Genomic DNA, 71,767 nt, shown 5'->3' on the forward strand with positions numbered 1-71,767 from the left:
AAAAAATTGGCCTGGTTAATTACTTGCAAGGGCTTGGCAAAGGAAGTGAGTTTGGCTCCATCTTCATATTCCCAACCAAATAAATATGTCTGTCAGAATCCCCTCAGCTGGAGGAGAAATGCCAAGAGTGATCCTGGGGGTGGTTTTTAGCACTTGGACACAGACTGAGAACCACACTACATGTCTTCCTTAGGGTTGGGTCCCCAGCAGGATTTATTTCTGCGTCAAGGAAGATTACAGCTAATAGGATTTGCTTCTTGGAGGCTGTTGGCGTGTTTGGTGCAAACCCCTGCACAGTGCTTTCTTAAAGGAGAATATGGACCCTGTCTGTCACATTTTTCTTCTTCTTCTTCTGGCCTTCCACAAGATAAACCCATCTGTTTCATCTTGCATCACAGGATGCTCTTGTTCCCAGGACAGCTTTGGAAGGTAAGAGCACTGTTACCCCTGCTGTAGCACCAGTGAAGTGGCTCAGAGAGCCCCAGTAGGGACTTGCTGATGATGTGAGCACCAAAACCAAGCAGACTGATGCACGGAGTGCCACCTCTAATACTTGAGTTGTGCTGTCTTGAGCATAGAATGAGATTTCCCTTATTTCCCTGAGATATGTAGTCACATATATAGCCATTTTTATGACTTAATTGCATTCTTTATGGCAAAATTGGTGTAAACCCCAGGGATGGATGGATGGACGGCTTATGTATGCCCTATATACAATACCTTACAATTATTCAAGTGCTTGTAGACCTGCATAGGGAACTGGTTACTGGCCTCAAACATGGTCTGTGACCTGAAAAATTTTCTGGTTTCCTCCCTAGGAGTTTGCTCTGCATGTCAGCACTGCTGAGGCAGATCCCTGCAGATATCCCTCAGGACATGCGGAAAATTAGAATAGAAAATTCTCACCTAACAGAATTGCCTCGTGGGTCTTTTGAGAACGTTAGTGCCTTGGAGTATCTGTGGCTCAATTTTAACAACATCACAGTGATGCACATCAAGAGCCTGGAATATCTGCCAGCTCTGAAGGAGCTGCGCTTGCAAGGGAACAAATTAAGTTCGGTGCCATGGACAGCATTTCAAGACACCCCGAGTCTGAAAATCCTGGATCTGAAGCACAACCGGCTGGATGTCCTTCCAGAACATGCACTCCGCTACCTGCCCAACCTGACCTACTTAGATCTATCCTCAAATCAGCTTACCATCATATCCAGGGATGTCTTCTACAACTGGCCCGTGTACCAGAGAAGCCAGAGGATGGAGGGGTCGCTAGAAGATATTTCCAATGCCGTGCTGGCCCTCCATGACAACCCCTGGATCTGCGACTGTCGCCTGCGGGGATTTGTCCAGTTTATCAAGTCTGTGGGCCCACCTATTATTCTGATGAATTCCTATTTAACTTGCTCAGGCCCAAAATTCAGGACAGGGAAGTTTTTTCACGAAGTGGAGCTTAACAGCTGCACGAAGCCCCTGACCTCAGCCCTTGACACCAACCTGACAGTCCCAGCAGGGTTAAACATCACCCTGACCTGCTTTGTGCAAGCCAGCCCTTCCCCGGCCGTCTGGTGGACCTATGCACTCAAACTTTTAAGGGCATTTAATGGTAAGCAAAGCTTTTTCTTCTTCTTCCTTTTTTTTTTTTAATTAAAAATTTATGCTCTACTATTCTACTTACATAGGTCTGCAGGCCATCACAGTCACCACAGCAACCCAGCCCCTTTAGAGCACCACAGTTATTGTGGTGGCTGTAATCCAAATGATCTCAATCATCCTGTGCATCTAAGCACATCTGACCAGCATAAGAAGAGCTGCTTCATGCAGGATATCAGCCAAAGATAAAAGGAGCATGGCCTCATTTTTATACAATTATTGTACTTGTGGATTTTAAGAAGCAGCTCTTTCCTCATGATACATGATTGTAGGAGCTACTAATCTTATATTAGTTGTATATATTTAATAAAAATGTAGTTATCTAAATATGCATGTATATTTACTATGTATTATATACTACATAATTTACTATGTCATACACTATATATATATATATGCACACACTGTATAATTATATGTGCACATAGATGTGTTTGTATGAGCCCACACCCATATACACAGACTTGTATGTTCCTACATTATTCCCATGTATTCCCTCAAGAAACAGAACACAAACCACTAAACTGTGCAGCCCTGTTTCCTGTCTGTGTCCATTCATGTTCTGAATGAACTGAGAGGTTGCTGTTTACCTGAAGTATTGCTTATTTATATTCTTTAGGAAAGGTGTTGTAAAATGAGACCTTTTCCTCTTCCTTCCAATCCATCCTCCCTCATGTTTATTTTTACTAAGAGCCTTCAATAGGACAAGCTGCTATTTTCATCAGGTAAAGTAAGATATACAGGCAGCCAGCACACAGGTTCTGTGTCCCTAATAAGCCAGCTAACTAAAGAGGATAGCATTAGCCCTTAATCCTGGGCTGGTATTTGCTTAAATTGCAGCACTTGTGTTTCTTTCCACAAGCACATGCTGATTAATTACACACAGTTTCTTCTCAACCACAAACCTCTGTCTGCGTAGATGACAGGGTTTCACACTGTTCTTAAAACTGCATTTTACTTCCAGCCCAACACTTTCTAGCTTCATACACCTATTTTGGTCTGAGCCTTTTGAGACTGACAATTTAATCCTAGCAGAGGATGGAGCATGTGCCCAGAATGTAGGTGTGCCCCCTCAGTGCCTCTCCCGGTTTGTCCCGACCAAGAGCGCTGATGGCAGATGGGCAGCTCGGCCTCTCCCACAGCAGCAGCTGCTCCTACCGGGTCAGGGCTCGGACACACCCCGTGTCTCCCAATGCTTTTATTGCCTTTCAGCCAGACAACGCTTTGCTGTTAGCTCTGTAGGGTTTGGCACATCCCTGTGCCCCTCTTCCTCTGTCCCTGGGCAGGGCGGGTCCCGTCCCACACCGGCCTTGGGGCCCAAGGGCTCGCTGCTGACCCGCTCACCTCTGCCCGCAGTGTCCACGGAGCCCGTCAGCGAGGACACCGTCCGCTCGGAGCTGCTGATCCCGGCGGCACGGCCTGCAGACGCCGGCAACTACACCTGCACGGCCGCCAACTTCCTGGGCAACACCTCGGTGGCCATCAGCCTCCGCGTGGCGGCCCCGTGGGCCTCCACCACGCCCCGCGGCTGGGCGCCCATGGCCCCCGCGGAGCCGGGCGCGCACGTGGAGGTGCGCATCGCCAAGCAGACGGTCTACGGCATCACCCTCGAGTGGTTCGCGGCGGCGGCGGCGGCGGCGGAGCCGGGCGAGACCTGGTACACCCTCCTTGTGGGCCGCTACGACGCCGCCCATAAGGACACCATCTACATCGGGCCCGGGGTCAACACGTACTCGGTGACCGACCTGCTGCCCGCCACCAAGTACGAGGTGTGCGTGGCCGTGCGCAACCAGGCTCCCCGCAAGGGCCAGTGCGTCGTCTTCGTCACGGGCAGCGACGTCAGCCAGATGGAGCAGCGCGAGAAGCTCATCCACATCGTGGTCATCGTGTGCGCCATGGTGCTGGCCGTGCCGGCCGGCATGTACGCCTGCACGGCCGAGGCGCTGCCCGGCTGCCTGGCCCGCTGCCCCAGCGCCTGCCCGCGCCGCCGCCGCGGGGGCCCGGCGCAGGCCGCGGGCAGCAAGGAGAGCACGCTGGACAGCCTGCCCGCCGGCAGCGAGGACGGGCTCTGCCGCCCCGACGGCGGTGCACGGAGGCCTGCGGACCGCCCGGAGCCCGGCAAGGCCCGGCCGCCCCACAGGAACAGCGCCGACCTCTACTAGGCCGGCCTGCCGCGCTGCGGCCCCTTCCGCACGCCTCGGGCCGCGGCCGGCGCTGGCTTTCTCGAGAGACAGCGCCGGGCTCCGTGCTGCGAGGCTCGGGGCACGGCGGGAGCACCGCCGCTGCTTGCGGCAGGCTTGGGGAGCCCCGGGAATGGAGGTGCCCGGGCTGCCCGGCCACGGGTGTGGGTGGAGCTGCGCCTCAGGAGCCCCGGGCAGTCCCTGCAGCACTGTCAGGGAGCAACGCACATTGACACATCAAGAAAACCAACACTGACAAAAAATAATCCCCGAACAAATAGTAATGCTTGTGGCCAAAGGCCAGAGGTGTCCCCTCACTCACCCACACAGGTGTGTCTTTGTTTATGTGTGTCCGCAGCTCTGTCCAGTGCCAGGCGCCAGCTTCTCCTGTGTGCCAGCTCCTGGGAACGGACAGGGGAGCTGGGCACGCCTGCCGCCACAGCCCGGCAACAGCGGATGGTGGGGAGGACTGGGCCAACATGATGAAGAGATTTGATTGTAATTGGAGAAAAAATTATTTTGACCAGAGGTGTTGGTTTTGAGGGTGGGTTTTTTGTTTTTCTTTTTTTTTTTTTTTTTTTTTTTTTGCTTTTTTTTTTTTTTTTCCTTGTTTTCACTTCCTCTTTAAGGTTTACGCAGCCCTAAGAGGTTCACAGCTTTGGTTGTACCACAAACAGGAAAAGTGCAAGTGCTTGAACCAGGCTAGTGGGACAAGTGGACAGGGGCAGAGAACATTAGTGGAGGATGGGGTTGGGAGCTGAAGGTGCAAGCCAGGCACATTCTCTAAATGCAGACAGGTGCCTGCCTATCCTGCTGCTTTGAAACCAAAGCTCTCCTCTTTGCTAGAGGCAAAAAAAGCCCAAAGATGCATGTAAAAGGACTTCCTCCCGCTTGTGAAGCAGCTCAGTGCTGTGATTCTCGGAGCTCTGAGGACATGTGACTTACTATTTTTCTTTTTTTGACCTCTTGCTTTCCAGCAAAACGAAAGCATGTGGCCCATAGACCCACAGCACTTGTTATATGTGTTATAGATCATCTCAAAAAGAAAAATCTAGAGTAGACACCCCAGCTGTTGTGAGCTTCATGCTGTGGTAGCTTGGCTTTCTAATTGTATTTTGGTTTTTGGTGTGTGTTTTCCATGCTGTCTCTCCTCAGGCCTATGATTACTCCCCCAGCACCTCCTTCTGCTGTACCGTACTGCACAGCTTTTGAACAGAGCTCTGTTTTGTCATTGCTGACTCTCCCTGTTAATACTTCACAGGACTTCCTAGTCTTGTCAGTCTTTTAGTGTCAAAGCAATAAACACGACCGGTTTTCAGAATGCACAGAGGTCCTCTGCTTCATCTCTGGCCTTTTACAGTTACAAATCGCAAAGAACCCTGGATTCCACGGAGCTCTGGGGTTTGGCTGCAGGGATGGAGGAGGCCAGGCAGCTTCAGTACAAGTCACAGGGGTCTGGAGTGGTGAGGAAGGGGCAGCAGCTGCTGGCCAAGCAGGAAAACCTTGTCCTGGAAAGCCACCCACAGACACAGCTAGTACAGAGTGAGCCATGAGCTGATGCTGGTTGAAGACCAGAGTGGGGCCGTGGGTGAGGGGGAATAAATAACAAAGCACCCTCAGTAATGACCGGCCTTCTTCAGCAGGGAGGGACAACAGCACACTGCAGAGACTGGAGAGAGCTGCTGAGTCAGTGAGGAAAGAGCCAAGGAAAGACAAAACATCCCCTGACCATGTGAATTTGTTCATAACAAATTGCAGACACTGGACACTGGCATCAGAGTGAACCTGCTGCCTCTCTGCCCTGGGACCATGCTGCAGAGCGCTGTACCACGGGAGCTCGGCCAGGGGCTCTCTGTGACCCTGCCCATGGCCTGTGCCAATGGCATCCTGCTTCCCACCGCCCCTCCTTCCAGCCTGGTGTGGTCCAAAAGCCACACAGCCCCTCTCCTGACTCAGCCCACAGAAGTGTCCATTTGGTTATCCTAAAAAGGGGCCTGGATACCTGTGGCTGTCTGGTAATGTAACAGGTGAGCACGTGGCATCGTTGCCAGCAGAAGCACACCAAGCACAGAAGCACCTTTTGCAGATTTTTAAAAAATTTATTTATTAAAAAAAACCTTTGAAATTGAAATACAGAGTAACTGGGAAAGAGTCTCACAACATAGTAATAAAACATCTTTATTGCCTCTTAAATATAATCTCTAAGACTATAAGCCTGTAATTCCTGCTAAATCTGACTTAATTGAATGGTCTTTATAGGCTTTCCTCATTAGAGAATGAGCACTGAATACTGGCAATAACACAACACTGGGAAGACAGTGGAATGGGGAATAAACCAGGAACTTGGGGGAACATAGTAGAACCTGCAGACACTCAGCCAGCGGGAGGCAGGTGCTTGCACAGGGCAGCAGGAGTGGGGTCAGGGCCTGCATGTCCCCTCCCTTCGGCCAGCTTATGGCCAGGGGACAAGGACGAGGTGATTGGACAGGTGAGAACTTGGCCTCACATCACAGTGCCCCAGGAGGAAGGGTAAGCAAGAAAACAGTAGAGAAAAGGAGAGATGTGACAGGAGAGGCTCTGGGAGCAGCCATCCTGCCATGGCCCCCAGCTGGGACGCTCCTGGATCTCTTGGCTACAGCTGCTGGCTTAGCTCATGGGTGACATGAGCCACGAGCACTATGGCTTCTAGGCAGATTGAATTGAAGTTAAAAAATACAAGGTGATCCTTGTAAGTGCATAATTTCATATTCAACCAGCTATCTCCTAAACTGATGAAGTCCTGGTGCAAAAAGGGGAATTATTTCAGCTGCTGGAGTGAGAGGAGATCCTGAGGGCCAGGTTTGCTGGTTCAACTGAAATGACAGCTGGAGAACTCTCATGAACCTCCTGAATTAACACAGTGTGCTCCCCACCTTGATGTTCCTGGTATCACAACAGCACAGCTTCTCTGCAGGGCTGGCTCTCAGAGACAGGGTGCAGGGTGCTGCTCCCCAGCCAGCTCGGTTGGTGCTGCCTGCTCCCCAGGGGATGGGAAACAGCCAGGCCCAGCTGAAAAACATCTCCTCAGAAACAAACCTGAGGAGGAGTATATGGGGTAGATCCAGTGAAAAAAGTGCTCTGCTCTTGGTGCCTTTCTACTGTCACATAACAGGAAAAAAACCAAAAACCTGTCAGCTGCCCTGCCAATCCCCTCCTATTAAATGTTGTTTAATTCACTCAAAAATACTGATAAGAAAAACCTGAATATTTTATGGAAACCTCCCTTTTCAACAAGCCAGGAGAGGTGATGAAATATATTCCTTGACACCTTCTGCTAGCAGTGTACAACACCATATGATCTTTCCAGACACTTCCCTGACCAACATATGCAACTTTCCAGCACTTGTCTCTGTCTTCCGCTTATCATTTGCCTCTCAGTTTTACCTCGTCTTCCCAGTGTTTTTATTCATGTCCTTCTCCTGCTGGGCTCCTGCTCTTTTGGGGCACAGTGTCAGAAGGAGGCAGTGCTGAGTGCTGCTATTGAACTTCCATGTTTAAATCTTGCCCCTTCTGGTCCAGGGAAGGCTGAGGTGCCCCTCCCATCCCTCCCCAGCAGGCAAGTCCAGGGCAGAAGCAAAGCACAGCATCATGTCAATGTGCTCTGGCAAAACCCAGCGTAAGCTGCAGGAAAAGGAAGAACTTCTCCAAGCCTGCCCGCTTACCTTCTGGGGATGAAGGGACTCAGGCCACGAGCACATCGCTCCGCCAGCTGTTGCAAAGCACATTGTGCACAGGACAGAGCAGTGCCACTGCTGTAGGAGACCTGCACCTGGACTCAGTGCTGCTGCCGCAGCCAGGCCAACACCTTCAAAAGTGGGTCTGGGATTTGAAGTGATGGCTTTTCAGACACCTCAAACCCACCTGCCAGACCAGGTTAGAAGAAGCATCCACCAGGGCCTTGGCTACAGAGCATCTTGTTTGAAAACGCAAGCTCTGGGCAGAGACCTCCAAACCAGGGGCAACCTGAGTCCCTGTTCACCTGGGGAGACCGTGGCCGGCGCACTCAGCACCGTGGTCAGACAGCTGCAGGGCGGGCCCACGGGACACGGCCGAGGGAACAGCAGTCACTTGGTACTTGCAGAAGGTGAGGGGTGGCTATCACTGCGAGAAGCTGCTCTGGTTCACAGGGTGCTGACAGACACAGGGAAGAGACAGCAAATAAAAACATCCATGCCCAGCCACAGTCTGCAGTCTCTGGGGGCGGCTGAGAGCATCTAGATGTGGGGCTCCCCGAATGCTGCGTTCCTCTTCTCAAACCTCATTTTGAGCTCTGACACGAGGGCGTTGTGGGTGCTGCTGTGACCTTTCTTCTTCGGTGGCTTGATTACATGCTTGGGAGTGAGGGAGCCGGACACGGTTGGCACCCGCCACGCCGGTTCATCGCCTCGGGCAGCCAGGGCGGGGGGTGGCGGGGGCAGGGGGGCTGCCGGCAGCACGGGGACAACCTGGACGTTGTTGTTGCTGTTCTCATTGTGCAGGCTCTTCACGTCCTCCTCAACGACAAACTTCTCTGCAGCGTTGCTGGGCCTCTTGAACTTCAGCCACTCCATCCTGACTGTCCGGGATGGCGGCACCTGTCTCTTTTTTATGATCCTTCTCACCGGCATGACTTTGTTGGACCGCTTGTTGCGCCAGAACATGGCAGTAGAGATCATGATAGTTATCAGCACCATTATGCCCATGACACCAGCTAGCACTCCTAAGGCTTTCATGGGGTTATCTTTAGTTTGCATCAAAAAGGCGGCCATAGGCCCTTTGTGAAGAGTCTGTAAAGGAGTACAAAGAAAACACATGACTTACTCCAGGGGACAGACAGTGACCCAGAAATTTCATTTGTCCAAAATATGTTACAAGTAGAGCTGATTGTCTCTAAAAAAAAAATAAATATGAGAGTCACACAGCCAGTCCAGTCCAGAGGGGGAGAATTTAGATGGGGCTGGAGACTGGGTAAACATTGTAGTACTGCGAGGTAGATGACTTGAACACAAAAGCTTACAGAAGTACTGCCACCAAATTAGGGCAGATTCCTGCATGTCACCATAGTGTTTAACTTGCAAGACTAGAGCAAGAAAATAATTGGCTCAATTACTGAGCATGGCATTGAAAAGGATTAGGAGAAAGCTTCTGCTTATAAAATGTCAGCGTACAAATGAGTAGTTAGCAGGTATGTGCTGCATTCTGTTTTCAAGTACTCTTTTACAGACATAACAAAACTCTTTGAGGTAGGGGAGATAAGTGGAGCTAAAGAGCTTTGTTTATAGAAAGAAAAGAAGTCAGCAATGACATAAGCTACATATGGCATATTAAGGACAAATGAATGGCCAGTTCGCTTTCCAGCTCAGCACACTGTGCGTCTCGGAGGTCCCCGTATAATTTTGCGGATTTTGCCCTGCGGGTGGAGCTTGGATCTTTTCACACTTTTCCAGTACATGATGGTGGAGATCACCATTGTAACAGAAATGGTGGAAAGGACGCCACTCATGCATATTCCATATATTGTCCATGGACGCTTCTTGAGGCCTAAAATATAGGATTTTACCCTGGACTTGATCTGGAAATATCAAAAATAAGAGACATGGTCAACCCTCACATGGTTATATTGGAAAGAGGCCAGTATCTATTAAAAATACAGCTGGGGAACTAGGCTGAAATGTGCACAGGATAGAGAGCCTATAAAATAAAGGGAGCTAAATGTTGAACAAGGCACAGGAGAGCAGGCAGTTGCAATGATGTCGAACTGAATCCAGAAACAGTAAAAGAAGTTAGGAAGCACATAGAAACACCTGGCTGATTGGGAATAAAGGCTAGAGGCATGGCACACAGATCACCCTTATTCAGGGTGTGGTAGCCGATCCTTGGACTGCATTTCCAAGAGAAGTTTATTGTGAATACAGGCGGTGTCTGAACAGACAGTAGTGCTATGTAAGGCCAGGATAGCCTGCAGAAATGGCACATTCACAGGCAGGTTTGGTTACTGAGAGTTGGTCATAAAGTGATGTGTGGCTGCAGAAAGACAGGGCTGCCCACTGTGCCCTAGTCCCCTGTCTTTGACTACATGAGGGACTCCTCACCCAAACTTTGCATGTCTAGTGAGCTGTGTTTTAGAGGTCGAAGCTCCCAACTTTTGGCCAATGGGGAGAAAAGGACTCCTCTGGAGCAGCAGTCACCATATGCCAAAATAGGTATCAAAGACAGTGTGTATAAGGAGAACCTTGTCAGTAGCTTGGACTTGAACCTCTGACTTGCAGATCAGATGGATTTCCCTGTGTGATTCTAATCTAGGATGCCCATCTCTTTGCCCTCCTCAGTCTGTGGGGGAGGATGACTAAGAGTATCCCAGAGTGTGCTTCAGAGTACCTCTCGTCATTAATGTCATATCCATAAACTTGGGGCATGTAAATTAGCTAATGAACACCTCCTTGTCTTAATTTCTGTTTTTTCACAAGCTATCTCAAACACATTATCAAGCCCCCTCTTCTCCTATCCTGAATGTGTCCCATTACTAACAAGAAAGGGGCAAAGAAATGCTAATGAAACTCACAGACCATGTCACTAGGCAGGTAGGCACAAATTTTCATCATTTTGCTGTACAGAGAGTTCTTCCAGTACTTAATTAGGAGTGGACCTGAACTAGAAACCAAAAGCAAAGGAGCCCATGGCTTTGGTGGAGCTTAGACATCAGCTTTGCTGTTGTGCATTACATGGATTTTTTTTTGTACTTAAATGCCATCAGATGATAGAAATTCTACCCTGGCTTACTTAACTTCATGTGAAAGTCAGATGAATTAAGTGTCAGATAAACCCTGCTAAGTAGTACATGACCTGAGTCCACCTGTTACGAGTTTTGTCAAGATCTATTTTATAGGAAGTCACTGATGGCTGAAGAGTATTTGACTAGCTATTTGAAAACCTTGAATAAATGAGATTAGACAGAAGTACATGTTGCCTGTGTACTACAGTTGCAGAGGTAAGAACAGATAAAAATTTATGGAGATGTGACATTTGGCTTCATTCAGTTGCCTGGTCTCAGAAAGTCTGGCATCTTTTCAGAGCTTCCAGTGATGAAGAAGTGATTAATACCAAAACTAAACCCATTAACAGCTATCTGGTTCAGCCTTTATTTTAGTTACTTGACCTCTACTATACAAAGCTTTGCCTGGAATTAGCCTTGGACAACAACTGTTCTGCATAAAAACATCAGACATTTTGTAAGCACACAGTGGGAGAGTTTCTGTTTGTCATGGCCATGACACTGGCAGGATAAACAGAAGGAATAAATCACAATACAGGCCAGGAATGTCATAATCTTAGCCAGGCTGCAGAGAGACTCATGGGAAGTGCACATTTAAAACATCAAGTCCTTGTGTTGATTACCAGCAGTGCCATGTAGCCAGCTCAACAAATAGTTTGCAATTGCTGAAGCTGTTGTTTTTTCCTAAAAGGCATGCTGCATTTTGAAGGGTACTGGTTTTTCTAGTGCACATAAAATAAAAGCAGATACACGATTAAATGAAAGCTGTTGTATCTCTGTGGGCCAGGACATGGAAGAAAGACTCCAGTCATCAAGGGAATTAAAATACCAAAATACCATTGCTCACAGAAGATAATGCCCTGCTGTTTTTTGGGGGATTTTTTTGGCTGTGGCAGCTTCTCAAGAGCCTTTCCTAATGCATGGGTTGCAGTGAGCAGAGCACATGGGCCAAGTATCCAGAAGCTGGACCCAAAAGGATGTGGCTGAGCTCTTCAATCACAAGAGCAGCTAAGGCTCACCAGCTATATTTAGGAGTCTAAGTAAGTAGGCAAACCTGTTAAGAGCCCAAGCTATTGCAGATTATTTGTAGATGTGGCACTTAAGGGACATGGTTTTGTGATGGACTTGGCAGTGCTGGAGTTGGACTCGATCGTAAATGTTTGGCTCAATGATTGTGTTACAGACAACTCAGGCTGTGTTGACTTGAGCAAGTGGATCTGTACAATCTGTGCAATGAACCAGCTGGTTCTGAGGAGCCCACTTCCACACATTCAGTGTTTCTGGCTTTGTTCTAGCCTGGTTGCAGGGAGGGACTGACTGTTGGTGCCCAGGCACACCAGCTGTGCTCCCAAAACACATTTTCCTCTGAAAGAAGTTCACTTTGTGTGCTTGGAGCTAGGTGAGGCACAGGCCATCCCACAGCATGTGGGAATGATCAGGAGATTTGCTTCAGAAGTGACTCCTGATCCAAGGTAGAACACCAGCTGCCCTGCAGTGCTTATCCCAAAGCTCAGTTCTGTCACTGTATATGAAGGCTGTGTTTGCATCACTTTGCAATACAAACACGAGCATGCAGCAAGACTTCTCAAATCAAACCAATATTTTTTTCAAGTCCACGAAACTGTGGAAAGAAGAGGCTAACTGCTCTGTAAATGTGGCAAGGGCTGTTCAGTGCCAGCAACCACAGCTCCCATGGTTGCCATTAGTATGAGAGGAGAAGATCTCCATGTTACCTCAAAGATTTTGGTAGAATCTTTCAGTTAAGAGAATCTAAAACTGAGACTCACCAGCTACATTTAGAAGTCTAAATGAGTGGTCAGAGCTATTAAGAACTACAGATTATGCTGTCTAAATATGGAGTTAAGCCTCAGTCTGTGAGGAGGTGTAAATAAACGCACCCTCTACATTTGCAGAACCTCAGTGGAGTCATCAAGAGGCCGAGGGATGCCCCCATCAGGCCAACTTTCAGGAACAAGAGTAGGAATCAGCCTTCTCTGAAAATATCAGGCAGGAATAGATTTCTGAGTGAGACATATGGATGGAAAAAGACTGGCTTTTCCAGCATATGTTTTTTATTCTGTGAAAGGGTATTTTTCATTTATTGTGAAAGGATAGGATATTAACAGATGCCCCTCAATACTAATTTCCATAAAATCAGACTCAGTTAAATTAAAAGGCCTTTAGATTCTTTTAGCACTGTTTTATTCCAAGAGAAGGTCCTTTTGATGTGCAATACTGCTGAACTTAGCCACAAGGCATCCATCTCGAAGGGCACAGACTTGTGCTAATTGCAATGGTAAACGTTAATCAGAAAATATGCCTGTTTAATTACTTACTGTGATTAACACTGCAGGAAACCTCTAGAGGATGCATTCAAAAATATCCTCCTTATCCAAAATCAGTAATACATAAATGCCCACCAAACAGTGAAATAAGAGCCTTTGTACAGCTGGAGCACAGAGGGATGAAATGCACATTTGTTACAGCCTCAGAGAAAGAGAGAGAGAGTGTGTATGCAATATGCCTACACCAAGAGATTGTTTTCTTCACAAAGCATTAGCAGTGACTGTGCTGTCCCTGGGACACAGGCAGTGACCAAGGGTTTTGGACACTGGCACTGCCTCTCACATACCTGCAAACTGAAATCTGTTTCTGCAAAAAAGATGGGATGCTATGGTATAAAAAAATCCCCCGACCCAACCAACCCAAATCATTACAAGCCATGGAAGAAGTAATAGAGACAGTACAAAAGGTTATGGAGGATGTGACACTAGATTGGTAGCCCGGATGCTGCTGAAGAAACCTACTCAAAGAAAGAAGATTCTGTTGCTATCTCAGACTCTCTGTTGGGACTTGGCATCAAGAAGAGCATTGGAAGAAGGAAAAAAAACTGTGTGTGAGGAAATCCATGTCATCACATGCTCTCTGCTTCCCCTTCAGAGTTTATGAGGAGGGCTCTCCCTCATATATATACCCCTGGATGGGGAGAAAAGGGAGCAGACAGGGAACTTCATACAAGACACCATCTTTCATCAGGTACTGCTATTGCTTCAAGCACTAGAAGGAAATTCAGGAAACTCCTTATCCCAAAGTATCAGCTATTTTTGTTTTGCTTCTAGTTGTCCTTCTTCTGCTGGTTCAGGGACATGCTGTCCCCCAGCAGGGAGATGTGGGACACCCTCCCACTCACACCCATCAGCCCCACTGCTGACAGAGAGGTTTCCAGCTCACCCAGGAGGGAAGGGGAGGCTGTGGCCACCAGCAGGGACATGCCTGAGGACTGGGCCTGGGTCCACCTGCTGCCACACACTCCTGAAATGTGCAGCCTGGGAGAAGCCTGGAAGCAAGGCAGGGAGGGCAAGTACTCCCACTCTTGGCTGTGGGCAGCAATTCTGGTTTGTTGTATAAAACCCACCAAAACTTCATTTCCATGAGAAATCCAAGTGCTAAGCAGTGCATTTCCTTTGTACCTGTAAGAACAGCTAAATCTCTAGACTTACCACAGACACCCTGCATGCAGAGTCCCCCAGCTCCACGTGGCAGAGCCTTGCTGCAGCGAGCCCAGCCCACACCCACAGGGCTGGCCAGCCCCAAAAGGCAGCCCCATGCCAGCCACTGCCCTGCTAGGGCAGACCCCAGTCCCCTGGCAGTCCAGCAGGTTCTGAACTGTGTACACAAACTACCATGTGAATGTGCCTCATATGGAGTATCAGTGGAATAAGAGGAGATGGAGAAAACAGAGAAAGACTGTAACAGACCTAAGAGCAGTGGGAGCATTGTGACCAAACAAAGAGAAGGCCAGCTGCTGTCTGTAGGAAGAGAGTTGCATCTTTGCCCAGTTTATGTGTGTGGTCCAGAGACTATCAGGCTAATGGTGTGTTTCTCATCTGCTTTAAAGCCCATTTCCTCCCTGCTGGTACCTAGTTAAAGGCATGGCAAGGCACTTACAATAAATAAGAACCATGCAAGCGCGTGCTGCACACCATAAATCGCTGCTTGTTCTCCAGCTGACTTAAAAGCTGGACTAAGGAAAATCTCAACCTAAATGTGCAAGACTCTTTTAGTCTTCTTGTTTTATCTGCTAATAATACTGCAATTATTAAACTCCCATCTAAAGTTCTAAATACTTTAAAGCATTTCTGTAAAGTTTTTCTCACTTTTCCTATGTCACTTTAGTTGATTTCTCTGACTTATTTCACTCAGACCCCAGCTGTTTTCCATTCACTTTTTGTAAGAGAAAAAAAAAATTTTTTTCCTCTGGATGAAAATAAAAAAGCAGAAATTTAGCAGTCGGAATTTACCTTTACTCTCAGAAGTCTATAGACCTTAATACATATCTAACAATCTCTAACAAAAAACTCATCTCCCAGTTATATTATGCTCCTACCTTTGTACCTTTGCAATATTTCTGATCAAAATATCTTTCACATTTGTGGCTTCAGAATCCAACTTCACCACAAGGCTATAGAAATGCTCTGCAAAACAGAGCTGGCAAGAAAGTCTCAGGAATGGAGCAAGCAATGTCTACCCATTGGTGCCTTTCAGGGATTGTTCACCTAAGGATTTTTCTAAAACATTTGCTTACCTCTTCTGTGATATCAATCTTCAGAACTGCTGTGGTACTGAAGGATGGGGAGCCTCGGTCTTTGGCCTGGACCACCAATGACCATATGCAGTCTTTATTGTTTGTGATGTTGTGGATGATGTCCAGAGATCGGATATAGGATTTCAGCTTGATCTCCCCAGTGCTTTGGTCTATGTCAAACACATTGGCTGGATCTGCTTGCATGATGGAATAATCCACAATGTTGTTGGGTTCTTCTGCATCTTGGTCTATAGCCTGGTAGGGGAAGTGTGAAAAACAAAGGTGTTATTGTTTTTATCTTTGCCTGAGGACAAACACCTTCTGAGCATTCACTTCTGACAGTATCTGTGCCATGACTGGGCTGCTTTCATTTCATCTTGGAAGCTAGGCTACATTTTCTAGTGAAAAACAGCAGGCTCCTTTCTTTACAAATTACTTCTATTTGAGATGAAATAAAATCAGAGGTAAAACTGAACTGTAACCTCTCTGTAGAATGCAAATGGTCCTCAGCTGGAAGCTTCTCACACAGTGTGGGGAACAAATATGAAGTGATAAAGAACAATGGGATTAGCTCCATGCCATAAATTATAGCTGCCTTAATTTTTGTGCTGTGGTATTTATTCTACTAACATTGGGTGTTGTGTGATCAGGCTTCATGATATGCATTTAAATATGTGGAACATAGGATGTTCTGCCTGGGAATTATTATTGCATTTTTTGACCTTCTGTTCTGCACTGGATTATTGGATACGGTTCTTCAAAACGAAAGGAACTATGTTGTGTGGTTGAAGGGGAATGGGATGTCAGGAAGGTGACAAAGGGATGTCAGGAAGGTTATGTGTTCAAAACCCTGTACTTTCATTCACTTATCTTATTTGGGCTTCTTGTGGTCACTGTATAATTCAGGACCGTCCCCCAGCTGATTGTTCAAATACTGTAATAGGACTTTATATTCTGCCTATAGAATTTATTTCTCCTTCTCAGCAGTCAGTAAATACTATAATTCTACACTTTAATCCATTTGTTACATCCAAATGGATGTGCAAAATAAAGCTGCAAGAAAAGGCAACTTTCAAACATTCATCATGACCCCTGAGAGTAAACAGCAGAGCCAGGGCTTTTCCACAGCACTCTGCTTTGTGACACACGGTGCCATCTCTCACCTCTATCTTCACCGGTGACCCAATGATCATCGTCTTTTCCTGGATGTTTTCATTGAACTCTGGAGAGTGGTCATTGACATCTAGCACGGTGATAAACACTTCAGCCAAGCTGTATTTCCCATCTGTGTCCTCTGCTTTCACATAGAAATTATACTTGGAGTTCACTTCAGCATCTAGCACAGCCCAGGGCTGGGTGTAAATGATACCTGTTGATGGGTGGATTAGGAACCTGGAAAAGAAGCAAGAGAAGACTTTTGGTCACTTAATGTGTGTTTACATCCCAGCTTTGCTCCAGGCTGTAAAGACTGAAATGCTGTGCCCAGACACTGGTGCTCTTCACCTAATTCCTCTCCGGGTGATGTTTCCAAATCTTTCACTCTACCTATTTTTTGTCTAGTTCCTTTAGGCTTGAAAACCAGAGAACTATCAGTGTCTCATAGTTTTCTCTCTCTTGTGCCATTTTAGCTGCATTTTCCATTAAAAGTCTTTGTCCTCAGTAAATGCTCAGTGTGATGGCCTTCTCCCAGAGTGATTTTCTTGCATTAAAAGGAAAAACATTAAAGCTATTTTTACTTTTTTTTTTCCCAGTTTAAAAGTACAATGTAATAGATTATGTCCTGCATAAATTAAGATTGATTTATGTCACCTAAATATCTAAAAGAAGTGTGATGTATATCATATTTAAGCTCTTCACTTCTCAGAATGGGTAGGAAAAAAAAATCTGCTCTTAAATCTCCCAAAATACAGGGCAAATGATCTTCTCCAAAAATAATCATTTTTTCATAGACTGACACTGGAATGGAGTGGGTGTTCAGATTTATCTGTTGCAAGTTCAGTTTTACACATTTGCAATTACAGAGACACTGTCAAAAGTGTCAGTCCAAAGTCTGGATTTATAGAGAAGCTACCAACACAGTGTCTTTTTAAAATGGACTGCTACTGTAGGCTCCAAGCAGTAGTGCTTTTAACAGATGAAAGTTTTTATATTTCCTTTGATCAGTGTACAGGGTAGCAAAATATTTTCTGTATTCCAACTGCGAATACAATTGAGAGTGATTACAAAAGGGGCATTTAGCAATGCAGAATCTTCAACTATTCTTATAACCGTGTTAGATATAAGTTTTGATGAAATCCAAGATCTGGAGGTGGGAATAGCTGTGTAGGAGACAGTGCCTGTGCTGCCTCCTCATCTCCCAGCCCAGCCTTACCACACAGACAGCACTCTCATCATTCCCATTTTAGTGGAAGAATAGAAGTGCACCTACTGGCAGCTTAGATTACCAAAGTAGGATTACCATCAGATTGGTTTAATCTTCAACAGTTAACACTACTTCTCCTACTCCAGTACAACTCATCTTTCTGCCCACACAACTGCACACCCACTGATGTAATATCCAAGACAGAAACATCGTGCCTCTAGTTGAAATTCTCCTATCTGCATCAAACTGTGTGTTCAGCACATCTAGAGGTGCCAGGGCTAGAAAATCAATCCAGCCTTGCAGGGTAGTGCCATTCTGGCAGGAGGAAAACAAACAAAAATACTTAAGAAGGAAAAGAAAAGCTCATATCATAATTTCTTCATTCAACAGCATAAGAACAGTGAATCTGAGCAGCCCCATAATGCCAATCAGAATAAAGTTGTGCTTACATTTTTTCCCCCCTAAATCCTTTGTCAACAACCTTCTCAAGCTTCTTTCCACCAGCTGCTATATTCTAAACCTAGGAGGTCTGCCTGCATGACATGACCTTTTCTTGCTTCTCTCTGTGCAGTTAGCAGCTAGCTTAAAGACTTAGTGAAGAGCTCAAAATAATCCATCGTGGAAATACTCCCAAATGTGTATCCTTCTGGCTACAGAAGAGGTTCACCCTTAACATCTTGGATTTTGGACTTTGATTTCACCTCCTAAACTCTCCTTAACAAGAAGAGTTCACCTTTAGCTCCAGGTGGATAATGTACAGAGGAAAAAAGATTCTTGAGATGAGTGCCTGAAAATCTCATTCATTTCCAGCATTCTGCCCTGCAGAATGCAGGCTCCAACAGGAATATCTGTGACAGCCGTGTCACTGATCCCAGCCATGTCTGGGAGCTGGGATGGACATGGTGAGAAGGAGCCAGTGTTTCAAGATGTTCTACCCCCAGCACTGTCCCCAAAGCCAGGGAGAGGGAGGGAGGCATTATTACCAAATCAAGTAAGCATCAGGTTCCCTTTTTCCTGATGCAGGACTATTATGTTTAAATATATGAAAGGCTTTTAACACCCAATGCAGCTGACCTCCAAAGCTGAAGTGTATATCCTTGTATATCTTGTCTTCCCTTATTTATCTTGACAAGAGCTATTTGTAAAGCAATATGGAAAGGGAAGGGGAAAAACTCTTCTAGAGATTAATTTTCTGCACAACTGGCTCTTCACAACTAGACCAAAACCTCTCTTTTTCTTACAAGTGTTTTTCAAATGGTGATTGAACAAATCCTGTGTATTGATACTTTAGCTGCTTTGTATCTCTTTGGGAGTTTGTGGGTAGAATGCCTTGGGTTCATGAAGTCGATGTTTAATGATCACAGTAGCTTCACAGCAGTAGTTCACAGAACTCACAAAGAACATGGCATAAATGTCCTTGAAAATGACATGGCATAAATGTCCTTGAAAATGAGCAGACCAAGAATGAGTCTGCTAGCTTTCTTTTAAAATTATTTCAGAACTCTGCTTAGAGGTTATGTAGTTTTATTTATTTACTTGTTACTTACAGATCTGCTCCCGTTCCATAGATAGAGTACTTGATTTCTCCCCAAAGCCCTGAATCTGGATCTGCAGCCTTACGAAAAAAAAAAAAAAAAAAAAAAAGAGAGCTTTGCTTTACTAAAATGGAAAAAGAACTGTTTCCTTTTTCTTTTAACAACAGGCACAAATACTTTTCACTCTCTTTGCCATCACATTTTTAGTGGGAAACAGCATGAGCAAATATGCACCTAGGAAGTGCACAACAGAAAACATCCCTGCCAGTCCCGGGAACTGTCCCTGGTGCCCGGGGGCTCTGGCACAGAGTGACGCTAGATGGCCCCATGCATCCACAGTTACCTCATCCTCCTCTGATAGAGACGGAGATAATCTCAATGACATGAACACACTGCCAGCTCTCAGACCTTCCTAATTATCAGTTAAACATTAATGAATATTCCCTAGACAAAATTATTTACTTTATATATTGTATTTTGAAGCTTCTGCTTGTTTAATTGAGTCAATTTATAGTAATGAATAACAAATGATTCAATCTATACATTGTATTTCAGCTTTCTTTATTTTTTAATCACTCTTGTGCCTGTGTGACTTTTAATGATGCAAATACTGTTACCAGATGATATCTTAGTTTCATACTCTTGTTGGCTTCCTTTCTTAGCTCAGGCTTAGGAAAGCTATTGATTTGGTAGCAGCTATTTCCATAAGCTCCTGCTTCTCTGATAGCTCTGAGGAGGTGTTATACCATTGTATCTGGCCATCAAAAATCATGGTGGTTCTGGTTCATTCATTCATCTTCCTGTTTAAATATTTGAAAACTGGAACAATGTCTTTGATTCCTGCATGACTAACATAACACACCTGCAGCCCTACTGGTAGCTGTAGTTTTGTTCTTTGGATGAGCTTGTCAGATTCTCTCACCCCATTATTTTGACCACAGTCTAGTTTAATACTGTCTAAGTTCATTTAAAACATCTGCATACCTGGGACTTCTTCCAGAATTACCATTCTGAGTACTTGAAACATCTTAGTTTTTCACATATAGTTGTAAACCTGGGTCAAGTACTGAGTTGACAGCACATGACTAAATTTTACATGGGCTCCTTCAGCTACACTTTCCTGTGCACTTTAGCTCAGAAGTTTTATTGCTTCTGCAAACATTTTTAAATCTCTTCTTTTTTTGCTGTCCACATCCTAGAGTGTTTTTATTTCTCTTACCTCAAAGACAGTTATGTTTAAGTCTCTAATATATTTCCTTAGTTTCATGCAATAACCTTTTCTCAGTTGTTTATGTTTCAGTTCTTTGATTCTTCCATTGCTAAAATTTGCCTTCAGCACTTTATTATTCTGATTATTTGTCTTTCTTGCTTGTTGCCAGCTTGTACGGGAGACCTCTGGCAACCTGCCTCCACTATCCTTACCTGTGTGGCCACTGCAAGGTGACTTGCATCCCCCACCAAGGCCCAGGTGGCCAGAAGCTTTCTTGGCTTTGTGACATGAGGGCTGTTTCCAGTCTCAGTAGTTTCATTAGAGAGAGGCAGCTGGAAATGCTCCTCCAGCACTCAGGGCCCATGTAATACCCTGACTTTCTTTGTATGAAAATGCAAGATATTGGAAAATCTATAAGCATATTTTTCCCACCATGAGAAGATACATACACAGGGATCTTTTTTCCCCAGTCCTAAGCACTTTAATTTTATATTCTTGCCCTCATTAACTGTTTATTTATTCCTTTAGCAGCCAGGTTCCTTCCAAGAGGAGGAGACTAATACCTACTAAGCAGCCATCATGTTTTCTTTTTACTCATACTTAAGCAAGCAAATCCAGTAAATCCAATTCCACTTAGCCATAACTGAATCTTCCCACTGGACACTGATTTGGCTGAGGCTTTCTTAATACTCAGAGGCCATGTGATTTTTCTTACAAGCAGATGGCCCTTGTTGTTCTAAATAATATTTGTCAAAACTTTATATTTTCCCAAAGTGGCTTTTTTGGGTTGATTCTGGAAAGGAATTGGAGTTTGGCCCAGAAGTCAAACGTTGAGTAAGATTTGCTATTTGCCCTGTCCACTATTTTTAAGGTACTTGAACTGTTTCCACAGACACCCAGAAAAGAGAACATTTCTTAAGAGGTGAATGAAACTTACTGTAACAGCAACTACATTGGAGCCCCCTGGGGAGTTCTCAGGGATCCTGGCAATGTAGTAGTCAGAGGAGAACTTGGGGACATTGTCGTTGGTGTCCAGCAAGCGAATCACCACATCAGCCGTCGAGCTGAATTTCTCTGGTGTGTTCACCTCTATTGCAAGAAGCTAAGAAGAGAAAAAACAGACATCACTACAAAGCAGCCATTAGTTCTGTTAAAAAAGCGCACAATGGTGCATTTTAGCTTGGCTGGACCAGACAGCTCAGAACCAGGGAGATGATGAGCCAGGTCAGCATGCGGCCTCGGCTTGTTTGTGTGCTTGCTTGAGATGGGCAGTCAAGCTGTGGGGAGAGGCCTTCACACCTGTGTATTCATACTAGACTTCATGTGACAGATGTGACTAGTCATAACTAACCAACACACATCCAAAAACCATAACAGAAGCCGACAAACAATCATCCCATGCAGCTCCTAGAACTTGGGGAAACATAAGCACTGAGTTATTTTGAAAAACCACATCAACTTAATTGTGATCTTTTGTAGAGGAAGTTCTTCATCAGGAAAGAAGTCAGGAACAATAAACTGCACCAAACAGGATAAAAAGATGAGGGAATCAGTTGTTTTGAAGCAGCATTACTCCCACCCCAAATGCTGGATTGTCAGGCATGTATAGCAGAATCCCATTTCCCAAAGATTCTGAGGACTTCTACTACTGACTTCATGGCACTTCTGCCCTCATTGCCTCATGCTGATTAGGACTTTATCAGATAAAATGAGGGCTTTTGAATTGCCTCACTGTTGCTGAGAACAGAGCTCTCTGACATCACACATTTTTATAACTGCTCATCGGAAAGGACAGGCAATCACATAGAGTAAACTGAGTATTTACTGTATCTATCTGCTCCTTACTGAGCAAAATCTACTGGATTTGGGGAGCATCAGTAGGATGCCTCAGCTGGTAGAGCAGCAAGCTCAGGTGGTCAGTGGCTGAGCAAGAAAGAGCAGTTTCAACAATGGGTACTGAGAGACACAGGGACCTTCACAGTGTCAGTCTCAGACAGAATCAGCACTAAGCCATCAGTCTTGGGCTCTGTGGGGGCTGAGCCCAAATGGCTAACACCAAAAACAATGGTCTAATGTGTGATTTTCATGCTTGGGCAGAGACATAGTTTACACAAGGCAGGAGGGCTCTAAGAAGACAGCACACCACTAATAGACTACTGAGCAGGACGTGAATTGAGATCTAAGAGGCTCAGCTGAGAAATCTGGCTGCAGGGGTTTTAATTGCTAGGAGACATGTCCCAGGAGCTCCCACAAAGAGGGAGTGCCTAGGTGAGCTTTGGCAGGAGCAGCAGGGCTGCCACAGCACAGAGCTGCCCTGCTCCCCTGGTGCTGTGGAGCTCATCCTTGCTGTGCAGGGCCCGCGGGGCGGGCGAGTGATGCTCCCCAGCAGTGACATCCCTGACTGCCTGGGGGACACACCCTGTGCTCAAGCCTCTGCTCTGCTAGATTTGGACAATTTATATCACCTTAGATGAAAGCAGAGGGGGAAAAGGCTATCTCAGTGTCATCTCCTAGAGCTGTGCCTGCTGTGTGCACATTTATAATGCTTGGAAATAAAGAGAAGAAATGAATCTCGAAGGATTGCTTGCAATTACTGCAGGACACTGCTGCTCCAAAAGGGGAGCCTGGTCACTCCATTGCTGTGCTAACTTTTGTGTTTGGGAGTCTCAGGTGGTGTTACAGCAAAGAAATTTTTGAAGGGACAGCCATGCAGACATCAGCAAACACCTCCTCCTGAGAAATCCCAGCTCCTAAAGCAGTACAGAGGTAAAATCTTAGTGCTGATTGTGCACATGGAGCTATTACTAAATTATAACATCTGCAGTTAAACCATCTCTGCTGCTGCAATCAGCCCATCTTAGTACACCTTGTGAAAGCTCAGTATTTTTACTTTGTTTTTTACACTAATTTTTTATTCCCTCTCCTTTAAGCAGCCACGGTCCTGCTATGTCAACATCCTGACAACATCTTCCTTCAGGAAGAAATTTTGTCAGCTTACTTGCCTGCAGTGTCTTATGCAGACCTGTATTGTTTGTTTCATGCAGAGAGAAAAAAAAGTAGTGTAAAACTATTGCTTCACAGGACTACATATCAACAATTCATACTTAGGTGCCAGAAGAGCAAACTGACATGGAATCTTAAAAGTGGTAGGTAGATTTTTAAAATAGAAATTGATTTTGGCAGCTGACGGTAATTTCAGCCTCACTTGGTCCCAGTCTGTAGATGTGAGTGTCTGGATGCTCCTGCCAAGGCAGGATGTGCTCTAAGCTGGAGGAGATGGAGGCAGGAGTTTTGCCCCCAAAGCATGGAAGCCCATAACAAGGTGGGACAGCAATATCTGGCCCCTGTGGCAGAGGGACTGCAGAGATGTGTGAATTACCATAGCTGCAGTACTCTGGGAAACCCATTTCAGCTCTTAGCTGAAAATGAAGGAACTCCTAACTACCACCTACATTTAAGAGCCAGCACTAAATGGAAGATAGGTTTCTCTAGCAGCCTTGGATTCAGAAAATATTTCAGTGTATCTCCCAGACAAATCAGCTTTAATTACTCTCTGGCATTTTACTCTTCAAAAATGAACTAGAGGAGAAGGATCATTGCTTACAGAAAAAAACCAAAACCCTGAAGATAACCTCTCAAAGCTGTTGTGAGATACACATTAAATAGAAATATATGTCATCCAAAATTCTAACCAGAATGACTACACTGACAACCAAAACTGGGTAGGAAGGGATTTGAACTTTGCAGGAAAGTGAAGCCAGCAATGAGGTCTTTATAAAGTATTTGTTGCCATATATTGCTGCCATATCATCCATCTGCACCTTCTCCATTTGGAATCCTGAAAAAGGCTGCACTTTTTAAGCCAAGTCTTATAGTCTCCAGTGGAAATAATTTTGAAAAGTCTTTCTCCAGTAGAAATAATTTTAAAAAATGAATAGCTGCTTAAGCTATAAAAATATATATCCTTTTTTCTGGTAATTAATTCTTTTGGTGTTCATGGCAATCACATTAACTACTTTGATTTCTATTGGCATTCATGTGTAAAGCCTTTACTGGTCTTTTGGTAGTTTAACCTGAATAAATGTGTGCTTGTTATAATTAGTTTCAGTAGCACTTTATGGCCCTTTCAGAATCTTCCACTTTAATACAGTAATGATGCCTCATATTTTTGTAGCATCTATAATCTGTAAAGCTCAAAATGGCTTAGCAACATTGCAAGAAGAGGCCTGACATACTGAAGTGAAGCTAAGGACACAAAGCAAACCACACAGCAAGGGGGAGAAGAAAATTGTTCTGAATTTTGGCTTTTGGACTGTGCAAAAAATGCTCCTCTCTGTATGTTACAAAACTAGCATATGTTAATGCTCAGCTAGATTGTTTTGGCAGTTTTTTAAAATTATTACAGGGATTGTCTATGCAGTTCTTTGCAATCAGAACTGAAACATCTACACTCATGTCAGAGGCAGCTGACAGAAAACTAGACTACTTAATTATCTTGTTGATGAGCCAAAGAATCCATCAGGGAAGGTGATAATGCAAGGTTCCGGCTTTTGGATGAAACTGGTTCTTGCAGAGCTGGTTTAGAGCGTGGGTGAGCCTCAGGTCAGCCTGCAAATGGCCATATAGATAGATAGACTCTGACAAAGGCAGTGAGCAATTTTGGGGAATTATCTTCTAGTCAGCTGGGGTCTTCAGGCTGCCAACATCCAAAAGCATGATCATGAATCAAATTACTTAGCACTAAGTAGGAAAGTTCTTGCTGCAGAGAAATTAGGATTTCATCCTGTGAATGTATCATTGTGAGTGCAGAAATAACCCTGAGGGTTCAGTCTAGAATGATTCAGAGCCACCAACATGTACAGTTTCCAGAGAGACATAAAAATCAACATTTTGCACTGACTGGACTAAATCAGTCCACACATGCATCCATTAAACCTTGTGAAGGTGGTGAACCAGAGGCAGAAATGAGTTTCCCTTACATGGACTATCATGTCTCTGATAACGCATCAGACAGCTCTGGGTGGATTAAGAAGCTAAATCACATCAGATATAAAAGCCATCATACTCATACTGCATATACTGAAAAAGAGGACCTAGAAAGCAGAAGTACCTTGAAGGTTAACACCTTGAAACTTTCATAGTCAATGGCAGCAGAATTTTCCACTATTATTGTAACCTGAGCTTCATTCAGGACAGTTTGAGGAACCACTCGGAAGATGCCACCAGGTCCAACAAGTCGGAGGTTGAATTTAGCATTGGCTCCCTGTTAATAAAAGCAGATATGACATTGATTGTTTTCAGTAATGTCACATTTCTTACAGCCTAGATTGCTCTGTTTCTTCAAACTGCATAAAATGAGAACAAGCCTTACTGCTGAGAGCCCTCTGCTCTCCATCCCCTGGGCAGGAGATCACTAAGAAGCTTAGTTGTATAATCCCTCCAGCCCTAGTCACAAGACAGACACAGCTTTTCTTAAAATAGATTGACATGCTTGGTTATTCTTTCAGTCATAATGGAAAAACCCTGCAGCAGGCCTGGCTAAGAGAGGAGTCTTGTGGCAAGCAGCCTTGGATTTCATGCCACACACTTGGAGCTAGACAGAGATGACACCACATGCATATTGGCAGGGAAGTCCTGCCTCTTCCTGCTCCCTACCAAGGACAGACAACTGAACTGCTCCAGTAAGGACAACACAACCCTCACAAACCCAGTCCCACAGAATGGTTTGGGTTGGCAGGGACATTTGAGATCACCACATTTCAACCCCCTTGCCACAGGCAGGGACACCTCCCACTAGACCAGGTTGCTCAGAGCCCCATCCAGCCTGGCCTTGTACACTTCCCATGTCCAGCCTGTGTCCTAATATCTCATATGCTGTGTGAGTTGTTCTTCATGCATTCTGCATGACGAAGATGCAGAATCACAAAGGCAGTTTCCAAACAGATGTGGAGTGTCATGTTTTGCACTGACTGGATTAAGCTAGCCCAGAGATGCAAACACCAAATCTTTTTGAAGTTGATGCACTTGTGGGGAGAGAGGAGCTCCACTGGTGCAGGACAAAATCTGACACACACTTGACAGCTCCAGGTGAAGTGAGAGGGCAAATCCCCTTACACAGATATACATTCTAGCCAGGGAGAATATGGGAAGCAGCAGTATCTAAAAGATTATCATCACTTGTATGCAAGTTGGGAAGAGTGAGCCAGAGTCAGCTGGCCAGACTAATTCTTTTAAATCAAACTGAAGCATGTAAGAAAAAGATGAAAGGGGGATCCTCATATTTCTGCCTTACAGGGAAGATGTGAAAATGAGCTGAGCCTACCTCACCAAACTCTCTGGGTTCACCAGTTTCTCAGTGTCATGTTTACACTGACAAACAGCCAGATTCACTGCCTGCCTGGTGCCACATTCTGCCTGTAGCATGAATCTTGAGATGATTAATTTCTAATAATAACTTTCAAACAGGACAACTTTACTTTCAGCTGTATCCCTGGAGAGCTTGTTATGAGCAGTTCTTGAGCAGCCTTATCTCATGTCAAGAGAAAAAGTATTCAGCAGTAGTCCCTTAAGGGAACCAGAATGACCTTGTATCCAAACTCAGTCTGTGTTGTTTGGTCACACAAACCCAGTCCCCAACTACAGAGATGACAACGGGCTCTCTTTTTCTGGGTGGTAAATCCAATCACACAAAGCCAGAGCTTCTGGGCTATGGAAAATAGTGCTGATGGGAAGAGTGGATAGTCTGACAGTACAGTCTGACAAAGTCATACAAAGTGTGAGGCACTTGGGATCGTACATGACTAGAAGGGTGGCATGGGATAGGGAGAGAACTGCTCCCTCCAACAGCTGAGTGATTTCTGCCACTGATGTCCACTGAACCCAGATCTGCTCAGAACCAGCCATGCCTCTGCATGTCTCCAAGCAGACAGCCATGGGACATAGGAATGACTGAAGGAATGGCAGCACTGAGTCCTAAGCCATGCTGAAGAGGTCTGGGAGAGAAATTTCTGTGTAATTTTTTTGCAAGTAAGCATGGCGTTTCCATCAATCTGTAGGCCTAAACCAGACCTTAACCACAGCTTCCTCCTCCTCCTCACCTGGATCACCCACTCCCCAAAAGAAAGAGTCTCTAGCAGCTGTGACAGAGACAGACACACGTTTAATTTTCTTCTCTACAGAATCATCTTGGATAGAAGGGAAAACATTGCTTTCTGTGTCTTAGAAGAAAAGCAACCCACCCCCCCTAGAGTGATGCCTTACACTCTACTAGGAAGCTTCTTGAGAAATCTATACAGTGTATTTATCAGTGTTTTCTGCTTATTTTATAGCCTAACTTGCAGCCTGAATATTTTGTCAGCCTAGATATATATTTTATCTCTAAAGAGAAGAGATGGGTTTTGTTTCTCCCATTCTGCAGCACCATCTCCCATGACAATAGCAGGATAGACATAGCACTGCTTTGAAAGCAGTCATTTATCTGCTTGCTGCAGAGCAGCAGGAGGGAGGGGGAAGAAGCCAGTGGGTTTGATAAAGTACAATACCATCAAACCAGCACAATACTGAGCACTGTTACAGAAGAGAGTTCTTTCCAATAGTAATACAATTCTCAGCTGCATTAAGCTTTTTTCTTGTCACTACCTAACCAGAGGCTAACTCAGATGGATGTCATTCATACAGTATTTAGCTTAGGGGTCCCTATAGCAACCACTGCCATAGTACCTACAGGCATCACAGGTCAGTTAGCAGGCTGAGATGGATGGAATCTTCTTTCCTTTTCCTTGATCTGGTAAGAGTTAGTTTGACTTGGGCATAATTTTTAAGAGTACCTAAAATATCATTCCAGTGGGAATGATTAATCAAAGCATGCACTGCAGACCCTGACTGTAATATAAGGGCCAGAAGAAGATGCAGATAGTAATTGCACCTGAAGTTACTAAAGGGCTTGGAACCTCCAAGAAAATCTTCAAAGGGAGTATGTTCTCAGACAATACACTGGCAACAAATGAACACAACCAGCAGTTAGGGAAGTTCACAAGGATTGTTCAACTTCAGTGGCCACAAGACGTGGGTAGTAGGTTTAGGACCACCCTTCCTATTGGCATAACAGTGCATGACAGACTAACTGAACTCCTGGGCTCAATCTTTCTGTGATACTGGACCCTACCACTACTTTGTCTGTCCTAGGCTTTTAGGGCATGCAGGTGAAAGAGTTGAATGTGTAAAATGACATTTCTCCATCCAAGAGCTCTTTGTAGTCTTTAGGAAAACAGGACAGGAAAACTGAAAGTGCATAGTTTCCATTTACCTGATCTGAATCATTGACTGTAATCTTCAGTCCCCGTAAGATCTCACCCTCTGGGGGATGCTCGTACATGGTCAGCTCAAACCTGTTCTGGGGACCATTTTCTCCATAGAACGTTGGTGGATGGTTGTTGAGGTCTACCACCCGTATGGTCACCATGGCAAATGTGTGCTCGGAGATGTCACCTTCCTGACTGACTTCTGATGCCTGCAGCAGGCAAGAGGAAGAAAAGAATGATGAAGCATTTTTCTCCTTTTTCAGATTCATGTTCAGGTATTATTCCACATGTACAAAGCACTCTGACTTCCAGGAAGATTCATAGACTTATATTTCTCTAAAACCTAAGTCCATTTCACACTGGAGTTTATGATGATTAGAAGATTATGGTAATAAACCACTCCCAGTAGAGCCCCAGTTGATTCTCTCTCTAATTTTGTCATCTTAGTAAATCACTCTAGGTGAAAACAGTTCTCTAAAAACAATCCAATAGAAGTAAGGTAATTGCTTGCCTAAAGTGTTGATAGAATAGAAAAAGAAGACAATGTTTAAATTTGCTGTGGTACCACAGGCAGTTCATTGTCTCATTGCTGCAAGGACTGCAGCCTTTAATACTGTGAGAAAAACTCTACTTGTGGCATTTAGCTAAATATTTGAAAAAGTGCATTTTTTTTTTTTTTTGAGATTTAGTCTCCAATTTAAAATTCTGCTGTGGTGTTTAGATGAGCTTAATTTAAGGTGCATATAGTTTAGACAGACAGGCAAACCTAGCTGGTATTTTTCTGACCCATAAGATCAAATCTGTCTGGGTTTCAACAACTGCAACATGCGGCCTGATTCACTGGATTGAACCTGAGACATTGTTTCTGCCAGGACAGAAACTGGCTGGTGTTTTTGTCCCAACAGCTATATCTAACATGCCTTTTTGCTCAAAGGGCTCAAAACCAAAGGCACTTTCTCCAAAGGCACTAGTCTGGCAACTGAGGTGCCTGTCACTGTATATGCTGGGTAATATAACACCCTTTTAGCTCCTCTAGCAGCTTTTGCAGCCTGCATGAGCTCTGGGTCATCACATACATAATTACACAATACATACATAATTAGGAGATCAGAAAAGCCTGCAAGGCTTTTAACCCATTCTGGGGAGTGGTAGCAGACTGCAGTGAAGCAGAGCTGATAGAGGAAGAAATGGTGCCTGAGTTTAACTCAGCCCATGATAATTCCATGTTCTCCCACGTAGCTGTACCTGTACCTGCCCTGCTTGAGCCCAGGAGCGAGCAAGTGCCCTTGGGGGTGCTACACACTGGTTCTGGCAGTGTGCAACTCCTCAAAGCTGCCTTTAAGTCAGTATTGTCCTTGCCACAACAATAATATACAGTTCCAATGTGCTGAAGAAAACTGATACAGTCTTCACAATTTAATTCTACATTTTTTAAACACTTTTTCTTTAGAAACTGCTTAAAATAACACAGCCTGTCACATGAGTACTGGCTCATGGAGGTGTTAGCTCATCAAGGTGTGAGCATGTATTTGTGTGTGGCTGATGAGTGCCTCAGGAGTGGATGCTGACATGACGCTGCATGGTCTCTCCCAGTCCTATTACCAGTCATAGATTTGACTGTTCCCTATCTCATAACATGGAGGTTTCAAGACATTAATTCCCAGTTTAGCAATAAAATCTGGAAACACAGAGAACAGGTATCTATGGACCGTAAAGGACATTGATTCTCTAGCCTCAGAGATGAAATAAGGACAAGATGATTTCATTTGAACAAAGTTAATTTGAGATACTACATATCCCAACAATAATATCCCAACATCCCAACAAAACCAATTAGTGCTGCTTTATACTATCTGGCACTCTGCTCAGATATGGGAGGTAATTTCTGAAACAAGTAAAGCCAGCTATAAATTGAACAATTTTGGACAATCATGCCTACTCATGGCATTTTAGCCCAATAGTCTTAAAGTGGCCACAGTACCTACCTTAACTTTTAGTTCATACACTTCTTTCTTGAGCTGATTTGGGCTTTTTATCACAGAAATGGCTCCAGTTGTGTTGCTGATTTCAAATGAACCTTCACTTCCTGCAATGAAAACAAGATGCTCTGGTTGCATGCCACACTTTCTTTCTTTGAACAACATGGGCAAATCAACTGTACACTTCATTAAGCACATCTTAGTCCATATGTGTATCCATATGTATCAGTAGATCTGAAGCCACTCTTCAAAAATGAAGGATTTCTATGACTGGTCACAGTGAGATGAAGACACAGATGAGTGCCTAAAAGGGCTTCCTCCCCAAGAATGACACAGTGGAGTTCCTCCCTTATGGGCAGCTGTCAGCATTTTCCTCTTCCCATCCTGCTTGGGCCCCCCTCAAGTCTCAGCATCCAGGCATGCAAATTTGGTATTAGTTTTTATTATGCTGCCTTCTTTATATGCTGGTTTAGACAAAAATAGACATTTGTCATTGTAATTAGCAAATGCTTAATTAAGTCTCTGAGAAACAAGAACATTTCTCTCACTAATATCAGCTAAGGTGAGAAGCCTGACAACCTGCCAAAAAGAAACACAGTCACTTCCCTCAGACAGCATCTCTGGAGAAGTGTCTTCTGGTCTTGAACACTGAGTTGTCAAAAAAAAGCTTTCAGCCTGTTGCAAGGCTGCCCTGAACAAAAAGGGTTTTTTGGAGTAACTGGGGTAAAGCTGAAGGTTTCTGAACTGAGGCAGAGTCTGACAGAGGCAGGACAGGGCTGCAGGCTGACTTTGCTACTGCTACCCAACTTCCATTGATCTGGAGAGAATACCAGTTCCAGGCAGCAGTTTATTGAGGTTGGTGTATTTGTGCTGAAGCAAATGCCAGCTTGCAGAGAGGCAGCAGTGTCTCACCAGGATGTCAGGAACCATCTCACATCACAGGCAAGGGCAGGCTGATGCCCAGGAAGGGCAGCCCTGATGGTGCCTCATGTAAAGTATTGGCTACATCCTGTGCTTTGTGGCAGTCTACCATTGAAAGGAAAAGAGAGGAAATCCCTTTAAATGTAGGAGATCAAGCCTTCAGAAATAAAGGATGATGACCTGAAAGCCCAGTCATTGTTCTTTTCCTCAAACTTATTTCCAATGCTGATTTTTAAACCATCCGATAGTATCCTCTTCTGCTAATGCCTACAATAACTGCAACTTCATTAAAGCACTCTAGACACAACATTGAACAGATATTGACTCACAATACCCAATTATTAAGATACATTGGCCTGCAAAATACATTCTGATTGAGAAGAAGCTTAAGTCAATAGTGGTTTCAAACCACCACACTTCATGTTATTGTCTAGTTATCCCAGGGAGACTGGTAACCTGGAATACTTTTAGCAGTATGTATGTTCCTCAAGACAGCATGGCCAGAAGATTGGAGCATTTCCTATCATTATTCCACACTCCTGGGATAACACATGCTTATTAAGAACAAACAATTGCCTATTTGCTGTTAGTGTTTTCTTGTTCTTTAACATCCCAGCCTGCAGTTATTGGAATAATGGTTTGTCAAAAATAATGCCAGTGTCTGAGGTGCAGGGGCAGAAACATGTTGCAATCTTCTGTTCTCTGTTTTTCAACTTTCTATGCACTAAAAGCATATTCCCTTCCCCTTTTTTCCATTTCACACAAACAAAGCCCTTTGTTAATGGGCATGAGAAAAGCCTGCTCCCCATTAAGTTATATTTTGTTCTACTTATCTGTTATCCCCTTTCATCTTCCTTTCCCACTCTTTCCTAAACACTTATCTTTTTTTTTTCTATCCCAGAGAAGCCTTTTGGTCCTTCTCTATTTTCTTTGGCAATCCTGTATCTTTTCTCATTAATCTTACTTCCCTTTGAGATTTTCCCTGGTTCTTCTGCCTTCACTTGTTCTCCTTACTTAATTTCTCCCTTGTTTAGCATATTTTCATGCCACTTGCTTGTTCTTCCTCCTCATTTTGCATCTTTCTTTTTACCTTTTCTCATTTTTTATCCATTGTCTTCTGCAACTCTCTTTTCCTCGATGTTTCTACCTTTCTTTTACCTGTTTATTTCTTCACATTAAGAAGGAACCTCAGCATGGGTCTCATCCCACACCAACACAAAACTCAGCTGTGAGTATCTCTCTGTTCTGGCTGTTTAGATCACTTAACACAATGAAGCACTTACTCCATAGCTCTTCAACTACACCTCAGATTTCTCTCAGGAAGTTTTGGGATCTTTCACACCTGTGAGTTGGGGTGCCCAGTTGCTACAGAAGCCTTGTTTTGGAAGGGAGAGTGTATAAAACTCAAAATCCCCAAAGCTGTAGCCTGGAGTTTAGTTGCTCTAAGCTGTTGTCTTCACCACCTAATGAATCACCAATTCCTCTAAGTTTCAGACTTATGCTATTAAAAGATGTGTGACAGACACTCTCAGAATAGCTCATGGAAGGCATTAATCTTCTGATAACATCTGTTTTCTTCCACTTCAGTGTACAGCCAATGTCTCTCCACTGGTAAATATAATTTCTTCCAAGTAATCAGAGGTTTGACTGTTTAGCCACTTTCATCACTGTATTAATAAAAATATCTCTCCAAATGCCATGTCTCGGTCTCCCAATGAATTATCTCACCTCCCAGATTAAGTGATAGAGATGCTCAGAAGAGTGAATGCATCTCCCTTTACACTTTCTGAAATGACAAGCAGGCTACTGATGCCTAACAAATTAGCAACATCAACAGCTCCAAGCACAGTTCTGTGAAGAAGATACTAAAACTCACTGAATTGAATCTTGGCTATTCTCTGCTAGACAGGGCCCTGAAGTTGTTTGAGCTACCCGACATTATTTCCTGAGATTTTGTCTCAGCTTTATTAAACTCTAGCATATTCTGTTCTAATTTAATGCCAGATGGAGTTTTGAGTGCCCTTCAAATTTCATATAAGACAAGTCTACTCACCATTCACGATGGAGTAATGAATACTGTTAGGCCTTCCTCTGTCTCCATCAAGAGCAACAACAGTAAGGACCTCAGAGCCCTGGAGAGAAACAGGAAATCACAGTCTGTGTGCCGAGATTAGAGCAGTGAAATTGCAACTGCACATTAATAAATGGAACTCCTGTAAGTATTTCTGCAGTGAAGTGCTGGGGGCAGAGTGGGGACTTGTGTTTGTGCCATATGGGGAGCACAAAAAGGGCCAGTGCCCACTGCTCTGGGTGTGAAATGGCTGCAGACCCTGCGTGGCCATGGATGCCTCAGCCCTGGGGGCTGGCTGGTCACAGGAATGGTTGGGAGCTGAGGCCAAGGACACCTGCTTGGAGCCACAGATGTGGAGAGAGGATTTGGAGCAGCCAATCTGAAACCCAAAGTTTAGTTTGGAGCACTACCAAGATTCCCTCTGGCTGCTTCTCTGTAGGCTCCTGTGTCCCATGACCACTCTGTAGGCTCCTGTGTCCCATGGCCACACAGTATTCTGAGACACAGGCAGCTGCCAAGAAGTCATTGGGTCACTTTGGTCCTGCCTAATTAAGTTCAGAGGCAGTAGAAGCAAACAGAGGTCAAAGAGAAACTTGGCCCAAAGAACATCTAGGGCATAAAATTGTGATGAAAATGATGGTGATTTAACTGCCCTTAAACTTTCACTGTCTGTCTTTCTGCACAAGTAACATGGCCGTGGGCCATACGTACAGAATTTGTGCACTGAGGAGCATTTGCTCATGTGACTGCTTCTATCAGCTCAGAGGGATGATGAGTGTCACATCAAAATGCTCACCCAAGTGGCAATGAGCTGTACAGTTCAGGCCTCTGAACTAAAGTGTTACTGTTTGAGGCTGCAGAACCGGGGAACATTGAAGTAACTGTCAGTGAATCACAAATGGCAACAAGGAACATTTTCATGACAACCCTAGAGTGAATTTTTCAAACAAGAGCAAGGCTCTGTTAAAGCAACTGGAAATACAGAACTGTGTTTATTATAGTTTATGCTGGAAGCAGCAATAAAATCTGCCTACTGGGCAAAATGCAGTGCAGTCCCTTTGAAGGTGACAGAGTACTTGTAAATCCTGACAACTCCACCAAGGAGAAAAGAAGCAAGTTTACAAAATTAACACCAAATGCACAAACACCACTAAAATCAGCTATTGCCTCTTTCTCTGTGGAGCTCATTCTAATGGCAAAACCCACACAGGGAAGGACTGATTCGTGCTTCCATCATTATATCATAATGCTGTAAATTATGAGCTCAAGCTGGATGTAATTAACATTTATTGATTCTCATTTCCATAGTAAACACTAACTCCTGTGTGCACCTGATAGTTATTTCAAGATCTATATGTAACTATGCAGAATAAATCAATACACATAATATCATTCATTTTAAACACCTGCAAAGTCCATGAGCATTACTTCTCTGCCCTGCTGAAATGTAACAGCCTCTGCAGTGAACTGCAGTACAGAGTCATGCATGGGCTGCAGTGCACATTTCTGGACAGAAAGGTAAGACAATCTTTCCAGAAACTCAAGGGAAGGTCAAATGAGCAGAGTGCAATCACACTGCTAAACTGATCAATAGTCTAACGTTGGGTAATTTCATGGGTAGATACCATTTCTTGTCCTATATATGAAGAAAATTGTAATTAAATCTTATGGATCAGGGTGAAAGCTGATCCATACACAATCATGTCACTGGTTAGATATAGAAAAAATTCATTAGTTTGCAGGTTCAAGAATATGTGGCTGAAAATGACTGGTTCTCCTAATTATGTCCCTGCTTGACTGATAATCTGGTTGAGTTTAGGCCTAGGAGGCCTTCCTGGCCCATCCTGCCTAACCCGACATCACTGAGCAGAAAGCATCCTGCATTTTGGGGATGTCAAGTTGCTTCTCCCTAGGTGATGTCCATGGGACAACACAGGGAGTCTGGAGTATCTGAACATAAATTCTGCCTGCACCTTGTACAACCAGCTGTTGCTAGTAGACTGATCTGAGATAGAAAATAAAAGCACTGCGAGACCAGAGAGTGAACAGACACACAAAGGCTTTTAAGCGTGATCTGTTCAGGTGAGGTGACTGGCAGTCTGCTAAGCCTTCAGCCAAGTGCCTCTGGAGCTCTGAGCTACAGAAGAGCTCTTAGTCACTGTCTGGGTTTAGACCAGGTAAATGGGCAGAATCCTTTTTGACTTCAATGAAAATAACAGGAAGCCTTGCATGGCAAATTTGCAGTAGACATAAGGAACAACAAGTGTCAGGAAGATCTGGTCAGCTCAGTTCACCTAGGAATCAAATCAGAGTTTAGGTCCTATTTCCAGTAAAGCCTATGCCAGAAACCTCAGGGCCATCTTGAGCAAGATGGGAAAGGCTGTACTTGGTCTCCCATGTATGAAAACCAGAACTTACTGCGAGCGTGTCCTCATAGACATATCCATAGTAGGGAGTCCCGATGAACATGGGAGGAGTGTCCTGAACATCCTCCACGTTTATAGTAACTGTTGTTGTGGCTGAAAAGACTTTGTTGTCTTCCCTGAGCTTCCCACCACCGTCCTGGAAAAGAAGTCATTGTCAGATGCCTCTGCTGAAACAAGCCAGCAAATCAGCTAAGGCATTGCATGGACCTCATGAGCCTTCAGAAGCACAGTTCCAGGAATTCTTTCCCTCTCTGAACATATAGATTTAAGCTGTGCTGCCCTATTCCCTTCTCTTTTCCATTTGTCCTGCTTTCCCTCTGCTTAGGAAAACAGCTTGCAGTGCCTCATATATTGGCTAATCACAAAAGTGATTAGCCAATATATGCAGTCATAAATGATCTTTATAGAAGGGGCAGGAAATTCAAGGGCTTTTTCAGGAAAAAAAGAACACTAGAAACTGATGCAAAAGTTAATGACCAAGGTCTACAACTTTTCATCCCACACAGAGTCTTGTCATGAACACAAGACAGTGCACAGTAGAAAGGTAGTGCATCTCTGGAGGGAAATAAACAGTGTACATGCTCAAAGTCTCCTAGGAACTCCAATGTGATAAAGTGCAAGCACAGAGGAGCTGTGCAGCCAAAACCTGCGAGACAGCCACACTGTGTAAGCAGTCTCTGGGGACTTGGTACAACCAGCTCTGCACGACTGGTACAGCAGAGCCAATTAGGAAGACAACTTGCTATTTCAGAAGCTTTTAACACCCTCAGTCTCAGAGCACCAGCTGTAGGTCAGTAGTCATGCTGGTGTGGAAGAGTGTAAATTGTTCAACATGTCTGCAGTACCTATTCTAAAAATTCCAATTCTTTTAAAAGATAAACTGATTTTTTTTCTTCCTTACTGTCCCAAAGGTAGAATTTAAGCCAAATTTTGTTACTTCTCCTCAAATGAACCTTGGCTAAAAATACATGAAATGGTCCATACATTTTTAAAAAATATGAGCAATTCCAAGTCCCCATAAGTTACAGCAAAACTGCCCTCTTTCCATCCATGTGAGTCTGTGTGACAAGTCCCCACAGGATTGTGAGAGACTTCAGAATCTATAAGCTTTTAATGCCTGTTAGCATGTGCAGTCACAGGCACAGTACTTCTGGGAAAGAGAGTGGCAAGAAGGGATGTGCAGCAATATTTGCAGGATTTAAATAAGCTCCTGCCACGAGGCAGCAAGGAAGTGAAAAAAAGAAACATTCACCGATATTTCCAGAAAAGAAATCAATCACTTGTGCTGTGCTGGGTCTAGCTGTGCCCTGTGTCTTACTGTGGGGAGTAATGACTGTGTGTCTGCCTGCCAGGGGTCTGTCCTTGTGGTGGTAGGGCTGTGTTCTGGGCAGCATGAGGAGCCCTGAGCTCACAGGCTGATGCCTCTTGAAGGCAGGGCTGGATACACCAACCCTTCTCTTCTAGGTGAGTCCCATGGCACAGGGGACATGAATGAAATGTGGGAAACCCCCTCCCAAATCCTCCAGATGTTGTTCAGCAGCAGACACCTGCTACCTTTCCTCCCCCTCCTTTCCACATTACCTCCGACACCTCCAGATGTTACAGAAGGAGTAACTCTGCTGCCTTCATGTTTCAGCAGCACTTGTACTCAAACTAATTGGTCCCACTCAAGCACAACACCCCACCTCCTCTGGTCTCACATAAAAGCCTTTTACCTTGGCTACAACGACAACAAAATGTGTTCTTGATTTCTCGTAGTCCAGGGTGACCCCTGGTTTGATGCGCAGGACACCGCTGTGACGGTCTATTGTAAACTTATTAGCATGGATGTTCTAGAGGAAAAGAAAAGAACCAGCCAGAGATTACACATATGGAGATAGGATTGCCATAGGGATTCATCTTTTATTTCATCTGCTAAGGGAGAAGACTAGAATAATGACACGGTTTGGGTGAATAATGTATTTGATGAATTTCACCTCTGTGTGTTTATGAACAATTCATGAACCAGCCACACGTCTCTCATTATTCAGAATACATCAGTTACTTGTAATGTAGATTTTTTTTTTTAATCTTTTAGTATTTCATTGTGAAATCTTACACTTTTGATTAACTCAGTTAATTGCATGGAAAGAGGTAGGGAGACTTAACAGAAAAAAAGATGAAGTGAAAAGGAAGAAAAAAATAAATGGTGTTACCCCTTAGTGTTTCAAAGTTCTACTGGTTTAAAAAAAACGCAGGAAGGTTGCATGTATAGACTATTGTCAAACACAGTGGTGGCCTTGTGATTTTGTGATGTACAAGCAAAATCTAAAGGACATCTGATTTTAAAAGAGGCCTAAAAAAATGCCTTCCTCTATTCTTCTGAACTGGAGATATCTGTACAAACACCTCTGCCCCTGTATCCAGACACAATGGCCATAGTCAGATAATCTTGGCCATTTCAGCAGACATCACCACCTGCCTTTATCTTACTTATGGAGAGGTTTTTTCTGTGCAACCTGAGGATTCGCAGAGACTGTGCCCAAAGACAAGGCAAGATTTTTTCAACAAATACACATATTTATTATCCTTTTTGCCACACAAATATATTATAAACTAGACATAGAATTTTGAAATTGCTGTCTTTTCGTTCATAGACTATCAGCTCTCTGGAAAAAGCCCTGTGCAAAATTGAATCCTGCATATGGATCATAATTTGTGAAACCAAAGCTAAATTTCAACAAGAGACTCAAGGTGTTCTTTCACAGTATGCCCAAGCTCTTAACAGGATTAGCTTTAGTGCTATGTAAATATCTTCTCACTTGTCTCCATATTCTTATCCAAAATTAAATATTGCAATTAATTTGCTTTGTTTTTTGTTTGCTTTTTTCATGTTTCCTCTTGAATAAAGGGAACTGCAGATAACCTGGATTAAAGTGCCTGTAGGAAGAAGGAGTTTGAAGGACATAATGCAAAAAATTGCCCTTGTGGCATACAGAAGATCTCTAATACAGAAGTTCAGCTTTAAATCTGGAGCCCTTTCAGTTCTTCACCAGTGGGCAGCAACTGAGAGGATGGTTTCAGGCAGTCACTGCTTTGGCAGGGAGAAGATTCAGTACCTCTCATTTCACACTGTGATCTAGGTATCAATTATGCACCAGCCTGCTACACTAAAGGGCACATTTATGTTTCCAGTGTGTTTTGCTCCCTAAAGAAAGCTATTTCATGTTTTAGAAATCCCATAAACATACAGGATTACCAGCTAATCTTGCTCTTCAAAAGAAGTGTCAGTAAGAGCCCTGCCATGAGGGGTCCTGCTGGTAAGCACAGGATTGTCAGTGGCAACTCCAACTCCCCTTGCTGCCTGCTGGATCACCCTTGGCTGCTTGCAATCAGACAACACCCCTTCTGCCAAGGCTTATTTTCTTGTGCATGGTACAAAACTATAGGCACTAGCAGTGCACTCAACCCCCAAAATATTTTTAAAATCTGATTTCTGAAATCACAGTAAATGAGAGATGATTTGTGATGGTACAGACAATACTTTACCTGCAAGAAGTAGGTGATACTTCCTCCAGAACCCGTGTCTTTGTCTATTGCCTCAATCTTAAAGATACTGCTGCTGGAGGGGGTGTTCTGTGACCAGAAAGAGTTAGCAGTCACACAGAAACAGAAAACCAGGTGAGGTAAAAGACATGAAAAATGAGCATGCAGGGAGGCAGAAAGAGAGTGATGGTAGAAAGAATGTAAAAGCACTGAGGGAAGCAGAGAGCAGAAGGGAAAGAGGGAAGAGATTAAAACTGGAAAACAAGAAGAAACACTTCGTGAAATAAAAATAACAGAACATTTTAGCTGAAACTGGCTGTATCCTATTCCTGTAGTCAATTCTAAAAACTCACATTGACTCACATCTTGGAACTTACCCCAAAAATAGCACACCTTAAGTACCTACAGACTTATTCCCCAAGTTTGCAGTGAATATGAAATATCTACCCAAACCCTAAACCAAGAGAATGCAAGTCTGTCCTGCCCAACTTGTTATTTTACTGAAAACACATTAGCCCCTGTTTACATCCTATAGAAGTACATTTCCAGTATGCAAAGGAACTTCACCAACCTCTGGGACTTGGACTATGTAAGGTGTATTGATGAACTCTGGGCTCTCATCATTGGCATCCATTACAAGGATCCTGACTTTTTCAGAAACCTGGAGTAGAATATGAAGAGCATATTGTTACTCCCTTTATTTATGAATCCCATTATTTCCTTTTTACAGAGATTTCCAGGGCAGTTGTGCCTGTAGAAGGCTGGAACATCCCAAACATTTCTTGTAATAACCTCAATTAATTTCTTTGAGACGAGGAAGAGCTCTAGATTTATCCAGTCTCGTAGATAAGAAGAGGGTCCCACTTTTGTGGTACCTCTAGTGATGAAACCCACATCCTCCTACTGTCAGACTGCCATCCTGGCCCTGACAGCATCAGTCCATAAATTAAAAATGCCAAGAAAATCTGTGGAAACAGGACTGGAGGCTCAGTGCCTCAGATAAGTCCTTAATTAGACATGAGCAAAGCTTTATCTAGCAGCAGACAAGAAACCCCCCACCACCTTAGCCTGAGCAAATCTTCTTAACATCATGCTGGAGAAACACTGTGGGGGTGAGGACAGGCAGCTCTTGGGCACCCAACACTAGTTCCTATAATGTCACACATTTCTCCAAAAAGCCTCCAGATCTTCGGCACAAATCCGACCGTGCTGGCAGTGAAATTTCATAGGAAGCTGCTGTAATTCTGCAGGCTGCTAAGTCAGTATTTCAGCTCACACTTCATTGTAATTATCCTCAAATAGCTGAGCAAGGAGATGAAGTGAGACTTGAGTAACTGTGAGTTCAGTGGCTCTTGGAACAGGAGGTAAGGCTCTAATGAGATTATGTTTTCTGATCAAATGAGATGGTCCTTTTAAGGTAATTTAATAGGAGTAGGTATGTGAGGACAGACAGTTTGACAAGCTACAGCATAATTAAATACTTACTGTACTCAGGCCATCTGAAATACTGACAATAACTTCAACCTCATCTTCCTTCTGTAAATGAAGAAAATTCTTTTGTAAGAGAGATGGTGTTTTTCCTGATTGGAAAAGGGACTGAAGATTTAAACCTGTCTAGGCAGGCAGATGAAAGTAACAACTAATATCACAGAGCAATCCCAGCAGAGGCCAGGAAGACTCCTCAGAATCTCCAGCTCCTTGAACCTTCTGTGGCTACTGTCAGGAGATGGTTGCTCTGGTAATCCCTCTTGCTTCCTAAAGTGCTCATAAAAATCAGTCACCTTTTTCAAGAAATGTTCCCCAAAATGGCACTTTGATTCAAAATTGTTCTGTATTAGTGTATAGATTTTTAAAGGGTTTACTCAATATAGTGTAAGCTTCTCAGTGAGGAGACATGAAGGGTTCATTGCCTTCTTCCCAGAATAAGGCTGGCTTTAGGCATTTTTAACCAGCATGATGCACTAGAGGACTGTCCTGAAACACTGCTTACACAAATCTCTACTTCTTCCTAATGACAGGAGAGTCCCCTGTCTGAGGATTTGATGACTGTAGCTGCCCCTAAGCTCTTGATGGGGTGTGGGTGGGGGAAGATAAGAAATAAAGAATATACTTCTCTTTTGACAAAAGCTGGACAGACAGCTGCTGAAAAATTTGATAGCAATGTTAGTGGCACAAGTCAACTGGAATGCAACATGATGGGTGAACTATAATGTCTTAGAATTGCAAAGTATATTACACGCTTCAGGGGCTAATAAACTGGCCTTGTCCCTCAAAGCCTCAGATCAAATTAAACGGAAAGGATTTCCACAAACACCTGGAGTGGTGCCATTTGATTGTACCTCTCTGTCAAGCTCCTCGATCAAAGTAACATTTCCAAGATTCTTGTCAACAGAAAAGTAACGCCTTGATCCAGCTTCATAGGTCAGGCCATACGTCACAGGATCTCCTTCTGGGTCAGTTCCATTCAGAGTGTACACGTGGGTACCTGAAAAATTGATATTCAACAGCATTTCCCTGTGGCTGTTTCAATCACTGAGTGTTCCACTGGTCTGTTCCTTAGGAACCTGGCTACTCTGCAGCAGGAAAAGGTTTTGCCAACCAAGCCCACTTACTGGGAAATATGGATAAGCAGACAGTTCAACAGTCCTGATGGCAACTTTTTAGCCAGCTGGTTAAATTGAGTTCATCGGTGCTGGTTTCTGTCACTTTAGGCCCTTTCCTGTGGAGCTGCACCCAGGTCAATACTGTTCATACCCAAGGGTTTACATAGGTGACAAGCTCTTTGCCAGCTCTCAGCCCAGCTGAGCAAGAAGTGATGCTGTTGCACAAGTGGGTGACAATCCCAGCAGCACCAAAAGGCCCTCACACACCTCTTCTTTGTAGGAACATCAGAACTGCAAACTAGCATGCAGAGAATCTGGCAAGTGCAAAACAGTTCACAAAACTACAAAATTGTACTTTTCCTTGTACTTTTCCCACAAAACAGAATGGAAAATGACAACACATCTGTAACTGTGATCCCTGAAAATTATTAAGGAAAGACAACAAGCAGTATGATGAGACACTTCTGACTGTGACAACTCTGTACAAGGAAATGAAAGGAGAGGAACTAACTGGGACTGATATAAAATATTATTCTGAAAGGACACCTGCTTCCTGACACAACTATCTATATAAGAGAGAGAAATTTGAAAACTGGAGGATTCTGTAGCACCAGCACAGACTTATTTATTCTTGTTTCTCAAAAGCTTTTTCTTAATATCACAGCTGGGTCCAGTTGGAGATTTAAGGTGTCAATTGTCATCATCCCACTGATATCCTTATAAATATAGTACTTTAAAGCAGCGGTTTTTTTGGTCATTACTTGTCTGTACATCTCAGTTGTTTTCTGCCCTTCTTACTACCTTTTCCTGTCCCTTGCACTTGACACAATGCTGGCTGTCCTGCCTGTTTCTAGCTTGTGTGGATGTCTGCAGCAGCTGCTGAGCAGTGCTCTCTGTGCTGTGGAGAAACAGGATGGACACCACATCTGGGCTCTCTTAGAGCCTGAGAGCAACCACCAGGCACAAGGTCTCTGCTGTGGCTGCCCTGAAATACCAGTACCAGCAGCACATATGCAAACCACTCCTCAGAGGTTACAGGGCTGGAGAACAACACACTGAAAGTTTATGTGAAGCCATTTGAACCTGGACTGGTTCTTTAAATCTCAGTATCCTTTCCTACATTTCTTATAATGTTCTTACAAGGAAGACAGGAACTTTCTTGCTGCTAAATGTGAGCAGAAACATTGATATTGGTACAGACTGAGATTACTGAGCTTTCTGAGCAAGTAATGATGGACTTCATTGATCTTTACACTGGACTCTCTGCTTTTTAGCTAAAGCTGATACTTCAATTTTCATAATACAAAATACTCACATGCCTTTTAAATAAGATTGTGGATCAAAATTTATTTTCTAACTCATTATAATTCCTTATTTTTTCCAAATTGTAATTTCACTGCACAGTACCCTCCATATCATTAACACCCCCAGGAACACTTCTCACCACAGCGTTAATGCCAATTAAAAATCTGTTCTCAGTGTGCAGCCTCTACTTGCTGAAAAGGAAATAAATGAAAAAGACAGAAAAAATCTTACCAGAGGATACCAAGTAAATACCCTCTCCATATCATAAAAATATGGAAATAGAAGAGTCTTCACTTGAGGATATGGCAAATGCCACAGTTAGGAGAGCTGGATACTCTGAGTACCCAGGGAATGATGCAGCAGGCTGGGACAGGGGAGTCCTGGGGAGTCCTTGCTGCTTCCTCCTGTGGCTTCCTCCCAGGAGCCATGCCAGGCTTTTTCACTCTGTTTTTCCTCTTCCATCTTAAAAGTCATTTGCTCTCTGCTCTGCCACTTGGGCTAAATGGCTGTCTCATGATGCCATTGCTCCATTTTTGACTCAAATTTAATCACAGTTTCTGCCCTGGGCTCTGGGACTGATTTTGCTTTCTCATTGAAGGCACGCTCTCCCTCTCTGCTGTGCAACAGTCAGCAATCAGATCCCTCCCCTGTCAGTTAAACAAGCCAAGCACATTTTGGATTCGTGCTCAGTCCTGCCACTGTCCTTTGCCACCACAGCTGGCAACTGTTAAGAAGATGCTGAGAGGGACACGAGTGGCCATGCTCCCAGGACAGGACACCTCTGTTCCTAAAGTCACAGCAAATACTGCCTTGCCCAGGATCACATGTCTCTCTCCACCTGTCTGAGCCAAGGGCCCGCTTCCCCAGCAGAAGAGGAGATGGACAGTTAAAGCTACAGACAGCTGTTTTCACACCAAGCTCACCCCAAGCACAGGCTCCTGGAGGCCATGGACACACAACATGACTACTCCAAAGCCTCTTGCCCGCTCACTGCCTGCTACTGCTCCTTCCGGACCATGCCCAGGTGACTCCTGCTCCCTCCCTGCACCCTGGTGCACCAACCAGCTGGCAAAGCAGAGACATGGTAGCATCAGCAGCAGCCAAAAGATACCCAGTGCCTGTCCTGGAGAGATGGGATATGGCAGCAAGGGCTCAGCATGGGGCCCAAACCATCACCCCACAGACAGCAGCAATATGTCCCTGCAGAACCCATGGCAACCAACTCCAAGGACAAGCCTTCTGAGTGCAATTTTCTGATGTATCTGCAGTTTCTGTCAGAAGAATCTAAACAAAATTGAAGGCTGCAACACCTGTGAGTTCTCAGAGCATCTCTGTGCAGTACTCGGCTTTGCAGGGGGCTTTGCTCTGTGCATGCTGGCACTGCCTCTGAAGTGCAGAAGGCTGTGCTTAACACTGCTGTTCTGGCAGCTCCCAGCTTTCCTAGAGGTGGACCAGGGTGACAGAAACAAGGAAAGAATGATAGGTAGTACAGGGGACAGGAAGGCTCTCCTCAGTCAGCTGTGAGTGACGGAAAGAAAGGAGACCAGCAGCATGTATGAACAGGGCAAGCTGAAAGGATGGAGGGAGGTGGCAACTGTAGCTTTGATCAAAGAACTGCCACTGCAAACTGGCTTTTAATGGGAGAAGTGCCTTCTTGGGGGCAAGGGAAAAAAACCAGAAAGGGAAATGCAAGGAGATCATGCAGAGGTCTACAGAGCCCTGAGGATGTTTGGGCTTTGAGAGAGTAATGAACTTAGGCCTTCTGAGTATGCTTCAATCCCTTGCTCTGCAGCTGTTCCCAGCCCCACTGTGTCCCCACCACGAGGCTTACAGGGATTATGAGGTAAGATGAAACAAACAACTTGAAATAGCATCCCACTCCTGCCTTAAGACCTTGATTAGGAGCACACGCACATTTTGTATGTACACATGCAAAGAGCTAATTACCCACCTGCCCCACCAAACCACAAACACCAACTGCTATTTCAGTTCATAGCTCCTCCCAATCTTCTCGAATCTGGCACTGAAAGGGGCTGCTGCTGCTCTGGCCCCTCTTACTCTGAGGGGTCTCTAGCCCTGCAGCAATAAATAGGATTTGGGAATCTGCAGGTACCTTTAAGCATTCATGCAGAAATGCTGGTTTTATGATAACTTGGTACACAAGTTACAACCCTGTGTAAATAAGAAAACTGGACAAGGGAAAAGAAGGTCAACTTAAGGATGATACGAGAATGGTAATGAATTTGATGTGTTCACACAGCTGCAGAGCTGCAATGTCTTTTTCTACAGCCACACATAGACTTGTCCATAGACTCATGTCCTTTCAGTGTTCCAAAATGTTTCATGTGCCTTGCCTACAGATGTCTGGGAATAAAACTAACACATACTACTTTGCCAACCACTTGCAATCTCAGCAGGGTCAAAGACTGTAAAATTTCTGGAGGTTTATTAAAGCTGCTGTCTGTGGCATTGCACAGATCAGACACCAGCTGCCGCCAAGAAAAGCATGCCCACGACTCCAAACTTTATGTAAGGACAGGGAAGATCTAATAGCAACCTGTCCATTTTTGCAGCATATAAACCTGAGTGAAGCTATCCAGAATCAAACATGGAAGTTTTAGTTCCCCTGTTTTGTCACTGATCATCCTGCTCAACCTGAGAGATGACTGAAGGAGTGTGGATGCTCGGGACTGCACATGAACATGGGAGACCAGATTCCTGCTCCTGCTTCTGTAGCAGATCAGAGCAAGTGATGAAGAGCAATATTCTCCTCTGCAGTGGCACAGAAAAGGGCCAGCCTGGTAGCCATTTAGCAGGGAGCTCTGGCACAAAGATCTGGCTGCGGTATGATTGAACTCTGATCCTCTTGCCCTGTACAAAGCTGAAAGCACACCCAGCACTGCAGCACTGAAGTGTCAGTGCTGTTTGTGCCCTTCTCTGTGACTGTCTCTGCCAAAGCCTCCCCAAGGAGTGACTACACTGACATGGGCAGCAGCAGTTTGCATTAAGCAAGTCCCAAGCAACCATGTTCCAATGGAAGTTCTGAAAGTGCTTTCAGAAGAGAGGACCCTGCAGTACTTAGAGCTGTTTGTCAAGGTATTATGGGAATTAGCCCAGAGAAGCACTGGAAGCTGTGTGGCCTTCTCAAAAGTAAGGTCTTATCTCTCTTTCCCAAGGGTTTCTACAGGTCTTTTGGAGCTTTCAGAGAGAAGCTGTTTCTCTCATCTTTTAAAGCACATTCACACATCAAATTAGAAGTACAAGCCATCCAATTTAAACACATGTAAGCACATTCTGGATGAAGCTAGTAGGCAGGAAGCATAGCAGTTCTCAAGAAAGAGCAGCCTGAGCTTTATCACTGCTGCAAGCAAAGCACAAACTCTCCAGAGACCTCTATGCTCCTAGTCTGGTTGCTAATGTTACAAAAGCACACACAGAAGCCCATCACATATATCTCATTATTCTTACTCAGGCTAATTAGGAGAGCACTAACACAGGCTCTGATCCCTTACACCGCTGTTTTGCTGTTTGTTGAGGCACACTGTCCTTTTTTTGGCTGCTGGAACACCAGATCAGATGCAGTGGAAAATACTGCTGTACTTCACTGCTGCAGGGAGTGCTGTCATCTGAGAGACCATGTGGTGCTGCAGTCCTGACAGGAGGGACATTTTTGCTCATGTTGTGGCTCTGTGCCATCTTTATCTCCTCATCCCCGTGCAGGTGCCTGGAGGCTCCCAGTGGTGGCAGGCAGAGGCTGGCAGCACACCAGGGAGTGGGACTTGGATGGCAAGTGAGTTGTACTCCTGCAGTTTCAGTGGCAGAGCTGGCAAGCACCACCCCAAACAAACAGAGCTGGGGTCCCATTTTGTGGCTGTCTGGCATTACAGCCTTGTCTACACTTGGACAAGTGTTTCCACTGGCTAATCTGGCTCCAGCTATCAGCAGAACCATAGGGATTGCCAAGGCTGAACTAAGTGTGGTTTCCATGAGAATCCAGGCAGCAGTACAGCAAAAATTGCAGCTCCTTGGTCTGCCTCTGGCTTTTGTAAGTGCCACTACATTACTACATTACTGTTGGCATTCAAGCTGAGGTTGGCATTAAGCTTGACCAAGCTTGTAGCAAATTCCTGCTGCATCATCAGCAAGCTCCTTTTAAGTTAATTGTCAAGATGTGTCACTACTACACTCTGTGCTGCCATCGCCCCCTCCTCTTGTCAAGCTGAGCAGGTAAAGGAGAATTTGCTGCTTCCAAATACCCCCTCCCCACCCTCTAGCAGGCCCAGTGTGGGTCTTGGATGACATTAACAGCACTGGGTCAGAAATGGAGACTGAGCAAACCCAGGCAGCTCCTTCCCAGCGCAGAGTGACCTTGGTCTCCTTTAAGAAGGCGTGGGTGGCAATGTCAGGCTTGCAGAGCAGGCTGTGCCTTCTGATCCCTCCCTCATCCTGGCCTTCCCCAGCTGCCTAAGCCCCCGGAGGGGGTGTTTGGCTGCACCCCCTGTGCAGATACATCTCTCCTCCCTGTACGAGTAAAGGGGTGCTTTGGTACCCAGTTTGCATTAACTAAATATTTTTCTGATTTAGCCTGTGAAAGCTACAGACGAATAGAAGAAAATCCTAAACAAAATCTCAGGGCAAAGTTTGAAGTAAAGGTGATGTTCATCACGTATTTATGTAATTGTTTAGGTCTTAGGAGATTATTTTTCCCCCACAGAAAATATTGATTATAAATCACTTTTTGTTCTTATTTAACTTTCCTTAGTGTAACTACAGTTAAAAGAAGCATAAATAGACATGCCTTAGAGTGCTGAAATCTGAAAACTGTCTCAATTTTTGAATTTTCAATAAAACAAAACTGATGTTTTTAAAAAACATCAGTTATTTAGACAAAACAATTTTCACTGCAAGTGGAAACATTTTCTACCATTTGTACATAAATACTAAAAATGTGTTTAGAAAAAGTCATGCCCCTTACTTTTTCAATGTACAGCTTGTTTTTATGAAGGCTGATAAAATTACTAGAAACTAGGCTTTCTTCTCATGAGCATTTACAGAATTTGTTAGAAGCCTCTCACCACGAATTTATTTCTGACCCCAAAGCTCTGTGCTCTGAAGCTGTGAATAGACTGGTGCACAAAAAAAGAGGGAGCTAGAATTCATGTTTTAAATTGCAGCTACAATTCAAACATGTCATTTTAAATCGAGGCCAATTAAAAGCTTGAGAGAAAAACATGCAAGATCACAGCATACAACAGCAACCTACAAGAAAATATATATGTTAAACATAAGAGCAAGCAATTCAAGTTTTACAGTTCAAACATACAAATTTTAATACTGACCAACAGGCGTGTCCTCTGAAAGGCTGAGAAGTGCCATGTTCCCGTTTGTGCTTCTGGCTCCATTATCAAAGAAATAGGGGGCATAATTTGCCTGAACTGCAATTAAAACAAAACAGAAGCCAAACAAAAGCATTTTGTAGGTGACAGTTATTTGGCTGTCTCACTTAACTGACTCTCAGTAAACAGGAGCTGTTTAGGGAATACTAGGAGTGCATAACACACCCAGTTGCTGCAATGGACTTTCAGAACTGTATCTGTATAGATATTTTTAATAAAATTACTTCTATGTGCCACCTTGCCAATATTTACACAGCAAGAAATAGAGTATACAAAAAAACCCCAATCAACAGAAACAACACAAATAGCAGGATCTCCTTTAAAAAAACTCAACCAGTTCCAGACATCTTCAATGAAAAATGAACTTTTTCAGCTTGCAGTGATGGAACACCTCTTCTCTCCTCTACACATACAAGCCTGAAACTTCCCAGTGCCTCAGTACCTTACCCAGTATTCTTACCCAGTGTTCTAAGCACATCCTGCCTTAAAATTATGCCTACTACATGAGCAATTAGCCATAATTAAATACTTACTTGCTGCCAGACAACAGCAAAGTTTAAAAAAAAACAAAACAAAAAACAACAAATTAGTTGTCATTCTACTGACTGACTGTTAGAGATTCAAAATAGCCCATTTGAAATAAAACTGCAAGTATATAAACACAGAGTGTAACATTTGCACAAGGACCAGTTGCCATGGAAAATATTTCAGAACAACATTACCACATCAGTAAGGATAACTACAGGATTTAAGGTTATGCTTGTATTCTCCTATAATTTACTTTAAAAAGTGATTATTGTACTCACCCAGGCAAACATGCACCAAACTGAGAAATAAGGAGGGGGTGAAATGCCTTACATGCTTCATCCCACTGAAGAAAGAGCCAACTTCTTCTGTGTTATAAGGGCTTGGTTTTCGTTGGTTTTATTTATTTTTATTTTTATCTCTCTGAAATGTCCAGGAAAGTGCCCTTCAGACTGATGTAGCAGAGAAATGTGGAAGAGGCAGTAACAGATGCTAAGATGTTAAGCGGATGACACGTCTTAATTTCTGAGGAATTTAAAGAAGCTCCTTCCTACCACCTAATTAGACCAATTACTTTGCAGGGAGCTGTGGAACTCATCTCTGAGACAAGATTTGGAGGAATCACTGTAACTCTCATGTTTTGCTTTCAGTACTGTATTTCTGCTGTCCAAACACACAAGTCAGGGAGAAGGTAAAGTAGAAATTTGTTTTCTTTCTGAACTCTATCTTTAATTCTCTAAGGCAGTTACCTGTTTTTAAGAACTAAAAGAAGTTTATTTTCATTTTAGCTCTGGTAATCTTGACAAACTACAAAAGAAGAAAATCTAGCATTAGCAAAAACAATAGAAATTATTGTTACAATTTAAAAGAAAGCACTTCTGATAGCAAAAAAATACACAACATTGCATCTTAAAAATGCAGAAGTCAAAATGTTCTTTTTATGAGATGGCCTGATCATTTAATTCTAAACAGCATGAACTGCTGAAAGCATCTTTCACTTTCAGCAGGAAATTTTCAACATACTGAGAAGTGTGCTTAACCATCAACACACTGAAAAAGTTAACAGAACAGCTTTTTCAAATTGCTTGGTTTGATATACAGAAAGTGTTTTCACTAACTAAAAATACATATAAAACATACATAACTAAAAATACAAACCTGTTTGAAAGGCGCTCCATCAGTGACAGTATGTGACTCAATGACCCTTGTGGGCCCTTCCAGCTCAGGTGATTCTGTGACTGCGATCCTGCAGCACCTGGCTGCCAAGCACTGAGATGTTTACATTGGAGCTGAGCTGTTTAAACCTGACCTGCAGCAGAGCACTTGCTCTTTAAGGGTGTGTTAATGGAGTTTTCTGGGTTAAGAGCCAAAGACATGTCCAAGGAACTGATCAGTCAAAGAGTTCCCCATGACAGTGCTTTAAAAAATGGCAGAAGCTGCACATGCTGGGTGGCAGTGGCCCTTGCAGGGTGGCTGCAGTGGCACAGGTGAGGTGGGCACACTGAAAGCAGGTGCAGAGGCAGGAAGCAGCTTCACACAGGGCAGCAGTGGAAGCTTTGGCTCCCTCAGTCACCCATGTTTTATCATTGTTTGCTAAGGCTGCAGAAGGGAGCAGGTGATTGTTCCCCAGGCATGACCCCACAGACAGAGTGTCCCCTCCCAGCCCTGTGGGGTGCAGAGCTGAAGATGGGCAGGGCTCCAGGGATTGCTTTCATCACTCATGGAGAGGAGGGACAGGCTGGGCAGCTCCAGTATATTTTTCCTAGAGAAGGAGCTGACAGTTGGATCCTGTCACACATTTATAGTGCACCTTACCCTGACAAATGCCATGGGAGGGGGCCATGGGAGAGGCCTTTGCTGCAGACAGTGCTGTGCTGCTCCCATGCTGTGGCTTGTGGGCACCTGCAGATCCCCTGGGATCCACAGTGCTGCTGGCAGGACACCTCTGCCTGCAGAACAGGTCAGCCGTAAGGCTCTCCAAAGGAGAAAAGCAAAACTCTTCGGCCAATATTAACAAAACTCATCACCCGTAATGGAATTTACCAGAGAATGGTAAAGAGGGCAAAAGAAGGCTGCAAATGGATGAGACAAATTAATGAAGGCTGGGTTTACTGATGACTAACAAATGTGACAACACAGATGCAATCCCTGGTTCAGTTCAGCACTACATTATCACCTGCCAGAAGCTTGGAAGTTAAATCAGGAGAAGGCTCTTTGATATCTTGATCTCTTTCTGACCATCTCCTGTGGGATCAGACCTTTGTTCTGGCTCTGTATGATTGTATTTGTAGAGCACGATTTACAAAAGCTCCATGTTGAACCGATCCGTGACTGCAGGAGTGGCCTGTAAAGCTCAGGGAAACCTGCAGCAGGCAACTATGAAAAACAAATGTATTTTTAGTGCATTTAAATTCATGATATGGGGATCCAAAGCTGAAAACTGTGTGGGAGCAGATACACATATAGAAGATGGATATAAATTTAGTCCCTGTTGTAGTTTTAATCATCCCACCACTGTCAAAAATAGTATTAAACCACTGACAAAATCACAGAAATAGATCTGCATGGTGCCCAAAAGAAAACATAAATAGCACCTAAACGTCTTCTCATCTGCCTCCTCAACCCAGAACCAACAACATGCTTTTTTTTTTTTTTCTACAGAGAATTTTCCTAGAACAAGTGATGGAGAGCTGTTGTCAAAGTTAATAGCTGTCTGTTCCCCTGGTTTCATCCCCTGGGGATCTGAATCTCTAGGGCCTGCATCTCCAAGGAAGCAAAATGCCTCCCTCCTGAATTTCAATGAGTTTGAGCTCTTAATCTCCTTACAGTTTGAAAACCTAGCTAATATGTGTTTATGCACAATCAGATCCATACCTAACAAAGAAACATTCGACAGAGTTGTTTTTTGTGTCAGAAAATATACTTTGATCAAAACCAACACAGCTCATGAATCTAGGCTTATTTTGATGAATTTTCTCCTTTGGAAGAAAAGGGGCAGGAGGGGGTTTCAGGAAAGCAGTACTTGCTGTCCCAACATTTTTGGGAAAGGTAGGATCCCTCTCTCTATGTACAAGAAACTTGCTATTTTGTACATCTTTAGCATATCAAGTAACAAGAAACATAAAAGAAAAATGAAATATAGCCATCTGATCTCAAAAATACCGACCTGATCCAGACCAGCTGGTTTCCCAGGGTTTTGTTTACTATTCAGTACAAAAAATATCCAGAAAAGATTCCAATAGCTTCAGAACAGAAGTTTGGTGACTGATTAGCAATATCTACTGGAGCTTCTTAGACAACCTGAATTTTTATACAATTTAAGTTTAAATGTTGAAGGATGCTACAATAATGCAGTGAATATTTTTCAGACTTCCCCTCCTCTGAGCACAGCTGGGGTGAACTGGGGTGAACAACTGCATGGCTGCAGAACTGCTGGGCTGTGCACTGAGAAGACCCCTGGGATGCCCTGAGCCATGGGTGCTTTTCTTCCCCTGAGACAAAGGGGAACATGATCATTGCTGGGCACAGGGGCCAGCCACAAAACCAGCCACACACAAGGCCAGTTCCTGCCCTGTTACCTCTCAACTCTTCGAGCCTTTGAGAATCTTGGAAAACCCTGGACCCCACCATGTTCACTTTTTTAGCCCTAAAATTTAAGTTTAAGATTAGTAATCCTCCTTAATAAAATATGGCTGACAAGAAAGGGGCTTTCACCACTACCAAGAGCTGCACTTTTTCTGTTCACACAACCCTGAATGGGGGAATTGTGGGTCCTACAAAGACAGCTGCTCTTGAGCCTAGTCCCTAAGCACAGCCTAAAATGTTGGCTAGACTAGAACTGGCAGCAGATGCCAACATAAAACGGCACCTAAACTTGCCCAGGAGCCCAGCCCCTCATACTGCACAGCAATGCCACCAGGAGCTTGGGGTGGGGGCAGTGGGAGTACTGTTCACAGCTGAGGGAGTGAGTGCCCTGTTGTGCCACTGGAATCCCAGCTGGCACTTGCTGCCACCTGTGCTGGCAGGCTGAGCAGAGGGCACTGACTGAGCTGGCACGGAGGGAAATTATTCTTTCCACCTCATGGGTGGCCCTTCCACCTCAGGGCAATCACATTAGAGCTGCCCACCTGGGCAATGCCTGCTCAGCATACAAATGGGAGGCTTTCATGAGTTGCATTTTGATCAGCTTTTGGATGCTTACATGCATTAGCAATTTAAAAATCGTGAGAAAAATAAAATTAAATAAATAACAGATATTATTTTACAGTGTCCTGCTTTGCTTTTTGAATTACTATGTGCTGTTTTCAGATTTTGTGTTTCCATTTTCCTCTGTTCTATGCTCTGGACAAGTATTGATAAGTAATAAAGTTCACACTCATATAAAAACAGTTCAAGTTACTTTTTTTATATGCTTATTTAATTGGGGTATATATGACATTAGGCATTACCCTGGAGAGGACTATTCAGCATTTTTTGTGTGCACATTTGTGCATGTCAATAAATACAACATAGAAAATGCTGCACCCTTTACATAAACCTCAGCATGTGCAGAAAGACACCAAATCACACTGTGACATTCTCTTTGTAAATCACATGCTAAAAGGGGCTGTGGGACTTACCATTGATACCTGGAGGCATTATGCACAGCACAGTTAATTCAGAATTCCTCATGCAAATTCTGCAAAGGAGAGAAGTGAAGCTCAGTCAAATTTTCTCAAAACTCTCTCGATTCTCACATCTTTAAAAGTGATTGGGAAGACTTTTTTTAGCTTGAAAACAAAGGAAGGGAGCATGACATAAACCACAGGTAAGACAGACACCCTAACAACCCTGGCCCCAGCTGGGCTGTCCCTTGCACACCAAAGGGTCAGTGCAGTATCAAGTCCCACAGCATGGTGCGAGCAAGAATTGTCTCAGCTGATCTCCAAACACCTTAGGAGCAGCAGGACATGACAAGGTAAGGTAAATGTAATGATCACACTTGCTGTCTGGGTGTTTGCTCCTGGCTGGCACCTGGGAGGGCTCAGAGCATTCTTGTTTCACCAGAGCTGAGACTCAGTTAAACACACAGCTCCCACCACAAACCAAACAAAACACTCTTGCCTGCCCAAACAACATCATTTCTCCTCCTAAAAATCTCCCTGAAAGGACTGCGAGATGACTTGTACTGGGGCATATCATCACTCTCCACCAATTTCCATTAATACAGATGATGCTGGAAATCCAGGAACAGCTATTGATTACATTTCAGATGACTGGTTTTGGTGGTGAAGAATTTTACACAATCCAGATTTTCAGAGCATGGCACCATACCTTTTGTCTGATTGCTGGGAGAAACTACAGGAACTGGGGAATCTGCAAGAACCTGGGCTAGTTTCTTGGTGGGAGAGAAAAGACTAAAGTTCCTCAAAAGTCTTCAAGGTCCACCTCTACATTTTGAATTACCAGCTGTGAGAGAGAAACAGACTTGCAATAGGTCAAACATTGCTCAGTAGGAACTACAAAAGAGAATCAGTCCTATGTCTTGGCGGTTAAATCTAATCAGAGATGTGTGCTTGAGTCCTTGGCCATTATCACTAAACTCTGATCCTCCCAGTTGCCAGAACAAATATGCCACCTCCTAAATGAGAGTTTATGCATCTCCCCACAGCCTACTCTCATCACTTAGGAAAGGCAAATTTGTTAAAATGACGTGGAAATTTTAGTAGTCATGACACATTAAAATGCAAACAAATAAACACCTCTTTCTTCCTCTCACCTTTATTTTCTTGCTATTAATTGAATGAATTTAACATTCTAAAAGGAAAATGAGCTCATTGTTACAGTTCTAACACAGGGGGGTTTTCATATCTAGACAGACAGTCTATAAATAATCAGCCCGAGATCATTAAATTCACATAAATGTAATCAAAAGATACTGATGTGATCATGAGTGACCTTGGTTAAATTTGTAAACCTCTCTTAGTTCAGTAATTCCAGGCTGAAAGTGACACTGTATTGTTTGGTTTAAGGAATTTAATGAACAGCATGAGTTGTAACTCAGCTGTCTATGCATCCTTTTTTATATTGCAGCTCCAATAAGCAGCTATGCTAAACCTCAGCAGTGTGCAGGAGAATGCTGAAACCTGGGCAGTACCACAGAATGGTTTGTGCTGGAAGGAACCTTTAAAGCCCATCTAGTCCAAAGCCCTGCCATGAGCAAGGACATCTTCAACTAGATCAGGTTGCTCCTGAATATTTCCAGGGACAGGGCATCTACAGCTTCTCAGGGCAGCCTGTGCCAGTATTTCATCACCCGCATCAGAAAAAATTTAGTTTGATAAAACACATAGCATGAAAAGTCTTTGTAACTCAACTGGTTCAGGAAGATACACCCACAGAGCAGAAGAAGGAAAACATTCCCAATTCATGGAAAGAAAAACCAAGATTTAGAGAGGTGACTACAAGCATTATATCGACTTGAGCCCCTTGGGTTGAACCCCCTGCCCATTTTGGGTAACAAGAACAGGAACACTCAGCTGTGATGTTCTTATCTCCAAAGGAATTAAGAAATTACAATGTCAGGAAAACAGAGGGAGTGCAAACACCAAATATCTACCAGTTTTAGCATTTCCACAGTGGCTTTAAAACATACAACACAGTGCTTTCCCAACAAAATGTGGTGGGCATTTTTTCCACACAGGCAAAAGATGGTACTTTCATCCCATCAGAAAAAAATGCTAACCTACATCTCAGAGCATTTGCCTGCATGATTTATCATGAGTTATTGTCATTCACTGAGGGTGGCAGCAGAGGTTTGGGGAATTCCTGGGAAAAAGAAGTAACTTATCTCAGACACAGCTTCTCCTGGATTTAGTCTGCCAAAAAGTGTTTTATAGCATTTGCAAAAAAAGGTGCTGCAGGTTACTGAGAAAAGGGGAACATTTTCTGCAGCTGCTAAGTAATTAAAGTTCCTGCTATCCATTTTGCTAGCTTAGAGGCTTATAAAGACCACTGCAAAATCCATTTACAATTCAGTAACTTTGCTTCTTTGGAGCTACGAATCACTCTCCTCATTTTCTTTTGACAGGGATGGAAAATGAACAAATAGTCTCTAGAATACCCAGGTATATTTAGATAGCCTACATTCACTCCAGCAGCATGATCTGTGATGGATGTGGTGCTGTGGAGCATGACACAGATCTGTGTGAAGGATGCCATTTAGCAGCAGACAGGCAGTCCAAGTTATTTATGAAAGAAGTAGTATTGTTCATTGTTTTGCCTGTAAAAATTATACATATAACTCAGAGTTGGGGTGTGAATAATGAATAAATCAAGATTTTATAGTTTACTCAGTGTGGCTGAGAAAAATAATGATACTTGTTTAGGCAGAGCAAAGAAGCACTTGTGTTCTCCCCATAAATCTCCTGGCTGGCGTGCATGCCATGGGCATCCCTGTGTGGATGTCCTGCTTACAAGACTGTAACACGACTTGTTGAACCAGGGGATGTATGAAAATTAAACATGCTCCTTTCACTGCCATGTCTGACCAGACTCAGCTGTTCAGTACAGGAATGGCATGAATGCAAAGACTGCAGGTGAACCAAAGCCCTTGCTAGAGATCAGCTCTGAACCACAACAGCACTTCGGCCACAGGGTGATGCAGCCCCTGGATTTCACTCAGATAAATAAATGTGTAACACTGTGACTGCAGGTGGCTCTTCTGATGATCTCTCTTGGGAATGCAGGTGTGTGCCTTAAACCATTCTCAAAAGGGAATCCCACAAGTCAGCAACCCTCATACTGGACTAAGTGACAAGGTACTTGCCTTGTTAGGGTATGGAGATCCTCATGGCCAGCCTTTGCCTTGGATTGCTGTGTCCAGAGGAAACCTGGGTACTCAGGCAGCCTTATACACTTGCCTTGTTAGGGTATGGAGATCCCCATGGCCAGGGCATACACCAGCCTTTGCCTTGGATTGCTGTGTCCAGAGGAAACCTGGGTACTCAGGCAGCCTTATACCAAAGCAGTGCTTGTCCTTAACCTAGAAAACAAGGTATGTGTCAACAGATTTTCTATTACAAGAACATTAAATACTCAGCTTTGAAGTAATTTACCTCCAAAACACGAGACTGTTGCTCAATTCCCACTTGCATTTTCCATCAGCTATTTACTCTTTGCCTGGAGAGATTTCTACAATCATTGTGTGTATATGGTTCTCAAATCAAATAGTTTAACCTGGTGAGAGCCTAAAGATTGTCTCTTCATTCCTACTAGCTCTACCTATGAGCACTGTGCTCTCACCATCTCCACCCACACTTTCTAGTACTTTAGCTCAAAATGCTGTACTTACTTGGCTTTTTTTTTTAAACAATCTATCAATAAGATAAATCAAGATAATTGCATTGCAAGAATCTCAACAATAGATGTTGAGGAATTAATAAAATATCTGAGAAAAGACTTCCACATCTGCTAACTAAGATTATACAGTCCAAAGTTACTGCAGTGAATGCTGAAATACAAATTAAATGACAGAAAAATCCCTTCTAACACTGTGGCTTTAAGATGGGGCCTTGAAACAGAGATGTTCAAATCCTCTAAGTGTCCTTGGTACAAAATTAATGTCTGAAAGCAAAAAAGGCAATGTAGCCCCATTTTACAAGATTTTTGAAAATATACACTCCAGTCAGTCTCATGGACAGAATTTCATGGAGACAAATTAATGTAGTTCAGCAGTTGAGGAAATTCACCTGCAGAATTTCTTTGAGATCCCACAGAGACAAAGAAGGGGTGAGGGACCATCATGCCAAGAGGCAAAATATTAATTTTCTATTCAATGAGAAATAACAAGGAGGAAGACTTGACATGTTCAGAAACAAAAGAAAGCATGGAAAGAATGTTGAAGAAGGAAATGGAAAGTTTTGTTCAGAAAGACAGGAAAAAGTGCAAAGCACATTTTATAATAAAATTATGAATAGTAGATTGACTTTACTGCTCAGACTCAAGGATCTGTTTTAGAAACTGCTGAGTCCTGACTTAAATGGAAATTTAAGAGGAGCTCCTTTCAAAGACTATCAAAGGTGAAGCTTACAAGGTTAAGGTCAAGACACAAAGAGTGCTTTCTCTCTTTTCATCAACCACGCTTCTGAAGATGTGTGCAGAATAAAGCAGCAGTGTTGGTATATATTTAACTAAGTAAAAGAAAAACGCTGAATTGTTTAACCTTGGTACACTCAAACAACAAGATAAGAGCTCAGTGCCAATTGCCATAATTTATGGTTTCCCAAGTAATGGAAGTTAACAACTGGAAAGCCACTGAGTCAAAAAGAATGCTTTAAAGAGGGACTTGAACACACTGCTGCATTATCTCAGCTCATAGTCTTGTTTTCAACCACCTCACTGTTTCTCTGATAACATTCATAAACAGATGGACTTTTTCACACTTTTTTTTTTTTTTTTAAATGAAAACATCTTCCTATACAGGCATACTGATCCCTTGGGAAGAAATCTGTGATGCAAACAGGTTTTGGCATTGCTCAGTGAACAGATCACACAACTGGCACTGACTGGGACACAGGGTTCTGGGACACTGCAAACAGGAATCTTTGTCTAGCCAAGACAGCATTTTCCAGTGCATCTCAGTTTTGGGAGACAATTTGAAGGACATGCTACAGAGATTTGCTTTTCAGAGACCAGGCAAGCATCAAAGGATGCCTCAGGAATACGTCTTTTTGCCCCGTGAGGTTGGCATCAGCACTGAGGACCAAACAACATGACAAAACTCAACACAAAAGCACTCTTCTTCAGTGACCTAAGCAGCACCTTGCTTGTCAGGTGCTTGAGGGGAAACCCTGTTGCTCTTCAGCTTTTGTACTCAGAGTTCCTTTAGCCAGGATGCAACCATTGCTGTGACTGCAGCACACAACACAAATGGTGTGCACAGCAGTGCAGTTAAATGATCGTATGTGTCGCAGCACATGTCGCAGTTGAGATGGCCACAACACCCAGAGTGTCATCATACAATTTCAGACAGCTTCAACCCATACAGAGCAACACCATTCCACTCCAGAACGCTGCAATTATCTGCCCTTGTTCTCCAGCCCAGCCTTTTATCCCCTCATGCTCATGCACTGCCCCTGTGTGCCCTCTGCTCCCTTTGGTGGTCGGTCAGTGCCCCTGGGAACTCCATGCTCATTGCTGTCAGTGCTGCTCACCTGCTGCTCACAGCTGTGCCCACTGGGGATGAGGCTTGGCCCAGCCCTACTCCAATCACCACAAACTCTGTACCTACATGTACAGGTGCCTGGTGGGCAGTTAACAAATAGGTATTTTTGTGTGGTGGAACCTTTGAATGCTGGGGCCCCAGTGCATCCTTGACCAGGTGTAAATCATCAGCCCTGAGTGCCTGTGCTGTATGAGCAGCTGAGAGCAATCAGCTCCTAAAGGAACATCCCAGATGCAGCCCAAGTGTCTGGCAAACTGGGCCTGGTGTGAGAGCTTCTTGGGAGAACTGTGATATGGGAAATTATATGTATATGAAAATTCAGAATTTTAGAAGCATATAATGTACTTAGGCAGGTGGAGGAAAACAGAAATATATATAGCCTATTTAACAAATTTGCAAAAGTACAGAACATAGTTTGTTACAGGAATATAACTTGCTAAGTAGAGACAACTTGTAACAGAACACAAAAATTTAGTTGCTAGGTAAAGGCCATAATGATAAGAAAACAGTAAAGCAATACTCAGGTATTGCTGAAATCCGTAAAGCAGAACCTTTTGCTTAAGGAGCCAGCAAGAACTAGGCTCCTGGTTTTGGCCAGGACAAACTGACATGACAGAAAGCCAAACCTCCACTGAGCCTGCCCAGAAGAAAGGGTCAAGCAGTGAACATTGAGGAAGATGACGTTACTTCATGAAAGAAACCCACCCATGACCACCAAAGACTCTGTGCAGGGAATGGGCAGGCAGGGAGGTGTGGGCTTGGGGGATCAATGTGTACTTAAACCTGCAATCACGAGGTATGCTTGTCTTTGGTGGAAATATCCCCCATGCATCCCAGATGGATTAAAACATAGCTACAACATTATTCCTGCTAGAATAAAACATACCTGCAACATTATTCCTGCCGGAATAAAATATACCTGGCAACATTATTCCTGCTGGAATAAAACCTACCTGCTTTACAGTTTTTAATTGTAAAGTCCTTATTCCACAAATCAGCTGAGGTTGTTGTGGCTGTGAGGCTGCAGAAGCCAGACCAGTCACGTTCACCTGAGGATCACTCAAAGGCACACAGTGACCTGATTTCTCTGACAACGTGTTCAGAGCCTGACCAGATGGCATTGTGAGTGTAAGGTGCTTATCCTATAGGAAATCTGTCCTTAGCTCCCTTGTGGAATATCAGCCTGGAAACGTGGGTTTAAATCCCTCACACTTAAAGATACTCACAGTCAGTACATCTTAAACACAGAAACAGATGTTGGCACAAAGGCTGAATGACAAGATGAACAAATCCATATCTTGAACTATTCTAGCAGAGATCCACTACTGAGACACTGAAAACAGGAGTAATTCTTGGGCACTCCTTCTGTACTCCTTCTGCCCTGCTCTAAGATCAGAAGACAAAGCATGATGGAACAGTCATGTGTTCAAAAGCAAGGTAGATTATCCAATGGCTGCTCTAAGTCTTATAATACTGAAGGCACACGTGGATTGGAACCAACACCCTTGCTTCTGCCATTAGGGAGCTCTCCTTTCTCCCCAACAGCAATTTAAAAAATTAGTCCTGCAGAACAATTAGCTATGGTAAAGAAAACTGCTTATATCTAGTGATAACTGAAGTAAAAAAGACTGTATAAGTGGGTTTTCCTCTCAATCTAAAAGAGGGACAAAAGAGACAAGCTTTGGATAAATTCTCCTCAGAAAAAACTCTGTTAAAAAATGCATATGCATCTGACCTACCTCCACAATCTGACATTTTCCTAAAACTAGCTAGCAATAACTTTGGACAAAACAGAGTCAGGCAACAGGTTCTCAGACTTGATCCAATGAATACTGAAGCCACCATGAGTCTTCTACTCAGTTTTGGCAAGAGTTAGCCATGTATCTACACAGAAAACATCCTTCTGCTTTTATATTTCAGCTGACATTATTGTTTTGAGATGACATTGTTCATGAAGTGTAGTTTTCCTGGCAAATGGGATCACAAGAAGTTGCCCCTGTAGTCCACACTTTGGATAAACAGATCTTCTCTAGAGCCAAAATAATGAATTCCTTGAGGATACCCAGGTCCTTGAGTTGTGAGCCACTCTAGAGAGCTGAAAAGCGAGTATCAAGAGCCCCCATTACAGCTTTTGGGATAACATTTTTTATAAAGAATACATATTTTTATTTCTCTTACTACCACCTTAGAAAAAGAGATCCCAAAAACTTGCCTCTAAACCAACAGTCCCTACCAGCAGGGATCATTTCTCCTGTGCTCCTGACAATTCACAGTCAGTGCCAAATAAAACAGACTGATTTGGTGTTAGCTGGTGGTATTAAGCTGTAAACAAAGTGAGGAGGCACCTGGCTCACTTAATTGACAGGGTCAGACCAGGATTCAACATCTGTTCTGTCAGGCATAGAGACACTTCAAAAATATCTTTAGTGCAACTTAAGGGCTGTGCAATTTTCTTGCTTGACAGCCGACTGCACACACAAACACAAGCCACAAAAAATGCATTTGTCAGCTTGGACAAGATAAATTTACTTTATATAAGCATACAGCTTGTGTATTTTGAAAAGCCACTGAACAAATATGTTTCTCTTCTGGTAATGCCAGACAAATACATGTAGAAGTGAAAGGAAAATAAAAAAGGAAGAACAGATGCCTGTAAGTGAAACCATGATCAGATGGTAGCTCTGTTGTAGCACATGGGGAAATGGCCTGGTACATAAGAGTCAAACTCTGCTGAGGAATTACTTTGAAGAGGACACACAACATTCTGATACCTCTGTATGAAGCAACAAGGCATTTGGGCAGCAGTCACAATCCATACTGAAATTATTTGGAGGTTCCTGCTGTAGTCTGCTCAATCAAGGCTAGGACTTTAGACAAGTAGTACATTTAGCTGGAAGAGCCCCCAACCAGGGACTGAGGCCTACTAAAGTACATTAAATTATGTGCTGGGATATCTCCAGAGATGCAGAGTTGTCACAGCACAAGCCACAGTCCAGACAGCCACCATACGCAGAGCATCACCATACAATTTCAGAAGGCTTCAGGCATTCACCCATACAGAGTAACACCATACCACATCAGAAGGCTTCAGGTGTCTGCCTATTCAGAGTAACATCATTCCACTCCAGAAGGCTGCAAGCATTGCCCTTCTTGTTCTCCAGCCCAGCCTTTTATCCCCTCATGCTGATGCACTGCCCCTGTGTGCCCTCTGCTCCCTTTGGTGGTTGGTCAGTGCCCCTGGGCACTCCATGCTCATTGCTGTCAGTGCTGCTCACCTGCTGCTCAGAGGTTCACCCATTGCTGATGAGGCTCTGCCACAGCCCCACCCCAACCACCACAAATTGTGTGTCTACACAGAATATTTCTGTAAGAATTGTGTTAATGGTCTCTAGGGCTTATGCTTTTCTTTTCAGAGGGAACATTTTGCCTGAAGGAGGGTTGGAGAGTTTGGAGCATGCTGCTCCAAAGGAGGGTGTAAGGCAAAGAGGAAAATATTAGAGCATTTCTCAAATATAAAAGGCCTTAAACTCACATTAGCAAACGGAATCTTCAAACCTGTTAGTGAAGCTTTATACAGAGCTGTAAACACATGGCCATATTTTACAGAGAAAAACCCTGCTGCAAACAATACCAAAAATACTTTTTACATTTACTTGTCATTTATATTATACAGATTTTTTTCTGTGAGCTCCACAAAACAACAGAAATAAAATATGTTGGCTCCCTGACCAGCAACTGAACAGTGAAACACAATTCCTTCACCAACCTCCTGATTCAGAGGTCTTGCAAGGAGGACTGGCAGTTCCTTTATCCTTGATATAAAAAATGCTATGCATGGTCAGGCCTTCAAAAATAGGAAGCTGAGTGTCAGATCTACCTACTCTTGAAACCAATATGAAAATAAAGTAATAGCAAGCACACAGAAGAGCCAGAAATAGGTTCAATTGTTCAGTACAATAGAAACATTCTCAATAAGAGCAGGACCCTGAGCAAGTGCCCATAAACCTGACCTTTTGGAATTGCATTTGCCTGTGTGAGTTACAGCAGACCTCTGACTGTTCCCATTCAACTCCCCCAAATTGTGACGGGCACTGAAACCATTTCTATCATACTGACAATTATGTTAAGAAAAAGAGTAGTACTATGAGGACTGACAGAAAAATTACTGTTTGCAATCTGCAATTTACCCAGCAGCAGAAAAGGTTTCTACTCCTCCTCATATTCACTAGAAGGAGAACTGAATTTATGAACAAGCAAGTAATTCAGTTTTAAGGACTCTCCCCCAGGCAGAGAAATAGCAGCAACACAGAGGACAGTTAGGAAAGGACAGATGATACATGGCTAAAGTATCAGCAGGTGCTTCAGTTTCTCTGTTATTCAGCCCTTTGGTATTATTCTTAGCATTTATTTCATGCTCCAGTAAGCTTTGTTTTTTGCGGTGATCACACAACTCCGCTGTCTTGAAAGAACAGCTGCCTTCTGGCTTCAGAGGAACAGATGAAATTTGATTAGGTTTAATATCTTTTCAGTATGCTCTTCAATAACCACCTGATGACACTCTTAAGGCAGTTAAAACTAGGCCACTTTAAAATCAAAGTCAGATTTAGCCCCCTTGGAAGACATATTGAGAAGCTTACTTGAATCTGGCCAATCACCACTATTTTAATAAACTGCTTATCTAGTTTCTCAGCCCTTTGTAAATGATGATATTTTTATCATTTGTAGAAATTTATTTCCAAGTGGATTGCAAGCATCGAGCAGGAGGGCTGCAGGAAAAATCATCAATGATTGATGATCATATAAACAAACACCTTTGTTACTATAAAATAAATGATTCAAGAAATGGTTAAATATACATGTATACTGATAACTAGAAACAAAAGCATCAGCCCTTCACCACCCTTTAGGCAATGGAATGCCTAAAAGGCATTTAGAAATGCAAACCAGTACAATTCAGCTATCTCTTCCACCAGCTTTCCTCATTCTCTTACTTGAGGAGCTAAATCTCTGCTTGGTATACAGAAGAACATTCCACTGACACAAAGTCTGGTGACAGCCAGACAGCTTTGCCAGACTCTTTCTGCCAGGTTAATACTATCAAAGGTGCCTGAGTGAAGGAATGAATAAACATTAATGAATTAACATAAAGTAATGAAGCCTTTTCCCAGAGAGAAAGCAATGTACACTCATGTCTTGTCTGTCAAAGGAGGGTCCTCAAGATAGTGAGGCACTGTTGGTTGCGCATGTAGGCAGATGCTTTTCATCCTCCTCTCAGTCTGCTTATTTTAGCTGTGGAAGTGGTCCAGAAAACAGAGGGACTCGCTGAGAACAAGGCTTGCAAGGTCTCCTTGTTTCCACAGTAGCAATTTTAAAACTTCTACCTGTAAAACAAACATGAAAAAGAGAGAAAATTGAGAGATTTGTTTAATTGGGAGTGTGGAGAATGGCACAAAACTTTCAATATCTGAAATTCAGCCATGTTTGAGTGGGCAGGCTTAGATTAGCAGTGATCTGAAAATAAACAGGAACGTGATGGCAATTTTTTTTTCATTTCATTAGTTGCTGGAGGTCACTGACTCCCAGCAGCCTATTTTCCCTGTAGTGAGGGTGCTCAATCACTGCAAGTTTGCTGCTGTTGGAAGTTCCTATAGTCCGGTGAAGGTCTTCATAGACACAGGATGGTGCTACTGTCTCTCCAGAGCTTGAATTCTTCAATTGACACATTAAACAGCATCTTCCCCTTACTATCATCACAGTCTCCCTTTTTCCTGGTCAGAAGCCATAGATTGACATTGGCTTGAAGCATTTGCTTTCTGGGACAGCAACTGTTTCTGATGGAATGACAACATTCTAGGTAATCAGTGGTTTTGCTTCAAAAGAAGTAGCCAGTGTGGTTATATATGGTTATACATAACCCTCTCCTCAAGACCTTGAGCTGGTCTCCAAGTGGTTTTGCAGCTTGCCCATGGCAATTGCCGAGCACAAAGAACAGCACAGAGCAATGCTGAAAAACAGTCCCTGTGCTTTTCCTGCAGACTATAAAGCAAGTAATAACCCCCTAAAAAAGACAGCACAAGTCACCCAGAAATCTCATAGCAACAATACAAAACAAAGCCAACATTGTACAATTCCGGTCAAGAACCGCACATTAAAACAGAAGAATTCAGCTTTGGGCAGTTGCTGCATTAGGCCCAAGCTTTTACAACTGCCTCTCAATAAGAGTAGAAACCAATTCAGATCAAGCATTTTGATACAAGCAGATCTGAGGAAGTCATTTGCAGCAGAAAGATGCACCTTATACGGAAGCAAATAAACAACAATCCCTGACCTAAAAAAGGTTTGGCTGCAGGTAAGGACAGATGATTACAGTAAGCATATTGGAATGCTCTGAGAAGCAGGGCAGAGTGTAATGGGACAAGCAAAGATCATAAAATATTACTGTGTACGCAGCAGAGGAAAGCATTTCAGATTCCCTCTGTAGGAGATCTTTGTGGTGAATTTACAGGTTTTAATGGAGTGCTTCCTCTGTACTCCTTTCTCCCCCTCAGCACAACACCTTCTCTGTGAGACCAGCATCACTGGACTTCATCCCCAGGAAAGAGAAGTCTGCTTTCAGAGGAACGTTCTCTTTGCAAGCACTTTTAGCAGAGAGTTTTCATGCCTGTTGCGTGTAAAAAGGCCGGAAACACCCCCAATTTTGTCAGATAGCACAAAGTACTCAGAATGAATAGTAACAGCTGTGCTGATCACATGAAGTCTCAGTAATGTGGAAAAGGGGCAGGATCAGGCAGGCAGCAGCACGTGCAATCCAGCTCAGGCCAGGAGTGACAGAAGCCACCTCTGTACCTCTGGCACTGCACATCCCCCCAGGCCTTGTGGGCCAGCTGGGAACCTGCTATTGCTCAAGTCCTCAGTTGCTACTATACCTGCTGATTAAATGAGGAGCCCCAGACAGCTACAAATCCCTGACCATAATAATTCTGCTATTTGTTCACTGCTCCTGGTACCAATGGGACTCTGCCTATAAAACAGAGGCCATGATTCAGCAGTGGGAGACTGGACAGGAAGGAAAGGCTCCAGTTAAAGGAAAACTGTAGAGTAACACAAAGATTTCCACTAAAGTTATCTAAATATAAAAAGTAATAAAGCATTTAAGGTATTTTATCAGCTAGAATGAATTTGTTCAGAACTTCAAATTACTAATTTTATGATTAAAAGATCAGAAATAGGAAATCTATTCTAGATCAAATTCTTTATCCTTAGAGTTTAACAGAAGTTATCAGCTAGACATTTCATTGAATTTAGAAACATTAAGATTTAAGATGCTAAGATTCTAAAGAGCACACTAATCCTTTTATCCTTGACTTGTTCATGGTTTAGCTTTTTTTCCACTGGGGTCTCACTGAAACCAGGGATATTATGTACTTTTACTTGCACAGTCTTTAGATGCACAAATTTAGAACAAATTCAATCTCAGCTAATTTTTGTTCCTGGTAAAGCTGTGAGTTCAAAAATTGGATTTTTGGGAATTTGCAGAACGACACTTTGGTTGATCTCTCAAAACATAAAGATGAATACAGCCACAGATGAATGGTGATGGAATACAGCAGGGCAAAGCCAGGATAATATTTCACTTCTGCAACTGCTCTTATCAGTGAGGAACATTGACACTCCTTTAATCAGACTTGATCATATTTCTCTTAATTGTTTCATGCTATGGGAATTACATGGATTTTAATCTCTTCTAATCTCATTTCTTCCCAATCCAAAGACTCATTAAGTTTCCTAAGAAAAAGAGAACTAGTTCTCAGTGATTCATTGAAGCTAATATTTACCCGCATAGAAAATTCTGTGAAGTTTGCAGATGGAAAAAACCCAGAGTGCTGTGATTTTCTCTTATGATTACCTAATTCATCTAATGAAACTGTAAACCTTTTTACCTTTATGCGCATTTTTGTTGAGCTGGGATGCTTTTAGGCAGCAGCGTCTTCTAACCTTCTGACCTAAGGGTGAAAAATAATACATTATCAGTGGAGACAGGTAATGCAAATAACTGTACATATACAGCAAATGTGTCAGTCCACAGACATATTGCTTACTGTATTTACCACTGACATCCTTGTGTGGAGAGATCTGTAAAACAAAGGATTATCATGACTGCTTTTTAGATCTCTGCACAGCTTTGTCCCTAGCGTGGAACAGGAACTTATTTGCTCTTTTCCATCATTACTCATAGATGCATCAGATACACATTGTAAAGACTTCTTTATCCTTCAAAATGTCACACTGGCAGGCAATACAATTACAGTTACACCACTTTAAGAAAATATTTAAAATTACCAACAGGAAAAAAGAGCATCTCTGTGTCCAGATGCACGGGAGTGTAGAATAAATTGCTTTGGATGGGCAAAGCCACTGAAATATTCCCTCCCACCACACCTAAATAAGTGAGATGTTGACTGCAATTGACCACAGTACCAGTCACTATAAAGGGGGGGAAAAAAAATGATTACTCTGGAGCTGGGGTGGAGCAGAAAGAACAGAGACAGATGATTTCTCATCAACAAAATCTAACATAAGGTCAACGTTTCTGGCAATCACTGAGTACAGTTTACAGCCCAGGCTGGTGATGGAGGCTGAGCTATCTCACCACCATAATTTAGTTCTGATGTAACAGGTTTAACATGCAAAGTACATTTATCTTGCACACCCAGACACTTTTACTTTGACATCGGTGCTTACAGATAAGGAACAGTGTCCTTTGCACGTTTCCTCCCCACCTTGTGACTCATGGAAGTACCATGCACATCAACAAGGAGGAAACACTATTTATGGGAACTGGCAGGTATTCACATTTGTGTTTTATGGATAGGGCCATCTCCTGTCCTTCCTGGGCTGGCTTCCTTTATGCTCCTGAAGACACTTCTAGAAATTCTACAACTCCCCTTGCACTGTTCCTAAAGTTTTCCTCAAGTGTTATGGAAAAACCTGAATAAAAAGAAGTAGAAAAGGCAAAGAGAGCAGAAGGGCTTCAGGTACCACTCCTATGGCAAACAACTCTACCAGCACAGACACCAGTAAATGACAAAACTGGGCAGCTGACTTAACCAATTAGAAAAACAGCTTCCACATGTTTCTCCATGCTCATATTTACACCTAAAGCGATTCTTAGAAAGGTTTCTAGAAAATATCAAGCATGGCACGTCTGCTGCTCCTGACCTTTGGACACTTAGCTTATTTGCTTTTCTTTATCTCACATTTACCTTCTACATCTTGTATAAAATACACACTGTGAAAAATTATGGTGAATCTGACAGATTCACAATATTAAACCTCAAATCCACACAGGTAACTCTAGAGTGCACCTCTCAATTTAAAAATGCTACTGAACTGTCCTTCTACAAATGCACAAGGACATCTGCAGAGATGTGGCTATAGACAGATGGGAAATCCTCTGTTTTCAGGATTTTAACTGCTCTGTGAATTTGGAATACTGCAAAATGGTAACTAAGTGCCTCAAGGTACTTCAGATGAAATGTTGATTATCAGTGGTAAAAAATCCCAACCAACCAACAAAAAAAACAAAGGAAAACAAAGTTTAGAATGATTGAACATCAGAAGAATTACTCTGATTTGTTTCACTGCTCTATAAAGAACTTATCATGTACTCTGTTAACCTGATTCATGTTCTCTTATTTCATAAGGATAGAGCTTTTTCCATTAACACATTTTCCACTACTGAGAAAATTATACTATTTTTACATTGGTGGATGGCTGGTTATCTTCTGGGAAAATAGAATGTATTTTCAGAAGAGCAGATTTCAGAACACAGATTAAGGTAAAAGTTAATCATGCTGTGCACCAGGCTATAGCAGAGGAAACACTACTGTACAAACCAAAGCACTGATATGCTGCCACATTCTGCAGTCTAAGTCCTTTTCTAAGCTCAATCCTCCTTTTCATTGTCAAGCTCTGTTTGTTTCCTTTAATTAAAATCAACACAGTAAATAAGCATTTTATATCAAAAAAGGAAAGAACAGGAAAAGAGAAAGCTGTGTTAGAAGACTAGAGTACTGTACCTTCTGCAACAAAGACAGTGAGGCACAAAAGACAGACGAACAAAAAGCCACAAAGTGCCAGGAGCTTCATCCTTCCAACCAGTCACGAGACTTTCCTGAGGAGGCTGAAGGAGTGTCTTGGTCTCCTCAGCACAGCCTCAGCTTTTATAAGATAGTGCCAAAGGAATGTTATGTTCAGAATGGGTGGAGAGTTGGCCTTTGCATTGCACCTCAACAGATGAAAAGAAACAGCACTTCCTATTTCAGAATGAGGCAGAATAGAGAGTTCCTTACCAGTTACACAGGAGCTTGAAGCATTAAAGTACACAGGGATGTTCTGAGGCAGAGTCCTTGTCCTGTGCTTCACAGCAGCCTCTCCAGAGGACCTGGTGTGCTCCTCTGCATGCTTAGCAAGGGAGAGAGCACAGCAGAACTGAATCCGTATGGATAATGATTGGGGCTTGAAAAGGAAAACCAAACCCAAGGTGTTTTAATCAAAGCAATTGCCAGTGTGTTGTTACCATAATTAACAAGACAGCTGGTTAAGCAGCAGATTTCTGAGTTTATTATTAACGTCTCAGTTTCTGTTATATCTGAATAATTAAGTTGTGAAGATTCCAGCTGACAGTTAAGATTAAGAAGTCATCAAATTCAACTGAATATCAAGGTTCACAGAGTGTACTTCAAAAAAAAACAAAAAAAAACAAAGGCCTTTAAGGAGTGATCAACTGTAGAGCCATGTCTCTTAAAAAAGGCAAAAAGTTCAGGTTTGAGAGCATTCAATTCTCCCAGCTTAATCTGGTAATATTTGGGTCTCTAACAACAGAATATGTTAGAAGTTATGTAGCCTTAAAAGGTGGGAGCAGTATATGCAAGCCACCCAGACCTGGAATTACAGCAGGATAAAAGGCTTCACTCTGGTGCACAAATATTACTCCCAGCACCTGTTTTAAAGGTTTCCTATTTCAGATTTGGGATTTAGCTTGTTTCTTGCATTCATCAGCAGCCTTCCAAATTGGGTCACCCCTTTATCTACCAAATTTAGCCCCAAAAGCTAATTTCTGCAGTCCTACCTAGCAATATCCATATATGGTGAAGATTGCTAATGCCTGGCAGCCTTTTTTGTTTGCCAAGGCTGGCATTACCAAGGTTCAAGAATCAAATCACTAACAAAACTTGCTACAAGGTAGTATTACCTTCAAAGTGCTTTATGAAAGCTCTGCCTCACACTGGCACACCTTGTTCAGCCTGTAGGAAGGTTGTTAGTTCTCCTCCCTGCTGAGCAGGTCAGGAGGGACTTCTACAGTTAAGTTGATGCAGAGAAAGATGAATGACAACAATGTTGTTGTTATGATCTCAGGTTTCTTTTGAATATTGAAACATATGGGTGTGAGTACTCATTTTGTACTTCTAAAGGCAACACTTTTGCTGGTTAAGACTGAATCAAATAATAGAAATCCCAACATGTAAACTGAGCATGTAAAATGGAGCCGGTCAGCCTAGTCGCAAAGGTTTGCAGAAAATCTGAAACGTCAATAAGGCACAAGAAAGGGTTGGTAGGAGAGTAATTTTTCTGCAACATTCAATCAGACTGTCTGAGTAGCACTGAAGCAAGGATTTCACCAGGTGAGTACAGTATTTTATCTCCACCACACTTTCTGAGAAAGTTCCAGACAAGCTCATGTACTGGGGAAAGTGAGTGAATGGCTGTGTGAGGCTTAGTTGCCAGCTGGGGTTAAACCACAATAATACCCAAATAATTTTTCATGTATTTTTAGCCTAAACTAGAAGCATCACCTTCTCTTTTTGTGTGCATGATACGAAATAAAGAATGAATACAGAAAAGTAAAATGGGAGATGACTTGCAAAACAGAACCTCATCACGTAATGGCTATTGACGTTTCCAGCTATGCTCATTGAAACAAAAAGTGCTGCCAACACCTACCTCAAAACACAACTTTCTTCTGAAATATTCACAACATAATATTGGCAATGGAAGTTATTTACAAAGACTTGTTTTTCTAAGTATACATCACTGCACTGTGACTTTACCAATCACCCCAAGCAAGAAAACAGCGTGTACTACCTGAATGCCCCACTTGTTTTCTGCATGGAAGAGGCAGGCTGCTACTTGGTCTCCTGTTA

General features: G+C 43.3%; 2 protein-coding genes across 2 annotated transcripts; one reads left to right on the top strand and one right to left on the bottom strand.

Annotated features, from left to right (window-relative positions):
- Positions 1-316: 316 nt before the first annotated feature.
- LRIT2 (leucine rich repeat, Ig-like and transmembrane domains 2) lies at positions 317-3,809 on the top strand. The gene is made up of 3 exons (XM_041405011.1): positions 317-429; positions 819-1,600; positions 3,004-3,809. The coding sequence occupies exons 1-3, from the start codon at positions 317-319 to the stop codon at positions 3,807-3,809; spliced, it is 1,701 nt and encodes a 566-aa protein (XP_041260945.1).
- Positions 3,810-5,965: 2,156 nt separating this feature from the next.
- On the bottom strand, positions 5,966-51,939 carry CDHR1 (cadherin related family member 1). Its single transcript, XM_041405078.1, has 19 exons — positions 51,176-51,939; positions 50,519-50,619; positions 49,642-50,167; positions 48,779-48,874; positions 41,871-42,016; positions 41,017-41,067; positions 40,103-40,192; positions 39,535-39,621; positions 37,722-37,838; positions 35,999-36,142; positions 33,563-33,641; positions 30,595-30,695; positions 28,615-28,818; positions 25,420-25,572; positions 21,247-21,411; positions 19,112-19,179; positions 16,366-16,594; positions 15,203-15,457; positions 5,966-8,632 (listed from the first exon to the last, which is right to left on the bottom strand). The coding sequence occupies exons 3-19, from the start codon at positions 49,700-49,702 to the stop codon at positions 8,081-8,083; spliced, it is 2,598 nt and encodes an 865-aa protein (XP_041261012.1). The 5' UTR covers positions 49,703-50,167; positions 50,519-50,619; positions 51,176-51,939; the 3' UTR covers positions 5,966-8,080.
- Positions 51,940-71,767: the final 19,828 nt, after the last annotated feature.

Source organism: Onychostruthus taczanowskii, unplaced genomic scaffold (genome assembly GCF_017590055.1).
Source record: "Onychostruthus taczanowskii isolate IOZ18803 unplaced genomic scaffold, ASM1759005v1 scaffold22, whole genome shotgun sequence".
In the NCBI taxonomy this organism is placed as follows: Eukaryota; Metazoa; Chordata; class Aves; order Passeriformes; family Passeridae; genus Onychostruthus; species Onychostruthus taczanowskii.

What these genes read in the sequence shown, in the direction of transcription:
- CDHR1 (XM_041405078.1), bottom strand. Translation starts at nt 49,702, where the DNA reads ATGAAGCATGTAAGGCATTTCACCCCCTCCTTATTTCTCAGTTTGGTG. An exon ending in TCTATGAGGACACGCTCGCA is followed by an intron (nt 33,642 to 35,998) that starts GTAAGTTCTGGT and finishes GTTTCTCTCCAG; the next exon opens with GGCTCTGAGGTCCTTACTGT. An exon ending in TGTATGAACTAAAAGTTAAG is followed by an intron (nt 28,819 to 30,594) that starts GTAGGTACTGTG and finishes TGCCTGCTGCAG; the next exon opens with GCATCAGAAGTCAGTCAGGA.
- LRIT2 (XM_041405011.1), top strand. Translation starts at nt 317, where the DNA reads ATGGACCCTGTCTGTCACATTTTTCTTCTTCTTCTTCTGGCCTTCCAC. An exon ending in TCCCAGGACAGCTTTGGAAG is followed by an intron (nt 430 to 818) that starts GTAAGAGCACTG and finishes TTTCCTCCCTAG; the next exon opens with GAGTTTGCTCTGCATGTCAG. An exon ending in ACTTTTAAGGGCATTTAATG is followed by an intron (nt 1,601 to 3,003) that starts GTAAGCAAAGCT and finishes CTCTGCCCGCAG; the next exon opens with TGTCCACGGAGCCCGTCAGC.